This window comes from Mandrillus leucophaeus, unplaced genomic scaffold (genome assembly GCF_000951045.1).
Source record: "Mandrillus leucophaeus isolate KB7577 unplaced genomic scaffold, Mleu.le_1.0 Scaffold5, whole genome shotgun sequence".
NCBI classification, from domain to species: domain Eukaryota; kingdom Metazoa; phylum Chordata; class Mammalia; order Primates; family Cercopithecidae; genus Mandrillus; species Mandrillus leucophaeus.
In genome coordinates, this window is record NW_012105364.1 from 10,163,911 (window position 1) to 10,235,999 (window position 72,089).

The 72,089-nt window shown below is 35.8% G+C and overlaps 1 long non-coding RNA gene across 1 annotated transcript; it reads right to left on the reverse strand.

Annotated features, from left to right (window-relative positions):
• Positions 1-6,920: 6,920 nt before the first annotated feature.
• On the reverse strand, positions 6,921-28,396 carry LOC105550869. The gene is made up of 4 exons (XR_001007792.1): positions 28,292-28,396; positions 19,086-19,172; positions 9,354-9,459; positions 6,921-7,019 (listed from the first exon to the last, which is right to left on the reverse strand). It is a non-coding gene; the product is annotated as an uncharacterized LOC105550869 (long non-coding RNA).
• Between the last annotated feature and the right edge of the window lie 43,693 nt (positions 28,397-72,089).

The window sequence follows — 72,089 nt, forward strand, 5'->3', positions numbered from 1 at the left end:
GAATGGAACTTATATTTAAAAGGGAAGCAGAGCATAAAAGTTTGGAAAATTTATGGCTTCATGATGTGATAGAAAACAAAACAAAACAAAAAAACATTTTCTGAGAAGAAATTGAAGCCTGCTGCAGAAATTTGCATAAGTAACAAAGAGTCAAATGTTAATCACCAAGAAAATGGGGAAAATGTCTCCAGGGCATATTAGAGACCTTCCTGGCAGCCCCTATCATGGGACCAGAGGCCTTGGAGAGAAAAATGGTTTTGTGGGCCCATTCCAGGGGCCCACTGCTCTGTGCAGCCCAGGGACTTGGTGGGCCCTGTGTACCGCCGCTCCAGTCTGTGGCTAAAAGGAACCAAGATACAACTCAAGCCATGGCTTTAGAGGGTTCAAGACCCAAGACTTGGCAACTTCCACATAGTGTTGAGCCCGCAGGTACACAGAAATCAAGAATTGAGGTTTGGGAACCTCTGTCTAGATTTCAGAGAATGTGTGGAAACACCTGGATGTCCAAACAGAGACATGCTGCGGGGTGGAGCCCTCATGGAGAACCTCTGTTATGGCAATGTGGAAAGGAAATGTGGGGCACAGGCACTCACAAAGAGTCCTCACTAGGGCACTGCCTAGTGGTGCTGTGAGAAGAGGGCCACCATCCTCCAGACCCCAGAATGGTAGATCCAACAATAGCTTGTGCCATGCACATAGAAATGTCACGGGCACTCAATGCCAGCCCATGAAAGCATCCAGGAGGGGGACTATACCCTGCAAAGCCACAGAGTTGGAGCTGCCCACCACTGTGGGCATGGGAACTCACTTCTTGCATTAGCGTGACATATATGTGAGACATGGGGTCAAAGGAGATAACTTTGGAGCTTTAAGTTTGACTGCCCTGCTGGCTTTTAGATTTGCATGGGGTTTATAGCCCCTTTGTTTTGGCCAATTTCTCCCATCTGGAATGAGCATATTTACCCAATGCCTACACCTCCATTGTATCTGGGAAGCAACTAAATTGCTTTTGATTTTGCAGGCTCATAGGCAGAAGGGACTTGCCTTGTCTCAGATAAGACTTTGGATTGTGGACTTTTGACTTACTGCCAAAATGAGTTAAGACTTTGGTGAACTGTTGGGAAGGCATGATTTGTTTGAAATGTGAGGGTATGAGATTTGGGAGAGGCAGAGGTGGAATTATATGGTTTGGCTGTGTCCCTTCCCAAATCTTATCTTGAACTGTAGCTCCCATAATCTTCACATGTCACGGGAGAGACGCAGTGGGAGGTAATTTAATCACGGGGATTGATTTTCCTATGCTGTTCTCATGATAGTGAATAAGTCTCACAGAATCTGATAGTTTTATAAAGGGCACTTCTCCTGCCCATGTTCTCTTTCGTGCTGCCATGTAAGATGTGCCTTTGCCCCTCCTTCGCCTTCTGCTGTGATTACGAGGCCTCCCAAGGCATGTAGAACTGTGAGTCCATTACACCATTTTTTCTTTATAAATTACCAGTCTTGGGTATTTCTTCATAGTAGTAAGACAATAGACTAATACAAAAGTAACACAGTATTACTGCTGGTATGGGGACAGTTTTAGTGGTCTAGACAGAAAATAAAATTCGCCGCAACATTTTGTTAAGTCAAAACCAAATCCAGACCCAGACCCTAACTTTCTTCAATTCTGTGATGTCTAACAGAGATGAGGAAGCTACAAAAGAAAGATCTAAAGCTAGCATAGCTTGATTTGTGAAGTTTAAAAAAAAGAAGCTGTCTCTATAACATAGAAGCGCAAAGTGAAGCAATAAGTGCTAATGTAGAATATAAATCACAAGTTATCCACAAGATGCAGCTAAGACAATTGATGAAGGTGGCAACACACAACAGCAGATTTTTCAATGCAGACAAAACAATCTTCTCTTAAAATAAGATGCCATCTAGGACTTTCATAGCTAGAGAAGAGAAGTCAATGCCTGGCTTCAAAGCTTCAAAGGACAGGCTGCTCCTCTTGTTAGGGGCCAATGCAATTGGTGACTTTAAGTTGAAGCCAGTGGTCATTTATCTTCTGAAAATCCTAGGGTCCCTCAGAATTACGCTAAATCAACTCTGCCTGTGCTCTGTAAATGGAACAACAAAGCTATGGCTTACTGAATTTTTTAAGCCCTGTTGAGACCTACTGCTCAGAAAGAAAAATTTCTTTCAAGATATTACTGCTCATTGACAATGTGTCTAGTCATACAAGAGCTCTGATGGAGATATACAAGGAAGTTAATGTTGTTTTCATGCCTGCTAATATGGCATCCATTCTGCAGCCCATGGATCAAAGGATACTTTCAACTTTCAAGTCTTATTTAACAAATGCATTTTGTAAAGCTATAGCTACCATAAACAGTGCTTCCTATGATGGATCTGAGCAAAGTAATTTTAAAATCTTCTAGAAAGTATTCACCATTCTAGCTGCCATTAAGAACATTTGTGATTCATAGGAAGAGGTCAAAATATTAACATTAACATGCATCTGGAAAAAGTTGGTCCCAAATCCCATGAAAGATTTTGAGGAGTTTAAGACTTTGGTGGAAGAAGTAACTATGATTGTTGTAGAAATGGCAAGAAAACTGGAGTTAAAAACAGAGTCTGAAGATGTGACTTAATTTGTTGTAATCTCAGGATAAAACTTTAACAAATGAGGAGCTGCTTCTTATAGATGGGCGAAGAAAGTGGTTTATTAGGATGAAAACTACTCCTGGTGAACATGCTGTGAACATTATTGAAATTTCAAATAAAGTTTTAGAATATTACATAAAATTAGTTACTAAATACAGACAGGGTTGAAAGGTTTGACTCCTATTTTGAAACTTCTACTGTAGGGGTAAAATGTTATCAAACAGTGTCACGCATTACAGAGAAATCATTCATTAAAGGAACAGTTAATTGATGCAGCAAACTTCATTGTCTTATTTTAAGAAATTGCCACAGCCACCCAAACCTTCAGTAACCATCACCTGATCAATCAGCAGCCATCAATATTCAGGCAAGACCTTCCACCAGCAAAAGCATTAGGACTCACTAAAAGCTCAGATGCTTGTTAGCATTTTCAGCAATGAAGCATTTTTAAATTAAAGTGTATACATTTTTGTCTTTAGAAATAATGCTGTTACACACTTAATAGACTCCAGTATTATGCAAACATAACTTTTATATGTCCAGGAAACTAAAAAATTCATGTCTCATCTGATGGAGATATTTGCTTAATGCAGTGGTCTGGAACCAAACCTACAATATCTCTGCAGAATGCCTGTATATCCTTAAAAGACCTTTTTGTAACTGCGTGTCCTTTGCCTATTTTGGGATTAGCAGAAAAAAAATCCCAAGAAATAGCTAGGTGTCTTATAGACCTGAAGAGGTCAAAATCCCTGATTTATCCAATGTTAAAAGGTGAATTTGACTAAAATATTGTTATTTAGTTGGTTGACTTTGCATTATATTAGATCTAGATGTGGTCAAATATGTTGCTATACAAAAAAGGAGTCTGTGAGAATCAATGCAACTGTTATTCATCACCAAGACAGGTTACTAAGGCTGTAGGTACAGAGTTAGTGATGCTCATGACTGAGGAGAAAGAGGAAAGGGCTACAATGACCAGTTCTCATGAAGAATTCTGTTTGCACAGTGTAGATGCTGATTGCGGTCACTTACACTCATCCCCTGGCCTTGTCATTTTATCTGCTTTTAGCATTCACGTTTCCTTAGTCCTAAGGTTTTTCAGTTACCTCCTATTTCTAATTCTTTCACCCCAGGCTAACTTTCTTATTCTTGCTCACCCGTTAACAGCTGTGGCATCTCATAGGCAACACTATGGGTTTGGATCCTGTTGGAGCCAGAAAGCCCCCTCCATGGCAAGACCTTCCATCTGCTAGGTGCCTGTTTGCATAAGATTTTAAAAACCCATTTATTTAAATAATACTTCCAGCTTTCACAGGTTTCCTTGCTTCAAAGAGAGATATTTAATGCAACCTCTGGCTTCCAGATTCTTCATACACCTGGATATATTTATTGTTATTCTAACTCTTCACTCCTAGCATTGCCTTAAGTACTTCAGAAAAAAAAAAGCACTTTTGTTCTTGTCTAAAACGGTTTAAATATTAAGCTCTTCAAAATATATTGTTCATTTTAGTAACAATCTACTTAACAAATAGTTGAGATAGTAACCTCTCAAATTAATTCAACCCTGCTTGCAGGTGAATTCTATGTAAATCAAGCAAAACTTAGGTGTGAGTGATGTTTCAGTGACACTGTTTTTGGTGGCTGCACACATACTTGGTCAAAGTGGAATTATCTTCTTCAAATGTCTTTAAATAAATGAATTGAATGAATGTATCTAAATGAAAACATTACTAAAGAGGGCTGACCTAGCAAAAAGTTTATATGAAAGTATCTCAACAGTGACAACTACTTGAAGACTGCTCCAAAGATATCTAGAAATAGAGCATCTTTAAGTATTTGAAGGCCTACAGTCTGCCTTGCCCAAACTCAAGTAGTCTCAGCAGATTCTCTTTCCAAAGTTTTTCAACAACCCCACTGCCTTCCCCTCTTTTGCTTTTTTTTTTTTTTTTAACTGTAAGTTCTGGAATACATGTGCAGAATGTGCAGGTTTGTTACATATGTACACATGTGCCCTGGTGGTTTGTTGTACCCATCAACCCATCATCTAGGCTCTAAGCCCTGCATGAATTAGGTATTTGTCCTAATGCTCTCCCTCCCCTTGATCCCCACCCCCTGACAGGCCCTAGTCTGTGAGGTTCCCCTCCTGTGTTCATGTGTTCTCATTGTACAACTCCCACTTATGAGTGAGAACATGCGGTGTTTGGTTTTCTGTTCCCATGTTAGTTTGCTGAGAATGCTGGTCTCCAGCTCCATCCATGTCTCTGCAAAGGACATGAATTCATTGTTTTTTATGGCTGCATAGTATTCCATGGTGTATATGTGACACATTTTCTTTATCCAGTCTATCACTGATGGGCATTTGGGTTGGTTCCAAGTCTTTGCTATTGTAAATAGTGCTGCAATAAACATACATGTGCATGTATCTTTATAGCAGAATGATTTCTAATCCTTTGGGTATATACCCAATAATGGGATTGTTGGGTCAAATGGTATTTCTGGTTCCAGATCCTTGAAGAATTGCAACACTGTCTTCCACATGGTTGAACTAATTTACACTCTCAACAGTGTAAAAGTGTTCTTATTTCTCCACATCCTCTCCAGAATCTGTTGTTGCCTGACTTTTTAATGATCACCATTCTAACTGGCATGAGATAGTATTTCATTGTGATTCTGATTTGTGTTTGTCTTTTTGCTTTTAACTCTGACTCTTCTAACTACCCCTACTTCCTACTACCATACTCAACAGTGGTATTTCCAGACCAAGCTTTCCAGAAGCATAATGTAGGACTTAGAATATTGCTGGCATTCTGCTAGCATATAATTTTCACTTTTAATGATATCTATTCGTTCACATTTTAGAGTATATTGAATGTATACATATGCCTCCTATATTGTTTTTATGCATGCTGGCAAAATTGCTAACTATGCATAGCAAGATTACAACTTATTGTAGAATAGGGATTGTTCATATTTGTGTCAGTTATAAGAAATAAGTGAAAATCCTTTTATCAATAAGAAATAAACTTAGTTCATTTTCCAATCAGAAAACTTTATCTGAGAGCTATATTATAAAAGCAGTGCCAGTGATTAACTACCTGCAATGATCTTCTCTTCCACGTGGCAGTATGTAAGCATTAGGGAAAGAATGAATTTCTCAGTTATAGGATGTATTTGTAAAAAAGGAAAAGATGTAAAAGATACGAGAAGAGCAAAGTCTTCTTCTCTTTAATAGCTGTTTCCTACTTATAGGGGCAGGAAATAGTCATAGGCACTAGAGCCATTTCCCCTTATTTGGGATCAAAAGCTGTAACCAAAGTCTATAACCAAAGATACATGGGACTCCATTGTCTCCTTGAAAGTTCCTGAGTAGGAAAATGAGGCAGAATTTTAACAGGGAGGAAGAATATTCTAGGAGGGAAAAGGAAGACTGAGTTTTCCATATGACCCATCTAGGGGATTCAGACTCTATCCTAGGAGCCCCTAACTCACCAAAACTATCCAAGCAATGGTCCAAATTTTCAAGTCACAAAATAAATTTGACAAGAGATCTCAGTTTGAATTGATGATCAACGAGTTGACGTGCCACTTTGTTAATTTCATGAAACCATAAAATTATTAATGTTTGGTTTAAAGTTAGAATTTTTTATTTTTTTTTATTTTTATTTTAAAAATGTTTTACAGAGATGGGATCTGACTTTGTTTCCAAGGCTGGTCTCAAACTCCTGGACTCAAACAATTCTCCCACCTCAGCCTCCTAAAGTGCTAGGATCACAGATGTGAGCCAGTATGCCTAGTCTATGGTTAGAATTTGATTTAAGATTGAGATTGAAGAGAATCTGGGAATTGAATTTAGAAATGTTAAGACTCTTGAAAATCTTACTTTATGGAGCAAGTAATACTCATCAGACTTGTATTCTGCATTAATTTTAGTCAAGGTCAATGTTGTTCTTAGAAATTACCTGTCTTTAATGGAAATTAAAATTAATGTTGTATTATTTTCATTATGCTACCCCTAAAACCTGGCCTTGATCAAACAAATAAACAATTAGTAATTAAATATAAGAATAAAAGTATGATTGGACTTCAACATATCGCTTCAGGTCTGGAGCCAGCAAGTAACTAAGAGTATTTAATAGGGTGAGAGCTTTACTGTGACTTAGAAAAGAATCCATAATGTAATATCAAAATGTAATGTAATCAAAAATGTCTTTCATTGCTGTTTATATACTGTGTTAGTTCATATGCATTACTGTAAATGTATACCTGAGACTGAGTAATTTATAAAGAAAAGAGGTTTATTTTAGCTCATGGTTCTGCAGACTGTACAAGCATGGCACCAACACCTGCTCAGCCTCTGGTGAGGGCCTAGGAATCTTCCAGTCACTGCAGAAGGTGAAGGAGGAAGCAAGTGCATCACATGGAGAGAGAGGAAACAAGCAAGAGGGGGGTGAGGTGCCACACTCTTTTAGACAACCTGTGAACTCAGAAGTGGAACTCATTCATTACCATGAAAAGGGCACCAGGCCATTCAGGAGGGATCTGCCCCCGTTACCCAACATGTTCCTCCAGGCCCCACCTCTAACTTTGGGGATCACATTTCAACATCATATTTGGAGGGGACAAACATCCAAACAGTATTATATACATACATGAGAGAAGGTAAGTGGAAATACAAAATGAACTGAATGTGTGTCTTATATTCTTGCTATATGAGGACACTTATTTTTATAGCTACATTGTTTGTGGATTTCAGAGTTATTTACCTTAACCTACTGAAGATAGGTTTGCAGAGAACTGCTCCCTCTGTGTACCTAACAGTTCACTTTACCTACACATCATCCATTGATGGCTTGTGCAAATTTCAGTTACATGTTCCTTGAGATTACACCAAACTGTGAAATTTGGCAAAATAGCCAAATCTACATAAATGTTAGCAAGTGTCTAAAGTTATTTCCCTATTTCCCTGTCATTGTTTTCCATTCTTTTACAATGATCAATTAATTACAACTTAGGGCCAAATTATGTATCCACAGAATTTTAGAGCTCAGACATGGATATAGAGAAACAAAAATATTAAATTGGTTTCCTCCAATTATATATTACCTTTAAAACAGCCCATTCTTATTTGTAACTTGCCATAAAGTATTTTTTAGAAATATTTTTCTACCATTCTACAAAAAAAGTTGTAAATTTTAATACCACTATTTCTTTATTAAATTAAATTTTAGTACAATTCAAGGCAAACAGTACAGGCCCAAAACATCTATGTTAATCCACTGAACCTAGTGTCTCTAAAGAAAATAGTACGGGCTGTGCATGGTGGCTCACGCCTGTAATCCCAACACTTTGGGAGGCCAACGCAGGCAGATCATCTGAGGTCAGGAGTTTGAGACCAGCCTAACCAATACGAAGAAACCTCGTCTCTACTAAAAATACAAAATTAACCGGGCATGATGGCGCATGCCTGCAGTCCCAGCTACTCAGGAGGCTGAGGAGGAGAATCGCTTGAACTCGGGAGGCGGAAGTTGCAGTGAGCCGAGATCATACCATTGCATTCCAGCCTGGGTGACAGAAAAACATGATGGCCATCATTATATCTCAAAATTTATTTTACTAATATTACATTTTAAGGTGTTAGAAAACCCATTGCAATACCATATGAGAAGTTTCTATTCAAAATGATTTAGCTTTTAAGAGTTATCAGATCTGTTATTGGCTAATAATGAGAAAATTATTTTCTTCTAAATCTTTTTATTAGGCACAATCTAAAGCAATTTATCCTTATTTAAAAGCTATGGGAACTTATATAAAATAACAAATAAAAGTTGGTAAATCTTCATTTGCTATTTAACTGGTCTAATGATTATATTTCTAATAACTTTTTTAAATAATTTTTTTGCTTTTTAAATGTTGGAAAAATAATCAAGGTTAAAATATTTAAACCTTACTCTCTGTGTCCCTGGCTTCTTTAAATTTTTTTCTCAATTATATGAAGTACCCTGCTATAGCATTATAGCCCTAAGATTTAATGGAGTTTCATTTAATTCTGTGGCCTCAAATTTTTAATGATTGTGAAAAATGATAATATGGATCATGAGATATATATAATAAAAGTATTCGTTGTTTTGTTTGACTCTGTTTAAAGTAACTAAGAACAATACTGTTCTTTTAAGAGCTCACAGTGGTAATCTGAAATTTAAAACTGGTCGTGAGTGGCTACACACCATTTCGCATGAAGGCTGGCCTCCATCCTAATTGGTCAGGCAACTGTCTTATTGGTCTGTGTTCATATATGTTGTTTTGAATATCATCCCTGAATATAACTGTACTTTCTCTAAGCCAGTCTTGGCAAAGTGTTGATTTATGAACAAGCACACAAACTGAAACTCATCAATCTGACATCCAAAATGCACTAAAAAGTCATCTTTACTGCAGTCTACAGTGATGGTATTAATTGTGTGCCTTTCAAAGTATCTATGCATTCGAGCAGCAGCTTTCAAATCTCTCTGTTGCTACATCCCTTACTTTCTGGCATGCATATTTTCTCACACTTTCCTGTCTATGCAGGTATTCCTCCTCCACTTCTGCCCACTGCTCCAAACATGCAGAGAATCTCTTCTCTGCTTGACATCCATCAGAGGAGTCTTTTTCAGTTTAGAGTATGTGCCAACGTTTCTCCATCCTCCTTGAAAGGACTCTTTCATTACCTGTCATTTGCTTGTCGGTGCTCCTCCAGATCCATCTTGTCTCCTCTTCATCCAGTATTAACAACAACAAAACTCAAGAGTCAAGGAGACAAATACAGAAATCTTCCTGAATGAGGAGAATGACAATTTTAAACACTTAAAATATAATATTTTGCCCCTTTCACACAAAATAATTGCTAGTTGACACATTTGTTCATACATCACCATTTACAATGTCCTAATTATTTGGTTATTTTAAAACTGCTCTGTCCACTCTTTTTGGAGAAAAGCTCACTTCCACTCTATTTTCCCCAAGATACCAAATATGCAGCTTAGTGAATTTTGTTCCTTCTCAGCATTTGTTAGGCATTTATAATTTGTATATGATACCCCCACCTTTCTGGCATGAGACAGTGGCCTTTCCTGCCCAGCCTTGCTACTTCAGAACACCTTGATAAGGTGTTGGGAGAGTGGAGGAAGAGGATGGATTATAAATTTTGCTCTTACTCATTGAATTGTAAACCACTTGCTCCTGAAAGGTTTCAGTTTGAATTCGCCAGCTTCTAGGACTGCAGAAAATGATTCACTCTGCATGGGAAAGTCTCCTGTGAGGAATAATAATCACACGTATAACAGACCAAAAGTAAGAATCATTGTTAAGGCACCATTTCCATTGGTATGGCATTTTCTGAACCAAAAGGCTAGTGCAAGACTGACTCAAAGATAGGCCTATTACTGTTTTATTTCTTCAGATAGCTATTCTGCAGAAGGTATTCCTCAGAGACATCACCAAATACTGACCCAGGCTATTCCTGCTTAGCTTAGCCTGACAGTTTCAGTATTTTAGTTTTATTGCCTTAGCTGGGGGAAAAATCCTACTTTGCCTTCTCTTAACATATTAATAGTGTGGAAACACACTGCTGTCACCCTTGCTTCTCAACAGTTTAAGATGAAGTTGTTCTCTAAATGAGTCAGTGTTGACTGGTTGGCTGGCCCTTGTCAGGCTTCAACTGTCAATCATAAAAGAAAAACTTCTCAAGTGCTATGTGAAAAAGTTGTCCTAATACAGCATTGTGCAAAGACGGGCATAAATAAAATATTTGACAACAAGATTTCCTGGAGCTGCTGAAGTTCACGGCTACTGGAGAAGGATATTTTAAGTTATCCAGAGAATTTTCACTAAACATTGAAATATCATTAAGCCAGCAATGACAGTTGAGTGTGATTAGCGTTCTGACAGAGGACAGAATACTAGAGGACATAAGAGGAGTGTCTAAATCAGACATGAGAGATAAGACTGGCTTCCCTCATGAAGTCATATATAAACTGGAACCGGAATGAAGGGTGGGCAAGATTTAGCCAAGCAAAGAGGTAAGAGAGACTTTTATCAATGATCTACCTCCCCCAACCTCCCCTTTCAAACAAAGGGCTATTAAAGGGTAAAAGAGTATGCAAGTCATCTATGTGCTTAGAGAGGCCCACATAGCTTAGATCCGAACTGAGATAACATAAATTATTAATTTTTTATTTTTATGTTTATGTTACCTTAAATTCTGGAATACATGTGCTGTATGTGCGGGTTTGTTACACAAGTATACATGTGCCATGGTGGTTTGCTGCACCTATCAACCTGTCATCTAGGTTTTAAGCCCCGCATGCCTGAGATATTTGTGCTAATGCTCTCCCTCCCGTTGCCCCCAACTTCCCAACATAAATTATTTAAGGTCATTGTATGTGCATTGATTACAAATTTGAAGAAATATACCACTGTCAGAAATAGGTCCTCACTAGCACCATGAGGCCATTAGGACCTTCAGGAATAAATACCTAAGTCAGAGGGCCAAACTCATCAGTTTAGAAACTGGCCCAAAACTATTCTTCCCCACAGAGAGAATGACTCATTTTGTGGTCATTTTTTCTCTTATTTGACCTGACAATAATAGACAGAAACAGCCACCTTTCCTCAATCTAAACACAGGGCAACTGCACACTGTCCTGCCAAAGATTTCAAGACTGAACGTGTTTATCTCATTTCACAAATAGTTTGTACCTCCTGTCTATGGTTTTCCAAAATATTATCCTCCTATGTTGTGCCTCCTCATGCCACTGACTTAAGCTTTCAAAGCATACCCCCAGTGACATGGCTGTTCCCATAGCATTTTCAAAGGATATTTATTCCCTCTTTACCCGTATCAAGTGATAGGCTCAATGTTGTCACTTTCTATTTCATTGTGCAAACCATTGTGCATGAGCCCTCTTTACTTAGTAACTCATTCCTTCTGGAAGTTTTCCTTTCTTCCTCCTCTTCACAGTCGTCTATCACAGCTGGGCTCACTCCTTTCTATCTACCTCTCACACAAGAAACTCAACATACTGGACTTTCAGTTTCTTTGTTTTCTTTAGTTGTGTGGAGAAAATATATCATATAGACAAAATAATGTTTAAACTGTTTCCGTTCATTTCAATAAGAATAATATAATGAACACCTACATACCAACACTGATAGTCCTCTGGTTAAGGAATGGATCTTTCCTTAAAGCCAGTTGTGTGCCCATCTCCATCATGTCTTTGGCAGCACACCCCCCCCCCATCACGCCTTGCCTATTATTTCTATTCATTTGTCTTCATTGTGCCACCTATGAATAATCAAAAGAATTTACTGTTTTTAACTTTGTTCATTCTTGAGCTTTATACACATGAAATTATACTATATGTATTTTTGTGTGCATACAACAACTTTGTAGGGTAAGTTCGGGTTAAATCTCAAAATCTTGACATAAGGGCTGTGATGGTTATTGTTTACTCATTTCATTTTTGGATGGTACTAAATTGTGTGACTACACCATAATTTAGTAATCTGCTCTATATTAGTTGTAAAAATGGTCAAAGGAAAATATCTAAAATAAATTTTTTAAATGCATTACAGAAATTAGCATGAAAATTGGTAGAGGTTCTAACATATATATAACTGGAGATTCAGAAGGAGGAGGGAGATATAAAAGAGTAGAAGAAATATTTAAAGAGATGATGACAGAACTTTTCAAAACCAGTTATTTTGGACTGAATGCTTATGTCCCCCCACAAATTCATATGTTGAAGCCCTAACCCCCATTGTATTGGTATTTGGAGAAGGGGCCTTTGAAGGTAATCAAGTTCAAAAAAATCATAAGGATGGTGCCCTCATGATGGATTAGCATCCTCATAATAAGAGGAAAAGAGACCAGAGCTCTCTCTCTCTTTCTGCTGTTTGAGAATACAGCAAAAAAGGAGTTGTCTGTAAAACAGGAAGAGGGCCCTCACCAGGAACCTAATTATACTGTCACCCTGATTTTGGACTTGCAGCTCCAGAACTGTGAGAAATAAGTGTTTGTTGTTTAAGCTACCCAGTTTATGGTATTCTGTTACACCAGTGCAAACTGATTAAGACACCAATTAGAGAAGCCCTAGGAACCCAAACAGGCTAGTAATAAACAAAACCACAACTAAGGGTACCTAGTAAAGTTACTTATACCAGTTAACATCAATTTTCCTACTCCATCATGGCTATGGTCTCACTCCAAGAAGGGTTTAAAAGAGAGGACTTCACAGATCTGAGTTCAGACACCATGTTCCTAGAATTTCCCTTTAATATACATAGATTAAATTAAGAAACTACATTTTATTTCTAAAGTAGAAATATTACCATGACAGTCTCCTGCTCAAAATTCTTTAGTGATTCCTGTTGGTCCAGTATAACGCTCATTGCCCAAAACTACTATTTCACTTGATAAAATTATACACATGCTTTAAAACTCAAAATCGAGGTTAATTTTTTATTGCTGTGTTTTCTAACTTCCTACTCCCATTCTGGGTGAGCTACTGACACTCTCTAGGTCTATAGCACACATGACAGCACTTACACTATTCAATTATGCTTGTTAACTGGTATCTCCTCACCCCTCCACACACATATACTCTAATATAAACCTCTTGAAATCAGGACGATGTATTTTACATCTGAATCTCCAGTATTTAGGACAATCATAATGCTTTATAAATATCTGAGGGTAAATGAAAGGCTTAATGACTACTCCTTTGGGCAGCATCTTGGCTGCTGTGTTACAGTCACTTATTCTGATTTTGGACTATTACCCACTTCTTAGTTGCAATATGCCTAGTAGTCAAGCATAAACAACTAGTAAGCTCAAAGCAAAATGATCAAACCAAAAAATCACTTTTGAGCAAACCAACAAATAAACTGAATTTTGTTTAAAAAAATGCTTTTGAAGACTAAGCCATTTTCCATATATCCAGACTCCTTAGCAAGATCTAAAAGAGCGTAAGTTACAGTTTGCCGAATTATGTAGATACACTGCATATAGCATAATAAACATTTTAATTTTACTTTTATTAAAACTGAAGATCATCTTCCTTATTAAAGTTTTTGCAAAATCAAACTGTTGAGATGAAATGTAACACCTTCATTTGTATCAAGCTATCCAATAAACCAAATAAAACACTTTGCTCTTCGGTGTGCCTGATGAATATATTCAATGCTTTCAAGTGGTAAAGACGTGTCATAGATGTTGCTGTTGCCCCATGCAGATCTCCTTGATCAGGCAGGCCTATGCACACCACTGCCACTGTTGGCTGTTACCCACAGATTGTCTTTATTCAGGGAATGACTTTAGTTGTACATTCCCTCTGACCTTCTTCCACATTAACTATTGACTAATTGACAGGCCCACTTTCCTCAAGATGGAAACCACGTTCATGCATAATTCCTATCCAAAGCTTCTCAGGGGATCAGACTGAAGCTGGACTTCAACTAAAGGGCAACCTTGCTTAGCTCCTTCTCCTGACCTAGGATACTTCCTTCATTCTCATTCTCCAGAGAGTGCACCCTCCATAAGCAACTTGAATGAAAATCCCTCCTCAAACTCTGCTTGTAGGGAAACTCATCTAAGACAAATTATTCTAACTAATAAATTGTCAAATATTTTAGAAGTCATTGCCTATTTAGTTTGGTAAGAACAGTACAGTATTCCTGACTTTTCTTACAATAATTGGAGAAAATAATGATTGGAGAAAAATAATACTCAAGAGTTGTAGGTGAGATAGAGTTGGTGAAAATCTTTGAGAAATGAGAGAAAAGGAAAAATGCAAGTAGAATGGCAATTGGATCCAATTCAGCATGCGCCATAGCTGAATAAGTACAGTTTCAGAAAAAAATAAGAGGAGTATATTATAAAGAAAATAATTTCAAAACATTCCAGAGGGATATCTGAAGGATATGCGATTTCTCCTTGGAATACTCACCAAGTGTTCAGTAAGAGAGATGAGAAAAGATTAATGACAAGGAATGCTGTTACAAACATTTAGGAAAGAAATGTCATTGGATTCTTCCACAGTCACACTGGAAAAAAGACGATGGAGCCAACGTAACATGCTTTCAGTCACTATATTCTCAATTTTCAACTTAGAATTCCATACTGAACTGTACTCTCAATCTAATATGAAGGTAGAATATGTACGTTTTTAAATATGCAATTCTCAAGTTCTCAAAAGATTAATCAGAAAGCTTGTATCCTTTGCCAGGAAGCTTCTAAAGGATATATTTTAACAAAATGAAGAAGTAAATCAAGAAAAAATCCAGAATATCAAAGATGCCTCATGGAGAGGCAAATGAAATCCCAGGATCATGATAAAGAGGGGCTCCAAAGACATATTCTGAAAGTTAGAACATATTTGCAATAAATTTATTTTTCTCAGAAAGAGTTTAGAGATGAGTAAGTGAAATGTACACTGAAAATATGCAAAGAAAAAAGAAAATTATTGAACCAAAGCAAAACAAAAAACTACTCAAGAATATAACAATTTCATGAATTTGGATATGTCTTGCTCCTACATACACAAAATTCTATTTACATGCTGTGCTCATCCAATTCAAATTTTCTAAATATATCTATCTTCTGGCCTATCAATGGTTTCTCATAAAGAATAGAAGGACCAAAAGGACAGTGTGCAAACTCTTAAACTCCAAATGACATCTTAATCTATGACAGACTCTGCCTCCAAGGTAAGTTCTGAAAAACCTATTCTATTTTTCCACATAGTTTTAATAAACTGCATCTATCTGGCCTGGTTATAAGATGTCAACATCAGAATGTTTCTATCCTAGTTGTGTTTATCTAACAATGATGGGAAAAACTAAAAGTAAAAAATAATAAGTTAGCAATGAGATAGATGAGGTTTCACATTATTCAGTCTTTGCTAAACCAATATATATTACCTTCATGCTTCTTAGCAAGTTTTTTTTCCTGTTTGACCTACTTCATAAAGCTTTACATAAAACAAAATTGATATAATTCTAGGTATAAATAAATGTGTCCATATAACGTGTTTCTGAATGAAATATAGAAAGAAAAATTTCTTTTTATACCTATGGGTATTAAAAATAGACAAGTTTAGGTAACTAGGTAATCATTGCTATTGTTTATTTGTAATATGGGTAAAACCTTGTGATTTTACAAATTGAGGTGGCATAAGAACTACTGAGAACTACAGAAAAAATTACAATGTCAATATAACATGGATGTCAAGGGAGAACAGTATACAACAGAAAGTTTATATCTGTACAAAATGACCTACTTCATATAAGATAACATTAAATTACTGCAGGGATGAGTGTCAGACAATATAAAATGCCTATTTGTCCCATGCAACCTACTTTTACTTTGAGCTTTTCTGAATGATTTCTTATCACAGAAACTACAGTTCATGGTCACACTAATTTAAACACAGGTACTATACAAAATTATGTGTAATTTTCATTGTGATATTTATTTTAGGTATGGATTTTTTTGTCTTGAGGATTCTTTTTAACATGCATGGTGTTGAGAGAATGATTTCTAAATAGTTTATAATGTTTTAACAATCGTGAATGGTGCAAACCCGTACTTTTTTTCAGCAGTTTAATCACAGAAATTCCAGGTAGGCATTGGTTGTAGATAGTTTAAACCCTTCCTCTTTATTAAGTTCATTCCCATTTATTTCTGTAATTTTGTTACTGTAAGCCATGGGTTTTCACTATAATAATTTTAATCAGCTTACTGATTATTTAAATTATATTTGATGATTGGAGTATATTGATTTCATACCTGTATCACTCTACTTACGGTCTTTTCACTGCCCAGAAATGCCTCAAACTACATCTCTGTAGTTCTAAATTCTGACTACCTATTCCTATTAAAATGTCAGTTTCTCCACAACATCACCTCTGATCTCTCAGCCCAGAAGGAATTTCTCCCTGTCCCTAAAATCATAGCAGTTTAGCTTTGTCACCTGAAACAACACCCAACATTTTCCGTCTTGCACTTTGCCCTAGAATCCTTCTTTGAGGGACGAAGATTTATCCATTTAAACTTCAAGTATTTATTCTATTGGAAAATTCATGGCATTTGCTTAAGAAAATCTCTGGAAAAACAGGTACTTGAAAAATCCATACATTTGTATCCTGACCATGAAAAGCAGTGGAAATAAACGTTATTTTCAACATATGGCTTAAATTAAGCCGTCGATCGTAAAAGCTGGGATTATTTAAACAAATGACTGCTTCGGACATCTGTTACCAACTGATGCCGCACAAGTACTACAAAATCTCCCTCTGTATAATTCCTTAAACATGGAATGGGAGTAAAAGCAGGAGGTGGATGGCAACTTCCCTACATGCAATCAATAGGCTGATTTTAGAGACTCACTTTATACTCTCATTCCTCTCAGACCTACCCAAGTCTCATAACACAAGCAATTAATTATACAACTTCAGGGATCTAAATCTAGTTTCTCCTAACAAAATGGTTAGGGACAATTTTCAGGTACTTCATAAAGACGAGAGGAAGTGGGATAGAAAGAAATTTGAAGAGAAATCAAGAAAGAGAGAAAGAGAGAGAGATTCTAATAGTTTCTGAAAGCGTTATTATTTTCTATTTCCTATTAAACCTACAGTCCACCTTGAAATGATTTGCTTTGCATGGTATAAGTAGGGAATTGCCACTTATTTTTATTTTTATCTAGACCTTTAACTAACCCAGCACCATGTATTAAAATGACCATTCTTTTCCCTCTGCACTGCCATGTCACCTTTGTTATAAATCAAATGATCATATACATGTGATTTCTGAAACAGTTATTCTGCTCCATTGCTCAATTTGTCTATCCTTCTGTTAATACTTTAGTCTTAACTACTATTGTCAAATAATAAATCTTATATCTGGTATATAAATCTTCCAGCTTTGTTCTTGCTCAAGATTGCCTTGGTTATTCATGGCCTTTGATTTTTCCATGAAAACATTAGAAATAACTTGCCAATTTTCCCCAGATAAACCCTGCTAGAATTGTGATTGCAGTAAACTGGAGAAAACTGACTTCTTAAAAACATTTAATCTTCAATTCCATTTATATGACATATTATTTCATAATCAAATTCAACTAAATTATTATTTAGACATAGGTTGTGGTCAATACTTCCTCCCAACCTCCTTGTTTGCCTATTACTGTAAAAGTTGATAGATACAAATATTCAATTTTCTAATGTCCTTTATGGCCAGGAACATCTTGTGACATGGTGCTGACTTACGGGACACAAAAGGAAAACTAAAAAGCCTTTTACATGCTTAATAAAAAGGAAGAAATGTGACTAGCACTATATTTTCCTTTTGGTTATGTCTTAAATGCCTGAGGGATTAATTCAACCATCCAAAGAAATTACCAGCCCAGACACTAATGAACCAAGCTAAGGCCAATTGCGGAATACCTTCAAGTTATTACTACATTAAGAAAAAAACTTTATTTATCTATATTTAAGTTAAGGTTAGCTAGGGAGAATCTATTGCCAACTAATACTAACATATTGGAGGGGAAAAAGAAAAGTACCAGATTAGAAAACTATGCCTTTTTTCTAGTCTCTCATAACTAAAACTTCTAATAAAAAGATACAGAGCTTTCATTCTACTATAAATTATAAGTAAGTGCTAAAGAACTACTCTAAATGATAATATTATTTTCTAGGTTATCTATAAAATCTGCATACATTAAAAATTATTAAAACATTGATTCTAACTGCAATGTCTTGTTTGACTCCAAAAAAGGAACTGTAATATTTCTTTCTTCTGACTAAATATTTTATGAGTTACTCCCAATATCTCTGATTTTTAAGACGAATAAAACAAAAACTCTTATGGATGGTAAACAGTGTTCTTACTTTAAATATTTATTCATTTACAATGAATTAGTGATTTACCAACTATTACTGAGTGCTTCTGCTTTCAATTATTTTTCAATATTAATATTTTGAAACATTTCAATATATATTTTATTTACTTACATTTTATAACTGCATGCAAATAACAAGGTATTCTAAAAATTATTCCAAATAGCATGTGCTAAATAAAAGCAAAATGCATCCAGGGACTAATATGTATTTCATAGATATGAATTTATATTTATTTGAAAAGTTGCAACAGAATCGCCTCTCAAAGACATGGAATTATTTTCCCAGAATTCTTGGATCCATAAAGACTTATATTTAAAGTTTTTCTCTAAATACTACATTTATGCTTATTTGGAACAATCGCTCTGTGTCAATTTGAGTCACTAAAAGATCTCTGCTTATGGTAATTTGGAAGGCATTTTGCCAGGGTAGTACTAATAAAAAATGGAACTAATGAAACCAAACTATACTCCATAGCCCCCAAGGTATGACTTTATACCTACCTGGGCAGAAATACCTATGGTAGGTTTCAAAACAATTCTATAAAGAGACTATATTCTTTAGGCACAAGTTTTTTTCACAATTGGAATCTAAAATAAAATAACAAAAGGAGATGACTAATTGTTCATGGTAATTTGTACTGTATTTATTACTAGCTAGAGAACATACATTCATAATATAATCATCCCTATACATTTTCAGAGAAAAATGCATATTCCTAAGGTGCCATGAAAATTGACCCATAGTTCTACTTATTTGATAGAATGTGTGTCTAGCCCACAACTTGATTTATCTGATCTTTTCAATACTATGAATGCAGTCCAGATAATGCTACTTTTATTTTTGTTAACTTTTAAGTTCAGGGATGCATGTGCAGGCGTGATACATAAGTAAACTTGTGCCATGTGGGTTTGTTGCTCAGATTATTTAATCAGATATTAGGCCTAATACCCATTAGGTATTTTTCTGATCCTTTCCCTCCTCCCACTCTCCACCTTCCGGAAGGTCCCAGTGTGTGTTGTTTCCCTCTAGGTGTGTGTGTTCTCATCATTTAGCTACCACTTTTAAGTGAGAACATGTGGTATTTGGTTTTCTGTTCCTGCATTAGTTTGCATTAGTAACCAATATAGCATGGTACTGATATAAGAACAGACACATAAACCTATGGAACAGAATAGAGAACCCAAAAATAGGACCACACATCCACAACTATCTGATCTTCCACAAACCTGACAAAAACAATGGGGAAACAATTCTCTATTCAATAAATGGTGCTGGGATAACTAGCTAGCCGTATGCTGAAAATTGAAACTGGACCCCTTCTTTTTACAAAAATTAACTCGAGATAGATGAAAGACAGATAATACTACTTTTATATTGTCTGTTATCCCACTACAAATTCAAAACTCATTTTGAAAAGTTCAAAGAATTTTCTCATAAGTGAATTAATTGCTAAAATCTATAACAACATGCAACACCCAGGTCCGCTGGATTGCAGAAAATAATGAATCATTCTTTCTCTTCCTCATACCAATTGCTCCTCTCCACTAATACTCGTCTTTTTCTTCTTTATTTTTAGAGCTTAGACTGTATTCCTTAAAGTTAATTGAGCTTTTGATTCAACATTAAATTTTCTGACTTATTGAAGTTTTAAATTCAAATTATTATAGGACTATGTAGGTAATGGAATGCAAATTTTAAAAATAGGTCAGGTGTGATAAAATAGAGAACACATGTCCTATCTAAAGAGGGCAATATCTAGTGAGTTATTCTTTTGAGAATTGGGGCGCAGTTTTGCCAGAACTTAATTTTCAAGAGAAGTCATAATTACTTCAATAACTGGTGGGTTTTGCAGTGAAATAGTCTAATTGTAAATCCTGGTGACTAATTCAAACTTCGTAAGAAACAAACAACTGCAGTACGCAGGATGATACTTAGATTAAATGATATATATTTGTGTGCTGTAGTCAGTCTTAAGTTTTTTACTTCTATGCATTATGGATATAATCAGTGGAATGTGTACAATTACATCATTCTTTGTTCTTCCCACATATTAAAGTATTTGTTTTTCTGGGGAAGCAGAAAAATTCTGCAGTTGCTCCTTGTCAACAATGAAACTAAATCCTGTATAATTTTAATGCATAGCATTTATTCTCAGCCGGGCACAATTTTGCCCCCTAGGGGACATTTGGCAATGTTTCCTGACATTTTTGGTCGTCATAATGAGAGAAAGAAGGTCAGGGCACTATTAGCATCTAGTGAGTAGAAACTAGGAACACTGTTAATCATTCTACAATGCACAAGACAGCCCACAATAAAGACTTATCCAGCACTGAATATCAATAGCACTAAGGTTGAGAAATCATAGTTTATAAGACTCCCTGATCCTCAATATTTCCTAAAATTCCTATGGAAGCATAAGAAATGTATGTATGAGAAATGGAATTGAGATAATTAGATTAAAAGGTGTGAAGTGACTTTAAGAAACGTTTCAGGTTCCTGGATACATAACCAAAATGTATAGATCCAGGAGTCTTGCTCCACTTAAATTCAGGAATAATTTAATGGGTCAGATCTCTTACTTGAAAAGTTTCTTGCATTTTCTAGTTCATAATCACTGTGAATTATTTCCTTGTGCTTTCTATAGAAATGTCTATTTCCTATTTCAGGGACAGTGGGTACAGCTGTAATGTTTTTAAGGTTTAAGAGATCACTAGAATTAGTCGGATTTTCTTAATGACTTCTGACAAGCATCAAACTCATTTAGACTGAGGAATTTTGAATTTTAAAAATTTCAGTTCATCTTAATCTATGGCCAAATACACCATCAATTTCACTCAATTTATTCCTTACGTGCAAGATTGGGGAAGCTTAACTTATTTCAAATATCTACTGGTGTCTCTATAGATATTCTTGTAGGTTTTTTTTGTTTGGTTTGGTTTGGTTTGGTTTGGTTTGGTTCTGTGAATAGTATTTAATTAGAGTCACTGATATTTTTACTTTTGCCAGTTTATTTATTTATCCTCCACATAGATGCAGGATTTATGTGATTTCACATTATTTAAATGGTAGCTATAAGCCCAAGAATCCTTGTAGTTCAAAGCTAGCTAAAGATTTCAGGCCTTTCCATCTTTCTAAAATTAAAAGACCTTGAAAGAGAAAAATTTTATATTCTAGCCAAGGATAAAAATTATGAGAATTTTTTTTACTCTTAGCAATATGCAATCTCTAACATTCAGAAAGGTTAGAAATCAAGGGTTTTGTAAAATTATGTTATTAACTTTAAAAAACAATTTTACCATAATATAGAGATATATGGACATGCTATACAGAGTTGTGAATAGTTCCAGAAAACTGTGGTTCCTTGAAACTTCTGAACATATAGAGTGCAGGGATAGTGTAATCACATATCTGTTGCACAAATTCAGGAATACTAGCCCTTCTTTTCCATTTCTTCAAACTCAAGATAATTAATTTAGGACACATAAATTAATGCACTGCTTTATGCCATACAACTTCTGTGGATAATAGCATGGAAGAAAACCATTTTCTCACACAGAATATTCATTAGTGCTCTTTCTTTTGTTTATTCAGGAGACATCACTAATTTATGAAGTTTCAAGTAAAAGGATCAGTTCATATGTGCATATATACAGCTTTATTAATTCTTAAATTATTACGAGTACTTAAATATAGTCACACTGAACACTAAAAAGAATACAATTCATTCTTAATTAGATCAGCTTGGATTATCTCCACTTTAAAAAAATTATTTCATTAAACCACTTTGAAAGTTTGGATGTCCTAGGCATTTTAATTCAGGTCTGCCTCGGTACTGCCTTTGTATCTGAACATTGGGTCTCCACCTTAGGCCCACATCTCCAGAAATGCACGCTTCCAAGTGCCTTCCTCAAAATTTTCTAAGTCCCCCTCCTATGCCTGGGATGGTTTGGGGCCACCAGTCCCATCTGAGTGTAGTCCAGACTGAGCATAGACATAAATCCTAGCACCTGAATTTTTACGTGGGGTATTTTGCGACACTTTATTCAGTACATAGACTCAACTGGATGCTCTGAGAGGCTCTAGGACTCACTCAATCTATGTGGTCTTTCTGGGTATCATGGTTGAGCATCAGGCCTGTAAAGACAGCCTAGCGAAAATATTGCTTCAGCTGTTTGTTGAGGTATTTATTCCATGGGATCTCACAGAATTGAGCTACCATAATGGTGTGGGCACTTTAACTTGGGTGATTCTCACTCACATTGGAGATAGGATGAGTTAAAGGCTCTGGGCTGCTGATGGACCACCATAGAGCCTTGGGCTCAAGTCACGCATGTGACATATGTGGACTCATTCATTAGCTCTTGCCCTTGTTCCAACCATAGTGTCACCTCTAGTCCAGTGGTGCCTGGGGGGTAGCAGATGACTTTTACCATCCATCTGCTTTCTGCTAACACTCAAGGAGATCACTCTAGCCCTTTATTAGCAGACTTTATGCACATGTCAAACACTATCTTCTGCAAAAGGTTTAGAGAATCATGCACATAACATCAGTCTTTCTTCGGTTCTTTCTTTTCCTGATAAATGTAATAGGTTATAAGCTCCTGGGTCAGTCTTAGACTATGCCAGACACACATGGATATTCCTTGAACTAATCGTACTAGTCTTTCTCCCTCCCTGGGTCTCTTGCCTACCCAGCCCACTGGGTGCCGTATGTGGAAGGCAGAGGTCCAGTCCACATTGAAAGATCACCTTCTAGAAACGTAGTGAATGCAATGACTACAGTCAAAAGAATACATGTTTGAAGGTTGCATTGTTCTACCATTATACTAGAAAATTTTGAATAATAAATTTAATGTGAAAATGAATTATTATTCAGATTTGCCTGCATACTCTGGGTAAGACTGACAATTGTGGTCATTATGAATTGAACACAGCAACAATCTTTGAGGAAATCATTGGAAGCCAGTGTCTATGGGCAGTACAATAGATAATAGAGCATCATTATTACTGAGTAATCAGCATTACATGAATAGAAATAACAAACTAACTACAGAAGCAAAAAGACCTATATTATTTCAATACAAGTACACTTCAAAGAGCCATAGCATTGTGAGATAGAAAAGCATTGTTAACGATCTTATCATGGGATGGTAACAGAAAATAAATTGGGCATGAATAGTACTTTTGAAAATAAAAACCAAAAAAGATTATTTCTGGACCTGAATAGAAAGAGATGGTGCCTGCACACTTTGAAAAAATGTCTTGTTCACTGGTTGAAAAATAAAGAAATATCTAAATATTTCTCCACCCATAATCATAAATTATCATCAGAAAATCACTATACTTCACAAAAGTCTATGAATTATGCAACAGATTTTTACTCAGATTGCTTATATAATCTGGGGTCCATTACACTCTGGGAGATGGATCCTGGACTAGTCATCTCTCTCATTGGCTATTGCTATACATTTTAAAATACTTTATCAAGAGAAAAGAAAAAGTAAGGTCATAAGGCAGAGAATATGTAGTATAAAGAGATAAAGAGAAGTTAAATATATAAAAATGAAACAATTGTTAAAGAGAAACGTTTCAAATTCAGAATCCATCTTTGATGTGGTTTATTAAGAAAATATTGAAATTTACTTAACTCACTTTTAAAAAACTTTTTCTCTGTGTTTGTATTGTGTGTTTGAATGTTTGTGCATCTGTGTTCTTTCTTTTACTAACAAGCAGAAGATCTTGAAAAGAACATTCTCTGGCCATGAAAGTGTAACTGGTGCCAGACTAGTCCTCCGGCAAAAAACAACTATAAAACTATGAAATATATAAGGCAATTCTTTTCAGAGGACAGCATACAGGGAACAGGAGCACAGATAGGAAAATACATAAGTAAGCCTTACAATCACACTGGCTTTCTTCCTGGAAACACTTTCTAGACCACAGTGCAGAGAGGTGAAAATCCAAACAGAGCACAAGGATTCTTCTTAGCTGGGGAAACAAGGACTACAGTTCTGAGCCATTAAGTTGGTTAGAGTCTGCAGAATAGAAAAAAAGGAGATGCGGAAATTTTGCACAGGGTTCTCTCACTATTTAACCATATACTAAGTTGTACATGCCCTGCATGAAATTTTATGAGACCTAGCAACAGATATTTGTGACAAATTATGATCTGACATTCCAGCCCACACTTGGCCTCAAATAATATGTTACATTTTTAACTGATTCTTATTGCTTACCTAGTAGCCATTCTTTCTCCTACACTCTGCCACCCATAAGCTACTCTATATGTGTCATTATCCCTGGAGGGATCATTTTCACTTTTATTTCATGTTACTTGATTGCCCTGCTACTTCAGCTCTTTGATAGGCTCAAAGAGTTAAGATTTTATGGTTTACTTAGCTACTTATAGTTGTTAGAATGGACAGGGCACACTTTCAATTTTTCCACATGCCAGGCAGAAGCAGAAATCTTTCAATTGATTTTCAATAGAGGTCCCAAAGTAATTAAATTAGGAAAGTCTTTTCAGCAAACGGTTCTGAGATAGTTGGATATTCATGTGGAAAAAAGGTGAGACTCAACCACTATTTTATATCATATATAAAAATTATCTTGAGATGGATCATAAACCTAAATTTTAAAGCTAAAGCCCTAAAGCTTCTTGAGGAAAACACAGAAGAATATCTTTATGGCTTACCATTAAATGTTGATTTCTTAGACTGGACACAGAAAGCAAAGGCATAAATTTTTTAAAATGCTAAATTGTACTTCATTAAAATTAAAAATGTATGTTCATTGAAAAAGACACAATGAAGACAATAGATAGGCAAACCACAGACTGGGAAAAAATATGTGAAAAACATCTAACTGACAAACGCTTACAGTCACTTTAGATAGATAGATGATAGGTAGATAGATAGATAGGTAGATAGATAGATAGATAGATAGATAGATACTACCACTTGGCAATAAAAAAGCAATATACTCCATAAAAAAAAAAAAAAAAAAAAAAAAAAAAACAGGAAAAAGGCTTGAACAGACACTTAAGGAAGAAATACAATTGCCAAAAAGCACATGAAAAGGTTAAAATTACAATAAAACATTAATAAATAATGTCCAACAGCCCTAAAATTAAAATAACATAACAACAAACATTGGAAAAGATATAGAGCTATTAGAACCCATAAATTCCTGGAAGGAGTGTAAACTACCTTGGGAAAGGACTGTCAATTCCTTAGGAAGTTAAACGTTAGGTCTATACTATTACCCAGCACTTCCAGTCCTAGGTATTTCCCGAGCAAAATAAAAACTTCAACCTACTGAAAATCAGCAGAATGTTCATAGCAGCTTTTTCATAATTGCTAAATGAAGCAACTCAAATATTCACTACCATGAGTGCCTACAAATGTCCTTTAATGCTAAAGAATTCTTTATTACTACAAGGGAATTCCACTAGCCAAAGCTGTCTACCCTCAAATTTTGACTGAGATGTTTAGATATTCTCCCATTTTTTCTTAATAACTAGAACATTGGCTACCTTAGACACTCAGTGTAAGCTATCTTCCATATAAGATCAAGGAGACAGCATCACAGTAACATAAACCATCCTCCTAATGACTTCTGCTGAGCTATGTATGAGAATAATGAGAGTGGAGAGTAAGCAAAGGCTAGATCACCAATGGCTTTGTGTTCTGTGCTAAGCCGTTTGGATGTCATAACGGGGGCAACAGAGAGCCATTAAAGGGTTGTAAGCACATCATATCAGGTTCAGATTGACATTTCACAAAATTACTTTCACAAACTGAAATACTGCAAATTAATGGCAGGAAAAGAAACTAGGGATATGTTGCTACAACCTAGGAGTAAGAAAGAAAAAAAAAAAGTAAAAGCACTATGGCTAATGACTGTATCTGAGAGATATTGAGGAGGCAGAATCAAAAAGATTTGTCATTGTTTAATATGGTGGTGAGGAGGAGGAAAAAACAAAGTATATATTTTGTGAGACGGGAAATACACAAAGTTATAAGAGTAGATTCAAAATGATGAGCTCCGTTATTAATTTACTGAGTTTTTGTTCTCCACATAATGGCCAAGTGGAAGTGATCACTAAAGATCTGAGGCTTCAGGAGATAGAAGCTGGAGACACTGCTTAGGAAGCCATGAGCATTTAAAGCTGTCTTTCTTTTGCTGTGAAATACTGAGCAAGTAACTGCCTAGAATGAAATGTTTTGAACCCATAGGAAATTCATTATTAAACCTCAGGTATTTAAGTCTATTATCCAAATTAATAGACTAAAAAAGCATTAGTAATAAGTTATATAAAACATATGAACCACTAGAAACTGTAAACATCCGTTCTAATATCTTTAAAATATCTCTACATATTCTTTCATAACATTCTTCTCTTAATTCAACCAAATGTTGTTTTCTAAATGTTAATAGTGCTGGTTTTTGCATGAGAAAAATGTCTGTAGACCAATTTTCAAAGAGTTGATCCTCGAATTCTACAAGCTGTATCACTTTATTTATTTATTTATTTATTTATTTATTTATTTATTTAGACGAAGTTTTGCTCTTATTGCCCAGGCTAGAGTGCAGTGGCGCAATTTCCGCTCACTGCAACCTCCGCCTTCTGGTTTCAAGCGATTTTCCTACCTCAGCCTCCCAAGTCACTGAGATTACAGGAGGCCGCTACCACGCCCAACTAATTTTTTTGTATTTTTAGAAAAGGCGGAGTTTCACCATGTTGGTCAGGCTGGTCTCGAACTGCTGACCTCGTGATCCACCCACCTCGGCCTCCCAAAGTTCTGGGATTACTTTTTTTACACTCTGTGTTAACAGTATAGGACATACGTAGTTTTCGCCAAGTGGAAGATCTCTTCAAAAATTACCAGTAGGCCATGTAGACCTGTCTAAGAACGCAGAGGAAGGATAATGTAATCCTGACACATTTGAGATTCTTGGTGGTGTTTACCAGCTAAAATAGTACAGATCCCTAAAATATGAGTACCCCAAGAGTTCAGCAAAGACTTTCTGACAAAAATAGCAATAAAAATTAAGACATAGGCCAGGCGCGGTGGCTCACGCCCCTAATCCCAGCACTTTGGGAGGCCGAGACAGGTGGATCACCTGGGGTCAGGAGTTGGAGACCAGCCTGACCAGCATGGTGAAACCCCTTCTCTACTAAATACAACAAAATTAGCCAGGCATGGTGGCGCATGCTTGTAATCCCAGTTTCTTGGGAGGCTGAGGCAGGAGAATTGCTTGAACCCGGGAGGCAGAGGTCGCCGTGAGTGGAGATTGCACCACTGCACTCCAGCCTGGGCAACAAGAGCAAAACTCTGTCTCAAAAAAAAAAAAAAAATTTAAGATATAAATTGAGAGAAAAAAACAATTAACCCACCATGCCACTGAAGAATACCCTGGAAGAATGTGTGTGTGTGTCTGTGTGTGTATCTTTGTGTGTGTGTGTCTGTGTGTCTGTGTGTGTGTGTCTGTGTGTGTCTCTCTCTGTGTGTCTGTGTGTTTTTGTGTCTGTGTGTGTGTGTCTGTGTGTCTGTGTGTGTGTGTCTGTGTGTGTGTGTCTGTGTGTGTCTGTGTGTGTGTGTGTGTGTCTGTGTGTGTGTGTTCAGGCACATAAACAACATTAGCAACTTGGAAGAATTGAAAAAAATCAACCAGCATTTCAGAATTGTTCTCAACCACTTACCAGGAGATCAAAGTAGAACCTTCTAAAGAAGTAGATTGTTCTTTTTTCTCTTGTGTTGGACATATAGGTAAACCTTAAACCCATATTTTCTGGGCTTGGTTTCTAGTAAAAATAAATTAATAAATAAATACATACATAAATAATTTGTTGTTTTCTGAAACTTTGGCTTGCATGACCCATCCATTCTTTCCCTGTTCAGAAGTCACTTTTATACTATCTAAAATAATGATAACCATTCTGCCAACAGTAATCATGAAAATATAAACTTAATGTGGATAAAATTGTGCTCTTTAAAAATATATTCTCTGACATCACATTTTAAAATACACTTTTCATTTAGGAATTTGGACTATTGGTGCTGGAAAAAAAAATCATGACTGGTAGCAGTCTGAATATATTATAAATTTACTTACAGCATACTACAAAGATATTTTAAAAAATGATGTGCCCAACAGCAGTAACTAAAAGGTTAGTTGAATTTCCTGGAGTAGAAAGGAATTCTGAACAAATCCTACTACTCTAAAAAGATTGAAAATTGTGGTCTTCGTGAATTATTTAAAGAAAATAAAATTTACCTTCATTAAATATATCTAAGCATTATCCAAGAAATCACTGTTCTAAGAGGTGCAATCTGAAATTTCCTCATTGACATTTAAACAATGCCTTTCCACATAACTACAGTTGAGAAAATAATAGATTACACCATATGTTCTTATCTGGTTCATGCCCCCGAAGGCCTAGAGAATGGGCATGGTTTTTATAAATCTAAACAAATTAAATAAATGTTTGCACTTGTAACTCTGTTACCTTTTAGCAAAAAAATAAATTAGTGTCAGGGGAGCCACAAAGTTAAGAGACTCTGTAAACAAAAGAACAGAAGGCTGTCTACGTCTTCACACCAAATTAACAGAACACAAGACATGTTACCACAGATTATTCACAGGTTAGAAAAATAGACAGTTAAATTACTGCAGTTTATCTAGATACACTGCATATAAAAACATTTCTAAATTTCATTTCTTATTTTAATCATTAATGGGAAAATGTGACAAAAACTTCAAGTTTCTCAAAAAAATTGAATATATTTTGAACAGCAAGATTAAAGAATCTTGAATATTCTTCTCTAAACGTATTTCAGCTTCTGCTTGTGATAAAGATCCAAATACACGTTTCTTCTTCCTGTATCATCTCACTACACACCAGCATGTATGTCTGAACCTCAGTCTTGTGTCCCACACTCTTGGAAATCACAATTACATTCCTCCTAAGGTCCATCACTTTTTAAAAAATTTTGCTGCAAATAAAATTAGTCAAGTTTCTAATTCACATACTATAAGAAATCAATACAAATTAATAGGCATATAAATTTTTCTTCCTATTTGTTGAATTTGTTGTCTTTTATCTACAATCAAGATTTTCTCTGATGAATCTATGTACTAAGTAGATTTAATTCTTAGGACAGTTATCATCTCCAAATTGGAATCAATATTGTAATGACTCAATTATATTTCTTTCTTACTTGACTCTCACACAGTCATGTGATGTGATTTATTTTGGGCCACTCAGTGCAAGTTATTTAGGGAAGTCTCACTCCCCCAAAACCCCCTTCTCTCTTTTACTGATCATGGCCCTTGAAGGGCGTTTATTTCCAGCACTAGCGGCAGCGTGTGCACTTATCTCTCTTAATACTCACAATTTTTACCTGAATTACTTCATAGCCCAGAGAAAACATCTCAGAAAAGAAACAAAAATTTCCATTGTAAAGATAATTAATAAATTGTCTGGGGAGGTTTCAAATGCTGTATGAATTCATTTAAATCACCCCAAAATAAAAAGTCATACTCAACAAGAAAAGGCTCAAATCCATATCAACAAAAGCAAATCAAAGATACACGACATTCCCAATCAGGACATTTTAAGCTACACTAGTCATTAAAGTTTCAGTCATTCAACTTATTCAGTAAATTTCTAAAGCTGATATTATGCCACACCTGAGGGCTAGTTGATTTCACACATTATCTATAGCTCTCATTTCTCTCCTTTCACTGGCAAAGTATAGTACATATCAATGTGCTTCCTGAAAGGAAGGAAAGCCTCTTTTGTCTAATCCTGAAATAGAGGCAGCTGAAGAGGAGGAAGAAAGAACAAGAAGCCATACTCTCTTATCTCTTCGTAAGTTCATAAAGTGTTTTTTCTTTCTCTCTCTTTTTCTCTCTTTCCCCCTTCCTGACCTCCCTCTCCTTTTTGTTTTTAAAGAATCACAATCTTCAGGCCAGAAGTGTATGTGTAAGAATTAGAACTCAGTCTTTTCAGATCTCCCCAATGGACAGGTACCAGTATCTGTGCCCTCCCCCTTCTTCTATCAGAACTTCCCGACAGTTGTACCACAGTGCACCTGTGCTGGAAATGGCTTACAGGTGTAATAAAATTTTTAAATTTTTAAAATTTTAAATTATTATAGATACATAATAGTTGTGTGTATTTATGTGGTAAATGTAATATCTTAATAAAAGCATACAATGTGCAAGTGTAATAAGGTTTTGATCTTCTCATTCTTTGGAGTGGCTGGCTAGGGCTTGTTGTAGAATGCCCTTAGCTGGTTGCCTTTGCAAATATTTTAAATTTTTAGAAATGCCATGGTTTGTAAAAAGTTTGGAAGTACACATACCCAATTTTCTACATCTTCCTGGGCCAGTAGAATCTTTGTCTAGTATAGAGAGGAAAGGGGATTAGGAAACAAATTGACACTGACTGATCTCATGTTCTTCAAAATCACCTTTTAATGATGTAAACTTCAGTCTGTGTCCTCCAGGAAGTAATTCTAAGGATGAAAATTAACTTTTTTTTCTGCCTTTATGAGGTGATGATTTTCACTAAGTGGGAAAGACTTTAAAGACTTCAAAGGAATTGCCAGGAACCAAATACAGTTTGATTAGTACATGACAATAATATCTTCTATCTTTATGCAGTATCTTCATCAAGAATCAATAATAATTGCAAGCTATTTTCAAATAGCTTCAGAAAAAAAAACGCGGGGAGGGGAAATGGATTTATGCAACAGACATCGCCAATGGCAAATGGTATAATGAGCCTTTTGTGGGGCTAGAACCAAGGTTACTCTCTCTGTCTCTTTTGTAACACTTGATCTTCTTTCTAGATTTTAGGTTTATTCTTCCTTCAGTCTTCTCTTGTGCGCAAGATATTTTCCTAGTTAATTTGCTCTTACATACTTGGAGAAGACAATGTTATACCTCATCTCTCTAGAAACCTCCAACACCTTCTCATATCTTACTCTCAACTGATAAACTTACCTCATCTTACACTAAAAAATAAAAGCAATCAGAAAAGCGTATGTTCCTCTACCATCATACTGACCAACTGTCCTCCAACTGTCCTGTGTCTGTCCCCATATGTACTGACTCCATTCTTGTTAGTGTGGATGAATTGGTCCCTGTCTATAGCCAACCCCTTCATCTCAAGGATATCCTCTCAAGGATATCAGTCTAACAATTATTCCCTCTCTCTTGTGTCATCATTTTCCTATACTCTTCAAAATTATTCCCATAGTTGTACATATATTCAAGTTAAAATGTCTTAAAATATTCCATCTTAAAAATTATTTAGACCAACAATCGCCTTATGGCTTATAACCTCTCTCCATCTCCTTTCAAAAAAACTCTTTGTACCAATTGTCTATACCCACTGTCTTTACTTCCTTTCTTCTTATTCTCTCTTGAACTTACCTCAAACATCCTTTTGTCTCCACTAATCCAGTAAAACTGCCTTGATAAATCACTCTGCTGAACTCTAGACACGTATCCTGGTATCTACTTAATATATTCGTTTACATGTCTAATAGGAATCCTAAATTTAGCATGCCCAAAACCAAACTCTTGATTCTGTTGCCCACTTCAACCTCCTGCTAACTTGTTTTTCCCCAAGTGTTCTCATTACCATAAATGATATCATATTCACTTAGCAGATTTACCCAGTAAATCTATTTAGCTAATACCTCACATCTAAACCATCAGTTCCTCTCAGCTCTACTTTCACAATATATCTTGAATGTAGGCATTAGCACATCAACCACTGTATTATTCCATACTCATATTGCTATAGACATACCTGGAACTGGGTAATTTATGGAGTAAAGAGGTTTAATTGTCTCACAGTTCTGTAGGCTATACAGACTTCTGATCTAGGCAGCCTCAGGAAACTTACAATCGTGACAGAAGGCAAAAGAAAAGCAGGCACCATCTTCACATGTCAGAAAAGGAGAGAGAGCGTGAGAACAAAGAGGGAGGTGCTACACAGTTTTAAACAACCAGATCTCATGATAATTCACTCAATATAACAATGAAAGCAAAAGGGAAGTCCACACCATGATCTAATCTCCTACCACGAGGTCCCCCTTCAACAATGAGAATCACAATTTGACATGAGATTTGTGTGGGGACACAGAGCCAAACCATATTAATCTGGGCCTGGTCCTTCTCAGATCTCATGTCCTTTTCACACTTCAAAACACAATCATGGCTTCCCAACAAGCCCCCAAATTCTTTACTTATTCCAGCATTAACTCAACAGTCCAAGTCCAAAGTCTCATCTAAGACGAGGCAAGTCTCTTCTGCCTATGAATCTGTAAAATAGTTTTTAAAAGTTAATTAATTCTAAGATACAATGGGGGTACAGTCATTGAATAAATGCTCCCATTACGAAAAAGAAAAATTGGCCAAAGCCAAGGGACCACAGACTCCATGCAAGACTGAAACCCAGCAGGGCAGTCTTTAAGTCTTAAGGCTCTGAAATAATCTCCTTTGATTCCATGCCTCACATCCAGGTCACACTGATACAAAAGGTGGCCTCCAAAAGACTTGGGCAACTCCACCCCTGTGGCTTATAAATGGAAACAGAAACAAAATAAGGTGCTAACACTGGTAAAGAGTAAGATAATGGCTTAGATTTAGGTGATAGTGGTTGATATGGTTTGGCTCTATGTCCCCACCCAAATCTCATGTCAAATTATAATCTCCAATGTTGAAAAAGGGGCCTGGTGGGAGGAAATTGGATCATGGGGCAGACTTCCCCCATGGTTCTACAAGCTGTACAGGCTTCTGCTTCTGGGAAGGCCTCAGGAAACTTACACTCTTGGCAGAAGGAGAAGCTGAAGCAGGTACCATCTTCATATGGTAGAACATGAGAGAGTGAGAGAGCAAAGGGGGAGGTGCCACACACTTTTAAACAAACTGATCTCATGAGAACTAACTCACTATCATGAAACAGCAAGGGGGAAGTCTGCCCCATGATCCAATTCCCTCCCTCCAGTCCCCTTTTCAACATTGGATGTTAAAATTTGACATGAGATTTGGGTGGGGACACAGAGCCAAACCGTATCAACCACTTGCCATCTAAATCTAAGCGATTATCTTATTCTTCACCAGCATTAGCACCTCAATTCGTTTCTGTTTCCATTTATTTAGCAACAAGAACCACCTTTTCACAACATAAGTCATACCTCTTTTTAAAACTTTCAAATGTTTAATAGTGCTCTTAGAATAATTTCTGAAGTCCTTACTTTGGCACTCCAATCCCGCTCCTGAATATGTCTCTAGTCTCATCTCCTATCATAATCTATCTCACTCACTTCACTCCACCAGGTCTTTGTTCTTTCAAGTGTTTGTGCTTGATGTTTTTCTGCCTACATCATTATCCTTCCAAATCTCCATATGATTTGCTCCTCACTTCATTCAAGTCTCTGATCAAATGTTACTAGCTCAGAGTCAGTCCCCAACTGCCCTACTGAAAAATCTATCATCTTACCCTGCTTTATTTTTCTTCATAACACTAGTTTCTTCTTAACATGATTTATTGAATTATTTCTTATAATCTATACATTCTTATAGGTACAAGCATAAAGGCACATTTTATTGACTGCAGTATTCTTAGCACCTGAGAGATTATAAGTGATTAATCATCACTTGACCATAACAAATTCACAGAAAATAGTCAATCTAATAGTCACCCAGTTCAAGTGCTGAACACAGCCTCATGAAGCCTCTGTGTCCCAATTACATATTTTCCAGACAGGGAAGTAATTGGCCATATTTTCCCAGGCTCTCTCAGGTATGCATTCCATCAGTCATCGTGGAAAGGGTTGAAATACAGGTTCTGCTGTGTACTCAGCTAAGGCTAAAGGAGCATAATTTCAGAAAAAGGGATGTGAGTAGGAAAGAAAAATAAATAGCTTGTCTTCGCTTCCATTTGTTCAACAACTATTTATTGAAAACTGACAGTGTGCCAAGAACTCTGGAAAGGGGGATACTACAGGAACCTGGCAAACAAGAACCCTTCTCTTATAAATCTGTCATTTAGTGAAAGGAGCTTCAAGTATATATGGCACTCTAACGTATGATCCATGGATAAAAGAATCAAGATAGAGAAAATAAAATTGAGTTATTTTGTCATGCTGCATGCTGCACATATTCAAAAGTATTAATTATAATAGGAATACTTAAAGAATTCCTCATAGACACCCCTTTTTCATAAAGATTGAGTAATTTTCACACTGGCCTTGATTATAATTTCACATACGCATTTATATTGAGAATTTTTGTTTCATATATGTTGCATACTCATAATTTATAAATTTGAATATTAATTACAAAGAGAATATAGCTCTTCCAGTGTGTAGTATATATATGCATTTGATTTCTTCTGCTAACCACAACATAAACTCTTTTACATCAACTCACTGATCTTCAGCGTGTTGCTCAGCCTCTCCCAATCTCATTTTCTTTGTCTATAAAGCAAATATGTTGGACTACATGTTCAGCAAGACTTTTTATGAGCTTTATAGATTTTCAATTCAATAAGAAAATTGATTGAGACAGGTCATTCTACTCCACAGAATGTGCAAATATGGTCTACTATTCTTGTTTTATGAGAATGTCCCATTGACTCCAAAGGATCTGAATGGTTAAGACTATGCTATTTAGAGAGCAAATAATTGAACACAGCAAGATAGATAACCACAGGGAAGGTGTTTTCTAGACAGTTCAAACTTAACCAACTAAATAAAATCTGAGGCATTCTAGAAATTAAAGGTGTCAAATCCTTTTAATCTGCATGCATAAACTCATGTTCCCTGGGATATATTGTCCTCTCAGATGTGGTGTTTTTATTTTGTTTGGGGCAACACAGTTTGTTGACCTTAGATTCAACATAGAAATGCATTAGCACTTTCTAGTTTACTGTCACCCAGTACTCCCCATTATTTGATACCAGTGGTTCTCAAACTTAAGCATGAATCAGAATCACCAGTGGGGATTGTTAAAACATATTACTGGGCCCCTCCCCAAGTGTTTGACCTGCTTGGTGTTCAGTGGGGCCTGAAAATGTGCATTTTTATAAGTTCCCTGGTGATTGATGTTGATGCTGCTGGTCCCAGGACTACATTTTGAGAACCATTGTCCTACATGACTTCTGCATCTACATTATTTCTCAAACCCCTAGACATATCTAAATTTATGATCCATTGTGGGGTGTATGCCAAAATAATTTACTATAATCCTAAAACATGGTTAACCTGTAATGAGAAGACAATGAAAATGAACAGAACTGAGCTTGGCAATCCACACCTGGCCTGGCTATGATTAACACACATGGTGTTTTTAAGATTGGTTGAACAGATTTTATGTGACTGTCATGTTAGAACCACATGACCAGACCATACACCCACAGTCCAGTATGAGGTTTCCCCTGAAGGGAACAGATATTCCCAGAGTCAAATACCTTGGAAAAAATCAGATTGATGTATTCCAGAAGCAAGCTTTAGGCAGCACTAAGTAGAAAGTCTTTTTCTATTCAATAGTAGGAGTTTGATTTGGCCAGGATTCTTGGGCAAGGAGGTAACCAACATTTTAAATGTAATAAAGAGAAAACCTCCTAACCCTAGCCACAAGGAGGGAGCAGAACTTACAAGAGAACCTGAGAAAAACATTCTATATATTGTTCTTCCTTTCCATTATATCCCAACCTTTATCACTGATTCCTTAGGAATGACAGCCTGGTTTCAGTTAGAATCCAGGGAAAAATGGTAGATTTTGGATCCAATATTGGGATAAAAGCCAGTGGGAGTTCCTGTGAAAGACTGCTGGGTTCAGGGAGACAGCTGTCTAATAGGATATAAACAGCAGGGCCAAGAAAGCATGAATACATGAGCAACCCAGAGAGGAAGACTGTGAGGGACCTATTTCCAAGCCAAAAACAGTAACGGTACAAGAAACAGCGGGGAATATTTTTGGTGTAGTAGATGATAATTTGTGTCACCATGTTTTAGGTTACATAAGACTTATGAAATGGGAAATCGAAAATATTCTTATTAATCTGATTATGATGTCAGATTTTGTCTTTTTTCTAAGCATTATTATATTGCCCTTGATAAGTGCAGAAACATAAATTTGTGCATACGTACCTGTATATATTTTATAAAGTATTTAATATTATACATGATCATATAATACTTTGTAGATGTAAAAATATATTTATGTATATGTATGTATATGTAGCCTATATCATTTTATTCTCTCAACTCCCCTATAAGGCAATACCTCCATATTACAGATAAAGATTTAAAATATTTAAAAGAATTACATAATTTTACCAATGTCCTAGGATTAGAACTGAGGCAGCCATGAACTTCATGCTATTATCTGTAAAGTGATTTTACTACTCAGTAAGACATAAAATATTGATTAGGGTAAAAATAATTATGTTTATCACTTCTATCTTCAGACCCAGAAGATAAAAGTTATATTGTATGTAGTATAAATATAGTATCTGGTAGTGATATTTATGTAGTATCAATAATCTGTCATGTTATTTCCTACGGAGAAGGAATATATGTAATAATAGTGAGAAATAACATGGCAGGTTATTGATACTCCATATAATATCACTACCAGAAAATGTAGTGATATGTAGATAGATACACACACGCACACATCCCAGATGGAAACATCTGCCTGTCCACTAGAGTATTTCCAGAGTGGAAGCATTTGTGGTTTTTTTCTTTCTTTTCCTTATCTTTCTTATCTTGCATAAAGAATCACTACTGATTATCTTTTTCCAGAAACTACCTGCTTTTCAAGATTAAAATGCCTTAGTTTCTGACTTGGACCCTGTGGACACTTGGACTGTGATAGAGAGCATTCCAGGTCTGGCATGAGGGAATAATCACTATCAAGTTCTACTATTTGTTTGGAGCATAATATTCCAAAAGAGAAAAAAAGCATTTAACAGATAAAGAAAGCTAATTTGTCAGAAAATCAACGACTGTGGCCATAAGACTTTTCTAACCTTTTTTCTTTATTCTTTATGCTCTCTATGTAAAAACTTGTTTATGCAAAGAAATTGATGTGTGAAAATGTCAAAGCAATATTAAGTATCCAAAAAGATGTATGCTAATCATCATACTATCAATCATATCTAAATTCCATATAGGTTAAATAGGTCTTTGCTTCAGAAATTTAAAAATCTTTTAGAGTACACCATCTAATTGATTTGTTGCCAAATCATTAGAAATAATCAGTATCACATTATAAGTGCTTAAATTGTTAAAGATATTTAACTAAAGAAACTAGGAAATTGCACATTTTATTTATCATAGTTACTTCACAAATAACTTGGCTTATTCTGTTTGTTGTTTGTTTTGTTTTGCTTTGCTTTTTTCATCTCATAAGACCCCTCAGTCTTATGGCATAGATTGATTGACCAAGCTGGTGAGTTGGTGCCATGTATGGGAAAACAGTGGGATGTAAAGGGAAAGAATGCCGCCATGACCTCTGGCTCCAACTCAGAGAACTTGAAGCAGAGGTGACACACATGCACTCCTCAAAGTGATTTTGCCCTTTCTGGTGTCTCTGCCTAGAGCATTTTCATTCTCCCATCCCCCTCCCTTGCCTAGTGAACATCTACATATTCTTCTCTCAGTTCAGCCATCATGCCCCTAATGAGGTCAAATGTCCAATTATATCCCGTCATAGCACAACTAAGTTCTTTGTTATTGCACTTAACCCAGTTATAAATTACATGTTTATTCTTATATTATTTGATTAATGCCTCTATCACTCCAGAAAGTGAGCTACCGAAGGGCAGGAATAGTGTGGCTTTTCTCCTCAATGCTTTCTCAATAGTAGTAGCATTATGTCTGATATACACTAGGTACTTAATTCCTCTGTGTGTGTCTATGTGTGTGTATTAAATGAATGAATATATGAAAACATCTTTCCTCTTGGTCTGACACTATTTGGACTTTTTAAAAAAAGAATCATTAATGATTATATAAATAGTATAATAATTGTCCGTTTATTCCCTGTAAAAATGTGAAATATAATCTACAAGCTTTTCCTTTTTATATAGGCAACTAAGCCTTATAGGTAAAGGTAACTCATTAGATTAAATTTCAATTGAATGATGGGTAATAGAATGTGTCAGTGCCCATGGGAGGATATTAAAAAGTGGCATGAGCTAGCTGGAGGGCAGCAGGGACCATGGAGGGCAAAGCTGGTTGTGGTAGAGAAAATGCTGAAATAACAGAGAGAGTTGCTTGCCATAGAATCTTGCTTAAGCCCAAGTATACTAGATGCATACTAGTCTCATGAATTTTTTTCTTGTTGTTAGCAGGATATTGAATATTAAAGACTAACATTATAGCTTTAAAAGGAAAATGAGTGTAACGGGACTTCTGACCTTCATTATATAATTTTTAGCAATTTATCTCATTTGATTACAGTTTGATGAAAGTTTTAATTCCATTTAATAGCCTCTACTCACTCATATGGAGTCCAAACTGGAAGTTCACAATTTTCTTCTTCAATGAATAATGGAATAGGTTGGTCTTACGAAGTTTTGGAAGGGTTTCTGGATCTTACCTTGTGCCTGCATAAGAATGAACATTGTATTATTTTGATTAGTTTTCTAACACTGTACATATAAACACTTACTTGAATACTTGAATATCATGGTACGATACCATTAATGGGTCATATATCTAGAGAACTATGGTCATTTATAGTACAATATAAAGATGTTTGTATTTTAAACTTTGTACTATGAAAATTTGTTTAGATACCCATGGTTATTTCCCTATTTAATATGAGTTTCAATTATGAGTGTTCAAAAATGTTACAAAAACATTAGACTATATGCTTTGATATACTAAAATTTAAAATATTTTATTTTCTTTTGCATTTTGATGTCTGAGAATAATAAAAATAAGAAAACTTACCCAGCATTTTATGTGTTTAGCATAATTGTATGTCTGATCACTTTCATATGATAAGTTAATCATGGATGATGAGATATTACCAGAATTAATAAAGCTTCCTTATGTAACAAATTAGGATTTTGACTTAAGTGTTGATAGTAATGTACAATTACATCTTGGTTTAACCTAGTTAAGAATTCAGTTATGTTAATTTGACTCTTCTATTTCTAAGAAATATTGTTTGAATGAGTAGTTTATGCCAAATTTATAAAGAAATATAGACTTGCCTCTCAAATCTATTTAAAAATACTTTAATATTAAGGATTTATCAGAAGCTGTGACTTCAGTGACTTTGCATATCTAATAGTTATCTTGCTATTTTCTTAACTGTCTCCTGAAAAGTTAGTAAAGTTGAACAGCATCCTTTGCAGCCATGCTTTTTCTTGCTGCCTGCAATTCTCACAGTCTTAGTTCCAGATTCCTCTTATAAACCACTAACCTTGTTTCAAAGCTTAATACATCTTTAGATGTAACTACAATTGATACAGAAAGGAGACAGGGAAATACTAGGCAGCAAAGTGTGGGGTCCCTGGCGAGGGCTCTGCTGTCAAGCCTGGATCCGTGGCCATAAATGAGAACATGCACTCCTGTTTTCCTGCCTGAATGTTGCCTTTTCCAAAACCATCCTGGTTCACAATGCCCCCCAACGTGTACCCACTAAAAACCCCAAACTCTACTGGCAGAGGAACAGAGTGGTGCAGCAGAGAAGAGAAGTGTCTGAATGTCAAGAGAAGAAGAGGCAGCTGGACATTGGAGACTAGGGATGGCCAAACTCCAGGGAAAGATTATCTTCCCACTCCATCCCCTTTCCAGCTCCCCACCCCACTAAGAACCACTTCCATCACTCCATAGAGTCCTACACATATGGCACCCTTCAATCCATTCATGTGACCTGATTCTTCCTAGATGCTGGACAAGAATTCAGGATGCACTGGGTGCAAGAACTCAAAAAGGCTATCACACTGACTAGTCATTGAGCAGTTTAACACTTAAGGAATCAGCAGACAGCAAAGCTAAAACAGCATTGTTTGTAACACATGCCCTCTGGGACTCCAGAGGTCGTGGGCTACCCCAAGACACTGTGCCATGGTTTGGTACGGGGTTTTTTCCTGCCAGCACCCAAAGGCACTTGTCCCAGCTCCTGCACCTGCTCATCTGTGTGCTCCTCCTCCTGGAAGGGGTTTGAGTGAGGCTGCCAAGTAAACAAGCCACCCCAGTCACAAGTCCCATGAAGGAGTCAAGGGAATTTTCCCGTCTCACAATCATAACCTGATAAAATTGCCTTGCTGTTGTTCCTTTGTTTGTACAGCTTTTCTGGAAGTATGGAAGACACCACTGAATGGAGTGGCACTGAGAACGACCAGAATTATCCTGGAAAGTTTCCCCATGTGAATATTCTAACTGAATAAACAGAGTTAATTAATAACTTGTCTATAAATTCATAAATATCAAACTTTTCTGTTCAGTTTTATGATTTTAAGTTTATAAATACATTTTTGTAAACATTCACATATTACCAACTGGATAAACTTACTCTGATAAGGTAATCCTCCAAAATCTCTGAACTCATCCAGTTTCAAACCAGTCTTAGTGTTAAGACTTAGAAGAAATCTGAGAGTAAGAAAATTGATTTTTCAGATATTGATGGGAGACTTGGGAGGCTAGCTAAGAAGCCCTCTGCAGCATTATTATGACTTCTTCTGTAGCTGTTCTTTACTCCTGACATCTTTGTGTTTTCTGGGAATAATTTCCATCTTAATGGTATTACTTAAATGCCATATGTTAATATTACCACTTAAATGTATTGTGTTAATAATTAAAAGGTGGTACTGTCATTCAAATAATTAGTAGCAACACACAGATATGTTTTAAAAGAAAACAATTCTTCATCAAAATCAATAAATAAGCCCAAGCAAAGAAAAAAATATATTCATTACGAAGACAACATAAAACGTTAATCAATAATTTAAAACATAAAACATATAGGTTTTCTTTTGGTTGCAAATGTAAACCTTGAGGAATATTTTCAAATATAGAAAAACATCAAGAAGAAAATTAATATTTTGTATAATCTCACCCACAATGATAATCACTAAGAACATTTTTGTATATAGACTTTCAGGATTCTTCATGTATATACATATATATTTAAATTCTCACACAAATACATTTGTTTAAGCTGTTCTTTTATGTTCATAACAAAGCTTTATGATTATTTCCCCCTCTAAAGTTAAATATCCTATAATATAAATTTTAATGGTTGTCCAGTGCTAGGTGAACCAACATTCATTTAACCAATTCCATACTGTTGTATATTCAAGCTATCTCCCAAAATTTTAATTAAATTAAATTTCCCCAAAATTTATTTAGTTCATAATGCTGTGGTAAATGTCTTATTTGTATATATTTGTAAACATCTTCAATTACTTTCATAGGATAAATTATTAGAAGTAGAGTTTGGGGTCAAAGTACATGGATGTTTTTAAGCTTTAAATATATATCACCTTGCCAGGCACAGTGACTCACTCCTGTAATCCCAGGCCTTTGGGAGGCCAAGGCAGGCGGATCATGAGGTCAGGAGTTCAAGATCAGTCTGGCCAGCATGGTGAAACCCCGTCTCTACTAAAAATACAAAAATTAGCCGGGCATTGTGGTGGGCGCCTGTAGTCCCAGCAACTCGGGATGCTGAGGCAGGAGAATTGCTTGAACTCAGGAGGCAGAGGTTGCCATGAGCCGAGATCATGCCACTGCACTCCAGACTGGGTGACAGAGCAAGACTCTGCCTCAAAAATAAATAAATAATAAATAAATATCGCCAAACCAAATTTTGATATTTTGTACTAAATTCACCAACAGTATAAAAGACAGTACTAAAGTTGAGCTCCACAGAACCTCAATGAACAACTAGGAATTCTCTTTGAAAATTACAGATGATGCACACATCCATCAGTTCTTAACATTGACTATTTATATTAGTCAATTTTATCAATAAAAAATTTCTCATTTCTAATTACAATGTTTTATTTATTACTGAGCTTGGACATTTTTCACCGAACATTTGAATAGCTTCCTTGCTGTTATGCCTTTTCCCTTTGCTGTTTATCATCTTCTATGACGTGAAACCCACTGGTGCCACATCCAATAAGAATGGGAAAGAATTCCACATACACGACTCCCCTACTGAAATCAGATGAACAGAATTGATGAGTGAACCACTCTAAGAAGCCAGTAGTGAATGGAGACCTGATCACATACACATAGCACAGAACCATCCAGTATGATGTACCAGCCTTCGTGTGTGTGCGTGTGTCTGTGTGTGTGTGTGTGTGTGTGAGATCGTCAAAGAAATTTCATAGCTTTTCATTAAGGTTTTGGGGAAAGCAACTTTGATACCATTTGCCTGTGGCCTCTCCTGCTGACTCTTTCTAGACCACTGCATAATTCCTATGCAGAAGTACTACATTTTCCCAGCTCACCTGACTTACAGCATGCATCTGTTCCCTCCATCACGGTATGGCAAGTGACAGTCAATACCTTGTATACCTAATTAGAATTATATATCAGGTCATTGTTTCCTTTCCTAGTTCTACTTCCCTGGCCCTGTCATATTGTCACCAAAAGTTGATTGTGCTGGAAAAGGGATTTTTCCATCAGACATACCTCTGCAGGATACCTAATATCCGAGGGACAATTTTAGAAAAATGAGTCTAATCAGTAATAAGAGTACTTAAAACCATGTTAAAATAGAAAAATTGGGGATATTTTTCTTGACATTTTAATTAGAGTCACCGTTGGTGAGGCAGTAAAGACCAGAAGAGACAAGAGGCACTAAAGACAAGAAAAACTTACAGAACATTATTGCATCACCCTAAAGGAAAGATCATGAAAATCAAAACCAAGACAGGGGCAGGGGCAATGGGAAAAAAAGAGGAAAAATTAAAGAGAGTGTATATATAGATTTACAAACAAATACTAAGAAAATGGCACCAGAAGGAGGGGGAGAGGCAATGGAAATCAAACAGAGAGAAACCAAGGATGATTTGAAGGGTTTTTAGATTAACAATTATCCTGTCCATTTATATATTGTGCATATGCATCAAAATCGATTATTTTTATTCTGTGTGAAGGTGATTTCATGTGCTAAGAAACTCTCCAGAAATGCCTCCATGACTCAGGTGATTTTACACATCACAACACTTAATAAAATGAGGAAAATAGTGAGAACCTGTTAAAATTTCAAAGATAACAATCATTTATGTCATCTAAATAAAAATATATGCTATGGTGCCTTATTTTAGATAGACCACATTTACTATTGTGTGCCTTTAAATGAATCCTGTTTTAGTTCTGACATTTTAGCAAGAAGCTGGATGGAAACTTAGCTAATTGGTTCATTCTGCCATGGGAGCAGGGCTACCAATTAGAATACAGGCTCTGAAGGCGGAAGGTAGGAAAGAGCTCTCCAAGGTATTTTTCAGCTTACCTTGTGTGGTAATTAGACATAAAATAATTATGTCTCAAAATTATTGCTTCTGACATGAACTAATTTATTTGTATTTAATACAAAGTAAAAATTACCTAACTAGTCAGTGTTTGCTTCTTTCTTTCTTTTAGACAACACATGCAAGAGTCAATAAATAAAATTAATAAAGAGGGGTATTTGAGAGCAATTTCTTTATTTTTTTTACTTTTTTTTCTTTCTTTTTTTGAGACGGAGTCTCACTCTGTTGCCCAGGCTGGAGTGCAGTGGGGCAATCTCTGCTCACTGCAAGCTCCTTTGCAGAGCAATTTCTATAGTCTAACCAACCTGGCTTCAAATCTTGATTCTGTTACTTACTAGCCATCTGACCATGCATACACAATTTATGTCTCTAAGACTCACTATCTTCTAAAATAGAGATGACAACAATAACTACTTTGAAGAGCCACTGTGAAATTTAAACAAGAAAAAGCATGTGAAACACCAATATATCTAACACATAGTATATAGTCAATAACGATTAGCTACTATTATTATTATTTATATAAAATAGTAATTCCCTCTAATAATTCTGGAGCTAAAAGTCATGAGAATTCTAAAGTAATAGATGTTTAAAAATGTCAAAAAAACTGATTAGCATCTATAATGGTTAATTTCAGGTGTCAGCTTGACTAGACAAAGGCATACTCAGATAGCTGTAAAATCATTATTTCTGGGAATGTCTGTCAAGGTGTTTCCAGAAGAGATTCATTTTTAAATCAGTGAACTGAGTAAGGAAGATCCATTCTCACCCAATATGAGCAAGTACCATCCATTCTACTTGGCTGAGGGCTGGAATAGAACGAAAAGGGTGGAGAAAAGGCAAATTTCTCTCTCTCTCTCTCTCTCTCTCTCTCTCTCCCTCTCTCCCTCTCTTGTTCTCTCTCCTGGAACCAGGATACCCTTTTTCCCTGCTTTTGAACATCAGAACTCCAGGTCCTCCATCCATTGAACTCTGGAACTGGCACCAATGGCCTCCCAGGTTCTCAGGCCTTCAGCTTCAGCCTGAGAGCTACACCATTGGCTTTCCTGGTTCTGAGGCTTCTGAACTTGGACTTTCCCAAGCCACCATCCTCCCTGGATCACCAGGTTGCAGACAGCCTATTATGATACTTCTCAGCCTCCATAATCACCTAAGCAAATTCCCCTAATAAATCCCCTCTCCTATATCTCTATCTCTATCTGTCTATCTGTAAAATGAGGTGGCTAAGAAAAATGGACTTCTTCAAAGAAATATTTTATTAAACAGGGTTCTCCAGAGAGACAGAACCAATAATATATAAGATATAAACAATATATATGGTCACAATATATATTATTAGTTCTGTCTCTCTGAAGAACCCTACTAAAACATCTTCTTGAAGAAGTCCCACCTCATCTTCTTATCTTTTTGGAAGATTAATTGTAAAAATAGCCCCAATTCTCTATGATTTTCTCTGTCCACATCTCTCGTCCTGTGACTTTTCAGCTTCTTCCTTCATGAGGTAGAGAATTTGGCCATCCAAACCTCAGTCTCAATAACCTTGCACACTTCCTCATACTCTTTCTTGAAAAAGAACCAGCCCAAGATGGATTAGCCGAAGGTTGAGAGAACATGTGAATCAGAGACGAGATGACCCAAATGAAATAGTCTTAAACAATCCTGTTCCCAGCAATAGAAATGCATTCTGCCCAGACTAAGTCACCAAATCAAGACCTCGTAAGCAAAAACATCTATTGCTGTATGTCACTGAATGTTTTAGTTGTTTTTTACACAGCATTATCATGACAATAGATAATTGGCTATGCTCTATGTAATGTAAGAAACTGAGCATATCTTTAATGAAAGGACTTGGGATGAAGACTTGAAAAACATCAAAAGAAAAAAAAGTAAAACAACAAGTTACCATTTGAGCACTTACTAAGTACCAGATAGTAAGCTAAATAATGTAGATACAATCCCCCTACACACATATGTAATCCCATTTAATTTTTATGAAAAGTCTTTAGAGAAACTGATCAGAAGAAAACAAAGCTGAGGGAATTTAAGTAACATCTACCTTATCACTGTGACTTGTGCTCAGTTTTATCTGACTCCAAAGTTTTGTTTCAACTCCTCAGAGTTACTGTCTTCAATACAGATTTATTCACAACTTGAAAAGCCTCTGCATTTCTTAACTATAACTTGATTAACAGATAGTTTGATCAATGACTTAGATGTGGTTTCTAGAATAATCATGAATTATTACCTGAACCTGGTTTTGGCTTCATCGATTAGAAACTAGGAATCAAAACTAGTAATCTAGATAAAATAAATAAGACACTTTCTAATAATAATATATCCATTTAAAAACAATCAACAAACTAGTAAATTCTAAAGAAATTTCACATCACATATACAATCTGAGGACAACTAAGAACTAAGTTGTGTAATCAGTAATACTAGAAGGAGTGGGTCGAATCAAAGGAAGGGATATTTCATTGTTCCGTTTTCAGAGTCTTCAGAGAGCAAATTCTCTTTTCTAAAAGCCTAGTGTAATATAATTTTGTAGGCATTATTAGATGAGATAAAAAAATGTAAACAGTTGCAAAAAAAAAAAAGAATGCACTTTTTTTCTGAAAAGATTATCTTGAAATTTTGTGGGCATAGGAATATTACCATGCAGTGTTCCTGGGAGAATTAGTGTCCAATTGAAAGGAAAATTGTCATCGGCTTTGCTGAATAAAATTTCCTGGTGCTGCTTACTCCCCAAAGAAAAGGAGAAGTCTGTTTTTCTGTTCTAGAAGCTGCCAGTCATGCTGCAGTGAACATGAGCCATCATATGAGTCACTTTTCTTTCAGCCCTAATCTCTTTTCACAGTGACAAATGAATCACAGAAATCAATCTCAACTCTGACTCTGAAAATTTTCTGAGGGATTTTTATCTGAAGAGAGTCAAGACAGGCAACCTAAAATTTCACTTTAGGAGACAGACAAAATGAGTGTGAGCTCAGCTTGGAGCCAGGTGTGTCTTGAAAGGGTTTTGGAGTTCTGTTCAGCATAGTGGAGAGTGCTCAGGCTCTGGAGACAGAATGGATCTGAATCCAATTCCTGCCCCATGGCCTATTAGCTGTGTGAGTGGGTAGCTTTGTCAACCTCTATAGGATTTAGTTTCTTCATTTATCAAAAAGTAAAGATAATAGTATCTACATAGTAAGATTTTTATCAGTCTTAAACAGCTTATTTAGGCTTTTCTTTTTAAAAAATCTAACAAAAGCATTGGTCAGAAATCAATCCCACAATTATTTTACATTATATTACTTAGTCCTATAAAATGTAGGGGTTTTTTTTTTTGTTACTGCTTGCCTGAATATGTTTATTCAGTCTCGTTAATTAAATGGCTATTTCTCAAAAGCATTGCTTTCTATTTACTTTAAATGCCTCCTTTAGTTCTGAATACTTTAAAGATATTCTGTCCATAGAAGGAACTCAATAAACATAATGAATAACTATCCAGCTATGTACTATAAAGAAAAGAGAGTGCAGCCTAAAAAAGAATGAGTTCATATCCTTTGCAGGGACATGGATGAAGCTGGAAACCATCATTCTCAGCAAACTAACACAGGAACAGAAAACCAAACACTGCATGTTCTCACTCATAAGTGGGAGTTGAACAATGAGAACATATGGACAAAGGGAGGCGAACATCACACACCAGGGCCTGCTGGGGAGGTGGAGGGCACAGGGAGGGAGCGCATTAGGACAAATACCTAATGCATGTGGGGCTTAAAACCTAGATGACGAGTTAATGGATGCAGCAAACCACCGTGGCACATGTATCCCTATGTAACAAACCTGCACATTCTGCACATGTATCTCAGAACTTAAAGTAAAAGAAAAAAAAAGGTGAACTGTTGCTCAACTATGTATTTGTATAGACTTGGAAGGCACTGAAAGGATCACATCAAAAATAAAACAAAGTAACCTATGTACCAATGCTATTTCTGTTCATTAGTAAAGTTTTATATTGTGTCCATGGTTCGTTCTTCCCCACACAACCTAAACCATTGCCTCATGGACAAGTTCAAAACACACAATTTGTTTCCCTGTCTTTAGTAAGAATTGGTAAGGTAATGTTGAATACCTCAATTGAACTTTTGATGAATGTTCTGGTCTGTCTACTTATTAGACACAATTACAGTCAGGTTAAGAGGCCTTCGTGGTTGCTGAGCTCCTGTTGCTACTCATTAAAAAATTCTGGAGCCAGGACAATAGAGAAGGAAAGGGGTTTATTAAGGTTCATTCTTTATGCTGAACAAAGTCTCATTATTAGCACGCATTAAGGCATTTCCTTTTATACTAAATTTACTGCCTTTTAAAAGACATCTATATTTAATGACATTAAATCAGTGGTTGAAGGGATGCTTGCAGGACTTCTAATGAACGACTACATCTTGCTGTAAATAAAATGCAATGTAAACATGCCTCTGGGATGAATGTTAATTGACTATTTTTAAATATAAAAAATTATAAATATACAAGCTACTTTTGTGGTTAGTTACTTGGAATCATCACAATTTTAAGTTTTGTTTTATTTTGTTCCATTTTTTCAGACCCAGCACAGAAGTTATTGTGTGTGTATGCGTATGTATTGTATGAGCATACGACTTCAGAATTATTTCAAATTTGTTACATAGCTCTAGTTTTATAAACCACTAATGAGCAGCTTTTCCTATACCCAAATTGTCTTATGACTTGAAAAGAAAAAAATAATAAAAATATGAGCAAAAAATGATACTTTTTATTCCTTTCACCTTCAAATGCATAACCAACTTTTCTTTTTAAGACACAGGCATATAAAATGAGCATATCATTAGAGAGTTATTTGTCAAGCCTTAGGAGCTGCTTTTATTTTAATACTTTGACAATATTTATCTGTATTTCCTAGAACACTGAAAAGATTATACTTTATTAATATAGCACCATCTTCTGGCAAATATTAAGAAAAGCAGTTGGTTTTGTACCAAAAACGTACTGAAATCACTTAAAGAATGTAATGAAAAATTGATTGTTCATAACAAATGTCTAGAATGACTTTCTACAGGGCTTTCCTAACATTTTAATATTACATTAATTTGCTATTCATTAACCTTGACTTCTAACCTTTTCCGGGAAGTTTAAACTTACTGTCAAATTGCTACAACATGGCATATACTCAATTAAACTGAATTGTAAGACAAAGGTTTGTATATGTCTTTATAGATAATCTAGAACTTTAAATATAAATAAATGTAATACATGCATATATAAAAAACAAAATATATTTGGTTAATCATTTTAAAAAGTAGAACTATTTCTTCCACTGTATTTCAAGTAGAAATTCTATGAATAAGACCCAAAATATAGGAACTGGCCAACATTAACAGTAATAGAAAAATGATGATCAAAGTGGACGAATTTTCTAAATACGTCTCATTAAAAGTTAAATGCAAACAAAATTTAACAAAAGTTTTCAGTATATGTGGAAGAAAAAGTAAAAAGGCTAATAACTCCAAAATATCATCACTATAATCATCATCAATGACAAATGCTAACCTCCTTAATGTCAGTAGTTCTAATAAATCAATTAGAAAAAGATAGCATTGGGCGCAATGACTCACACCTGTAATCCTAGCACCTTGGGAGGCCAAGGTGGGCAGATCACGAGGTCAGGAGTTTGAGACCAGCCCCGTCTCTACTAAATAATAAAAAAATTAGCCAGGCGTGGTGGCAGGCACCTGTAGTCCCAGCTACTCGGGAGGCTGAGGCAGGAAAATGGCGTGAACCTGGGATTTGCAGTGAGCCAAGATCACACCACTGAACTCCAGCCTGAGCGACAGAGTGAGACCCCGTCTCAAAAATAAATAAATAAATAAATAAATAAATAAATAAATAAATAAACAAACAAACAAAATGAAAAGGATAGCTACAATAGAATGACACACGAATGAGATAAACACAATTTTATACGTGAAGGAATAAAAATTAAACAAAGAACAAGTTTCATTCAAAAATCCAAAAATCACTTATGCAATTAACTATAAACTAAAAACAAGAGTTTCATTTTTGAGAAAAAAATTAAAGATTGGTTAATTAATCCTTTTAGAAGCATAAATTTGAACAATATTTCTGAAGAGTTATTTAGCAAAACGTCCCCTCAGAAAAATACTTTTTAAAAAATGTATACATCCAAAATGTATATATCCTCAGAAAATAAAGAAGCATATAGGAAATGTGCTAATAAGAAAACCTAAAAATTTGAGTTTGTTTTATTTGATTGTGTTTTGCATAGGGAATCTTTGGAAACAGTCTAGGTAATTTAAAATAGAGGATTATATAAGTTGCAGTATTTTATGTGATAAAATGTTGCTATTAGTTGACACAATGATGCTCACAAGATATTGTTCAGCAAAATAAAGGATTAAAGAAAATGAACAGAGTAATACATACATTATGATCTCATGGAAAATGAATGGATAGATGGATTAGAACATTAAAGTTCCAAAAATTACAAATTGTGTAATTTCTTAATTTCAAAGCAGATAGAAAAATTAGAGAAATTAGTAAATGTGTATTAAGAGCCTAAGTTCTGTGGGTTTACACAAGGCATAACTGTAGATAATGTAATCAAGGAATTAAGATTATAGATAAATAATAAAGCAGGGTAGATGAAAAGTATTGCTTGAGTGAATATGTGTGTCAAAACATTTTGACTTTAAGGAACTGAAACCTTGTTGGTTCCTTAAGGAAAATAAAGGGCAAATTATTGGCTTACACAACCCGGTAGGGCAGAAGTAGAGCTGACCTTAAGGAGAACAGTAAACAAAGACTTGAGAGCAGCTGGTCTTCAACCCTGTTTCTGTCCACGTGACATCTTCATTATCTACTAATATCATCTTCTCTATATTGTGGTAGCAGGACATGGTACTGAGTGGCTTAGGGCTCACACCCATATTACTTCACTAAGAGAACTGCAGTTGAGAAAAACATTGTGACTGGTCAAACCTGTGTTATATTCAACTTCTCTCTCCCAGAGTGTGGGTTAACATGACTGGCACTCCCTGCTGTTAAAGAAAAATTATTCTGACGCTTGCTCAAGTGGTAAGGGAGATTTCATGCAATATGACTGATAGGCGTCATGACTCTCACAATAAGGGAGAGCTGGGGCTCAATTGTAAATACAGCAAAGACAGCTGGGGACTTACAACCAACAAGACGCGTGAGGTCGTCAGTGGGTGCAAAATTACTAAAAGGAGACATGAAAGGATTCCTGCCAAAATTGGGCTAGGCAAGCCAAAGACAGTACCCAGTTGAAAAGCAGGCTCAGAAAAGCCTGAATAAACTCTTCTAAGATAGAGTCTTTGTCACACTAAAATCAAATTTTTGGAAAAAAGGGAAGGGTATAAAAAATTAATTTGAATTTTAAAGATACAGGAGGGGTTTGAGGAGAGTTGTTTAATTGTTTGCACTCAGGATCTTCCAGTTCCTTCCCATCTGCCACTTGAGTAAAAATTCTTGAGAACTGTGCTGAAATCCGTAGGAAACTGACAAGGATGTATGAGTATGAAAGTGACATAAGGGAAAAATTGTATTTTATGAAAATTAATACAGTGATATACGTACAATTAGTAAAAGGGAGGAGGACTAGAAAAATGAAAGCTAGTTAGAAAACAAATTTTGTAATTCATGCATCAGATATAAAAAAAATATATACCCAAGACTGTTGTCACTAAGGATGGAAAGCAAAAGGAAGGATTTAAGATACATTCTAAAGGAGTAAATAGATGCACCACATATTTGAACAGACTTTCTTATTAGTGGAAGTAATTTTAATATGTTGTTCAATCAAACTTACACTAATGTCATGCCTTCATGAACAATGACTGCCTAAGACCACTGGGACATTTGGCCCAATGCATCTTTGTGTCACCCCTTTGTACGTATCTGCCACAGTACAGGATAGAATCATACTGATGGTTAAGAAGATATAGCCATGAACATCACAGATACTGTTCCCATCAAACCTCAATTCTTGCATGATAAGAGAAGCCGTAATAGTGAGCAAGTCATTATTTGCTCCAGTTTTAATACGATTTTGCTTTCCCTTTGAGATATAAAACATTAGGGGAGTTGATTAAAAAGCCAGACTTGAGTGCAATTCTGATGGCATGCCTGAAGAAACATAACATAAAGTTTGTAGAAAGGACAAGAAATAGCTAAAATCAAGAAGTTGCAGAAATTTTCATATGAGGACATGAGCTTTGTTAATATCTAAAAAGTAAGTTTGAAGGGGAATAGAATTAAGTTGTACAAAAGAGTGAAAGTGACACAGAGGGAATAGATGCTGGAAGAGAATAGCACCTCTTCTGTGCTAGAAAATTGTGTATGCTGTAATCTATTCTATTTTGAAAATATAGCTAGTTATTATTATGGCATTTCAAATGAAGAAACTCAGGCTCAAAGAATTTCAGGACTATTTAATAACGATTAAATGAAGTAATGTCCCATAATATAAAAAATAGTAGCACTTTGCACTTCAGTGGATGGAGACTAGGGGTATTGGAGGCCAAACTAAAATTAAAATATAAGTTAATAAAAACACAAGGAGAACTCAGATTTATGAATGATACCTTCATAATGAAAGTAAGTGAATATTTGTAGAGGAGAAGGCTAATCTTTTGAGATTGCAGCAAGGAAAATAATTGAGAAATCTTATAACACTACCTTCTTGCCTCTCTCAGAAGCAGAATTCTAAATATGCTACAGCCTGATATACCTCAAAGTTGTTAATGTGGAACAATTATTTATCAAATACCTGTAATATACCCAAGATAGCAGAGCTCAATTGACTTTTCTAACAAGAAATTAATGTGCATAACCAAACACCATGTTAAAAGTGACTCTTTCTTCTATATCGAATTGCTCTGCTCTTTCCCAGAAACCTGAAACTATACTGTAACGCTATCCACAGGACCCATGCCGTGGGACTTTATTATAAATGAAGCCTTGGTACAATGAGATCCTCCTAGTATTGCCAGTAATAAATCCCCTTGGATAGGGTCAAAAACACATCCACTCTATCCTGAATTCTGCATTCTCCACAGTAGTGTTGGAAGGTTCCCGCTTTACATCATAAATGTGAAGTAAACCCTCAAAAATGTTTGATTTAAGAAGAAAACCTGAGAATTATTTTTAATATCACCGCCACGTAATGTCATGCAGAGTTCCTGGTAGCTCTTGTATAACTACACACTGCTGTCTCATGAGATCTATGTACCAAATAATAGCTGCCAATCAAGTTGAATTCAAAGCCAATTTCTAATTCATTACTTCACAGGGAGCTTTGAAATATGCTCATTTAAAAATCTGCTACATAACAGCAAGTTCTGTACCACTCTTCTGTATTGTCAGTGTAATGTTGCCAAGCATGAGAGTGAAGTATGAATGTTGACACTTAATTATGGATATTAAATTCAGTCTCCCATTTCAGATATATGTCAGATGTCACCACCTTCAAGAATTCATAAATGAGCAGTTATCTTCCCCTAGTCAATGTAATGTGAATTAGAAGATGAGAAATACTACGTTAAACCACTCTTCTTTGGTTACACACTTGTAAAATATTCTTTTGCTTCCCGGTAGCTCTGGATCACAGAAATTTCCCAAATACTTCATCCATCACTATAATGTGGTTACCTCTAGGGGGTGATTTCAAAGGTGAAATGGAGCATAACGGATCATCACTTCTTAGTAATTAATGATTTCAATAGGTATGGCTGGTAAGCTTGAGTGTTTTTCAAAATGAGAATTGCAGTGTCCTATTTTTAGGAGCAGCACAATCTAAATTACAGCTATACAGCTGTGTATGTGTGACTTTACAAAACAGAAAAATATAAAAAGGTGTGCTGATAATAATAGAGATGTTTGGAGTCACTTTATGGTTGTTACTCATATATTTATCTGCAGGAACTAACAATTTTAACTAAAATTATTTTTAACATTGTTTAACCACTTAAGTTGTGTGCTAAGGTCTAAATGTTCTGTGAAAAGCTGACGTTTTGCAATCAATTGTGTCTAAACTTAGAGCTCTCTAACCTTAGAACTCAGCTGCCACAAACATTTTACAGCATCTCTGGAGACTTACTGTTCATGGCATTCATGCTGTGAAATCATACTATAGCTGAGGCATTTGTACAACTTTCTGTAATAAATGCCTTCAGACAATGGCCCCAGATCTAGAGATTTTCATACAGAGGATTCTGTTCTGTAGCGATTTATTGTGTAGCGAGGACCAAGATAATCAAACTAATGTGAGTTCACTTTCAAGTGAGAGTTAAACATTTTCGAGTCCGTAAATCACAGTTCATCTGCTTTTACCGGTCATGATTACGTTTAATAACCAGTAGACTATGAACATTTTAAAAATACATGTATCACACATTGATGACTTATATCACCAATTCATTATTCCTAACACTTTTGTTGCCATTTTATCATTCCTGACTAATGGCATGTTCTGACAGTTTCTATGAAATGTGTGATACCAAATAATAATTATTGATTATTCATCCAGCAGTGGTAGCAAACATAGCCAGGGGAAAATATGTCCCAGATAATGAATCAGCAAGTGCTATTTAGACTTCTACAATTTCATGTTAATTAGGGTTTCCGTAGTAATTAGAGAACTTGTGTCTTAAAATTTTTCACTTTCATTGACATTTTTAAATGCTTTTAGTGGTTCATTGATTTTACAGAAAAAGTTTCTTATTGATTAATAGAGTTAGCTTATCAATATAATATATTTAAAAGCTTCAGCTTTTTTAAGGGAAATTTTCTACCAGTAAAGAGTGGCTTGGGATTGGTTTAATCATAGGTAGAAGTTTTGTTTTATTAGCAGTTAGTTTCCCTCCTCAAAATAATTCAATCTTACATTCTAGTTTAACTGTACACTTGGGTGCGATGCGTATAAAGGGAGAGACTTCATGTGGACAAACATCATAGCCAAGCTGTAACCCATAGATGCCATACCAACCTCACGTCCATCTTTACTCATGTAGTTCAGCAGAATTGTGATTTAATCATAAGAGATCACTACAGTGGTTGCACTTAAAACCCAACAAAGTGAGGTATTACTTATGGCTGTTCAGTGAAATTGCAAACACAGTTCACTAAGCTTTAATATACGTTCTAGCTCTTTAACTCAACCATGCAAAGAACCCGAAGGCCTCTGATCTGCTAAGTTGCCTGAAAATACGGAACTGTCTTTCTAAATAGTATTTCTCTGAAATAACTCAAGTATGGCTTTGGTTTTATTACAGATTCCACTTGGAGGCAGTGAAGAAAAATAACATGCTTCACTTGCTGTCCTTACTAATACACCAACACCTAGTTTGGGGCTAAGAATATACTGGACACATAGTAAATACTTATTAAATGAAACCTTTTTTTACATAGTAAAATAATTTCAATGATAGAGAAGTATCCCTATGCCTACACAATTCCATATTCATATTGAATATATATTTATTATTTCCTTACATCATCACAAAATTTAACAGGATGGAAAAAATCAGTTTGCATATAATCAGCTAATTTATTGGATAAATTGAATGAGAACTTGTGATGTTAGGTATTAAAGATAAAAAAATAAAAGTAGCCCCTAATACCAATAGTCATCCGGGTTTGCAAGATAAATAATATAATAATATTTAAATATTTCATGGGGGCCCCTGTGGCTCAAGACTGTTGTCCTGGTGCATAAGGAGGCGAGGCTAGGCATTCAAGGCCAGCGTGGGCAACATAGAAACCTCTAATCTATGTAACAAACAAACAAACAAAAATTTTTGCTGGGCATGGTGGCTCATGCCTGCAATCCTGGCACTTTGGGAGGCTGAGGCTGGTGGATCACAAGGTCAGAAGTTCGAGACCAGCCTGGCCAATATGGTGAAACCCCATCTCTACTAAAAATATGAAAATTAGCTGGGCATGATGGTGTGCACCTGTAGTCCCAGCTGCTGGGAGGCAGAGGCAGGAGAATCTCTTGAACCCAGGAGACAGAGGTTGCAGTGAGCCAAGATTGTGTCACTGCATTCCAGCCTGGGCAACAGAGTGAGACTCCATCTCTCTCTCTCTATATATATATACACACCCACACACACACATATATATGTATATATACATGTATACATATATGTACATATAGAGAGAGAGAGAGAGAATATGAATCTAGAGGATTGACTGTACAACTCTTAGTGCATCAGGAAGACATAATTACAAACAATAAAATTTAAATCAGGTAAGAAGAGATAAATGTAACTAAAATACTCTCTATTTTCTCACAGATACAGCTATTCATGCCCAGGTACAGTCATGAGTCACATAATTATATTTTGGTCAATGATAGACTGCATATAAGGCAGTGGTCCCATAAGATTTTAATGGCGCTCAAAAATTCCTATTGTGTAGTGACATCATAGCCATCATAAGGTCATAGCACAATGCATGACTCACAGGTTTATGGTGATGCTGGTGTGAATAAACCCACTGCACTGCCAGTCATATAAAAGTCTAGCACATATAATTATATACAACACATAATATTTTATGATAATAATAAACCACTCTGTTATTGAATTTCTATTTACTATACTCCTCCTATTTATTAAAAAAACGTTAATTATGAAACAACTTCAGGTAGGTCTTTCAAAAGGCATGCCAGAAGAAGCTATTGTTATCATAAAAGATTACAGTTCTATATGTTTTATTGACCCTGAAGGCCTTCTAGTGGGATAAAAGGTTGAAGTGAGTGATATTGATAATCCTGACCCATGGGTAGACCTACGCTAATGTGTGTGTGTGTGATGCACACGCAGGTGAGTGGGTGTGCACCCGCACCTTAGTTTTTAACAAAAACTTTAAAAAGTTTTTGAAAAAGTTAAATAGGAAAAAGATTATAGAATACAGATATAAAGAAAGGAAAGATTTGTGTATATCTACACAGTGGCTTGTGTTTTAAGCTAAGTGTTATTACAAAAGAGTCACAAAGTTTTGAAAACTTCAAAAATTTTATAAAGTAAAAAAGTTACAGTAAACTAAAGTTAATTTGTTATTGAAGAAAAAAATTTAAATAAATTTAGTGTGTTTATAAAGTCTACAGTGCTGCAAAGCAATGTCTTAGGCTTCACATTCACTCACCACTCATTCACAACTCACCCAGAGCAAATTCCAGGCCTTCAAGCTCTATTCATGGTAAGTGCCCTATATAAGGGTAACATTTCTTATCTTTTATACTATATTTTACTATAATTTTTCTATATTTAGATATGTTTAGATAAATACTGTGTTACAATTGCCTACAGTATTCAGTACACTAACATATTGTGCAGCTGTGTAGCCTAGGAGAAATAGGCTATACCTTATAGTCTAAGTGTGTAGTAGGCTATATGATCTGGGTTTGTGTAAGTACATGCTATGATGTTTGCAAAGTGGCAAAATTGCCTAACAATGCATTTCCCAGAATGTCTCCTCATCATTAAGCTAAGTGCGTACATTTGTACAGGATGTCAAATAAAAATGATATACAGTGTCATACTTTAGCATAAATAACAATGAAATAGGAATTAGGGCATGAAAGATCTCTGAGCATCAGTTTCCTCATTATAAAGTAAAAGCGATATTTCCGTATGATTTCCCTGATGTGTGTGTATTGAAAACTGTTAAGAACAGGGTAAATTGCCCTTAACGCTTTTCATATCCCTAAATATCCAGAGCTATAGAAATACAATCATAAGAGAAAAAAATCTCTAAAAATCAGACAATAAAATTTGTTCTATTGATTTATTGTCATATCCCATCATAGGTAAGACAACATTATTTCTGCAAGCCATACGAAATACTTTTAGATTTTTTAAGATGAAATGATGTCACATATGCCTTCCAATAATATTTTTCTGCTTATCTGAATATGAGATAGAAAATTAGTACACTAATCATAAGCCATAAGTCTTTCTTAACATTTAGATAATGGAAAACTATACCTGCCTTAGCACATACTGCCCACAGAACCAGCTATGAAGAACGTTTCTGAAGTCTTGTCAATGTGGAAGAATCATTTAGAGTAGTAGTTCCCAACTGGAGGCAGAAATAGGCAGTGTTATTTCTGAACCAATTGTATTTTGTACAGCATCTTCCCACTTCAGACTGTTGTCTTTATAATTAGAATAGTGCTGTGGGCAAGGGAGTTGTAATTTGAAAAACATCATTTTCAAATCCTTCCTCTTCTGCTCACCAAAGGAAGAATTAATCAGAACCACTAAGGAATTTTGCAGAATCTCTCAAATTGCATAATAATTCTGATGCATACTCAAGCCACACCCTACCTCCTACTCACTCTGTATTAATTGATAAATTATTCACTTAAAGGCTTCCAAATAAAATCAATAACAAAATCACTTATAAATCATTAATGACCTCAGTTTTCACAAACACCTTAAATTTCAGAGAACTCATTGGACAAATATGTCTACATATATAGCTTGTATGTTTGTAGACTTTGGAAATAATATACTTGAAATAATGAGGTAAAACTCTGCTAGCAATTTAGAACCTACAAAACAATCTTGCTAATCACTGGTTTGGTAAATGCATGCTCTCAATTACCTTGACATCCTCTCTCTCTCTCTCTCTCTCTCTCTCTGTATGTGTGTGTGTGTGTGTCTGTGTATGTGTGTGTGTATGTGTGTATCTTTTTTTTTTTAATTTAAGTTCTAGAATACATGTGCAGGATGTGCAGGTTTGTTACATAGGTATACACATGCAATGGTTGTTTGCTGCACCCAACACCCCATCATCTACATTAAGTATTTCTCCTAATGGTATCTGTCCCCAACACCCCTATCCCCTGACAGGCCCCAGTGTGTGATGTTCTCCTCTCTGTGTTCATGTGTTCTCATTGTTCAACTCCCACTTATGAGTGGAAACATGTGGTGTGTGGTTTTCTGTTCCTGTGTTAATTTGCTGGGAATGATGGTTTCCAGCTTCATCCATGTCCCTGCAAAAGACATGAACTCATCCTTTTTTATGGCTTCACAGTATTCCATGGTGTAAATATGCTACATTTTCTTAATCCAGTCTATCATTGATGGACATCTGGGTTGGTTACAAGTCTTGGCTATTGTGAACAGTGCTGCAATAAACATACATGTGCATGTGTCTTTATAGTAGAATGATTTACAATACTTTGGTATATACTCAGTAATGGGATTGCTGGGTCAAATGGTATTTCTGGTTCTAGAGTCTTGAGGAATCACCACACTGTCTTCCACAATGGTTGAACTTTTTTCACTCCCACCAACAGTGTAAAAGCGTTCCTATTTCTCCACATCCTCTCCAGCATCTGTTGTTTCTTGACTTCTTACTGATCACCATTCTAACTGGCATAAGATGGTATTTAATTGTGGTTTTGATTTGCATTTATCTAATGACCAGTGATGATGAGATTTTTTTCATATGTTTGTTGGCTGTATGAATGTCTTCTTTTGAAAAGTGTCTGTTCATATCCTTTGCCCACTTTTTGATGGGGTTGTTTGTTTTTTTCTTGTAAATTTGTTTAAGTTCCTTGTAGATTCTGGATATCAGCCTTTTGTCAGATGGATAGATTGCAAAAATTTTCTCCTATTTTGTAGGTTGCCTTTCACTCTGATGATAGTCTCTTTTGCTTTGCGGAAGCTCTTTTGTTTAATTAGGTCCCGTTTGTCAATTTTAGCTTTTGTTGCCATTGCCTTGACTTGATCACAGTGGATAAGCTTTTTGATGTGCTGCTGGATTCGGTTTGCCAGTATTTTACTGAGGATTTTCATATCAATGTTCATCAGGGATATTGGCCTGAAATTTTCTTTTTGGTTATGTCTCTGCCAGGTTTTGGTATCAGGGTGATGCTGGCCTCATAAATTGATTTAGGGAGAAGTCCCTCTTTTTCTACTGTTTGGAATATTTTCCAAAGGAATGGTACCAGCTCCTCTTTGTACTTCTGGTAGAATTCAACTGTGAATCCATCTGGTCCTTGACTTTTTTGGGTTGGTAGGCTATTAATTACTGCCTCAGTTTCAGAGCTTATTATTGGTCTATTCAGGAATTTGACTACTTCCCAGTTTAGTCTTGGGTGGATGAATGTGTCTAGGAATTTATCCATTTCTTCTAGATTTTCTAGTTTATTTACATAGAGGTGTTTACAGTATTCTCTGATAGTGGTTTGTATTTCCGTGGGATCAGTGTTGATATTCTCTCTATCAATTTTATTGTGTCTATTTGACTCTCCTCTTTTTTCTTCTTTATTAGTGTGGCTAGCGGTGTATCTGTTAATCTTTTCAAAACACCAGTTCCTGGATTCATTGATTTTTTTGAAGGGTTTTCTGTGTCTCTATCTCCTTAAGTTCTGCTCTGATCTTAGTTATTTCTTGTCTTCTGCTAGCTTTTGAATTTGTTTGCTCTTGCTTCTCTAGTTATTTTAATTGTGATGTTAGGGTGTCGATTTTAGATCTTTCCTACTTTCTCCTGTGGGCATTTTGGTGCCATAAATTTCCCTCTAAACGCTGCTGTAGCTGTGACCGAAAGATTCTGGTATGTTGTGTCTTTGCTGTCGTTGGTTTCAAATAACTTATTTATCTCTGCCTTAATTTCATTATTTACCCAGTAATCATACAGGAGCCGGTTGTTCAGTTTTTGTGTAATTGTGTGGTTTTGAGCGAGTTTCTTAATCCTGAGTTCTAATTTGATTGTACTGTGGCCTGAGAGACTGTTTGCTATGATTTCCATCCTTTTGCATTTGCTGAGGAGTGTTTTACTTCCGATTATGTAGTCAATTTTAGAATAAGTGCAGTGTGGTGCTGAGGATGTATATTCTATTGACTTGAGGTAGAAAGTTCTGTAGATGTCTATTAGATCTAATGGTCCAGAGCTAAGCTCAAGTTCCAAATATCCGTATTAATTTTCTGTTGCATTGATTTAATATTGACAGTGGGGTGTTAAAAATCTCCCATTATTATTGTTTGAGAGTCCAATTCTCTTTGTAGGTCACTAAGAACTTGCTTAATGAATCTGAGTGCTCCTGTATTGGGTGCACATATATTTAGGATAGTTAGCTCTTCTTGTTACATTGATCCCTTTACCATTATGCAATGCCTTTCTTTGTCTTTTTATTTTTTTTAATCTTTGTTGGTTTAAATTCTGTTTTATCAGAGATTAGTATTGCAACCCCTGATTTTTTTTTTTTTTTTTTTTTTTTTTTTTTTTTAATTTTGATCCCATGAGCGTCTTTGCACATGAGATGGGTCTCCTGAATAAAGTACACCAATGGGTCTTGTCTCTCTATTCAGTTTGCCAGTCTGTGTCTTTTAATTGGGGCATTTAATCCATTTACATTTAAGGTTAATATTGTTATGTGTGAATCTGACCCTGTCATGAGGATGCTAGCTGGTTATTTTGCCTGTTAGTTGTTGCAGTTTCTTCACAGCGTCAATGGTCTTTACAATTTGGTATGTTTTTGCAGGGGCTGGTTTCAGTTTTTCCTTTCCATATTTAGTGCTTCTTTCATGAACTCTGATAAGGCAGGCCTGGTGGTGAAAAAATCTCTCAGCATTTGCTTGTCCATAGAGGATTTTATTTCTCCTTAGCTTATGAAGCTTAGTTTCACTCGATATCAAATTCTGGGTTGAAAATTCTTTCCTTTAAGAATGTTGAATATTGGCCCCACTCTCTTCTGGCTTGTAGGGTTTCTGCAGAGAGATCGACTGTTAGTCTGATGGATTTCCCTTTGTGGGTAACCCAACCTTTCTTTCTGGCTGCCCTTAACATTTTTTCCTTCATTTCAAGCTTAGTGAATCTGACGATTATGTGTCTTGGGGTTGCTGTTGTTGAAAAGTGTCTTTGTGGTGTTCTCTGTATTTCCTGAATTTGAATGTTGGCCTATCTCACTGGGTTGGGGAATTACTCCTGGATAATATCCTGAAGAGTGTTTTCCAAGTTGGTTCCATTCTCCCTGTCACTTTCAGGTACACCAATCAAACTTGGATTTGGTCTTTTCACATAGTCGCATGTTTCTTGGAGGCTTTGTTCCTTTCTTTTCGTACTTTTTTCTCCAATCTTGTTTTCATGCTTTATTTCATTAAGCTTATATTCAATCTCTGATATCCTTTGTTCCACTTAATTGATCCGGCTATTGATACTTGTGTATGCTTCACGAAGTTCTCCTGCTGTGTTTTTCAGCTCCATCAGGTCATTTATGTTCTTCTCTAAACTGGTTTTTTTAGTTAGCCGTTCCTTTAACCTTTTATCAAGGTTGTTAGCCTCCTTGCATTGGGTTAGAACATGCTCCTTTAGCTCGGAGGAGTTTGTTATTACCCACCTTCTGAAGCCTACTTCTGTCAATTCGTCAAACTCATTCTCTGTCCAGTTTTGCTCCCTTGATGGCAAGGAGTTGTGATCCTTTGGAGGAGAAGAGGCTTTCTGGTTTTTGGAATTCTCAGCCTTTTTGTGCTGGTTTTTCCTCATCTTCATGGATTTATCTACCTTTGGTCTTTGATGTTGGTGATCTTTGATGGGGTTTCTATGTGAACATCCTTTTTGATGATGTTGATGCTATTTCTTTCTGTTTGTTAGTTTTCCTTCTAACAGTCAGGTTCCTCTTCTGTAGATCTGCTGGAGTTTGCTGGAAGTCCACTCCTGTTTGGGTATCATCAGTGGAGGCTTCAGAACAGCAAAGATTGCTGCTGTTCCTTCCTCTGGAAGCTTCGTCCCAGAGGGGCACCCACAAGACGTCAGCTGGAGCTCTCCTGTATGGAGTGTCTGTCAACCCCTGCCGGGAGGTATCTCCCAGTTAGGAGGCATGGGGGTCTGGGACCCACTTGAGGAGGCAGTCTGTCCTTTTACAGAGCTGGAGCACTGTGCTGGGAGATCCGCTCACTCTTCAGAGCCAGCAGGTAGGAATGTTTAAGTCTGCTAAAACTGTACCCACAGCTGACCCTTCCCCCCAGGCGCTCTGTCCCAGGGAGATGGGAGTTTTATCTATAAGCCCCTAACTGGGGCTGCTGTCTTTCTTTCAGAGATGTCCTGCCCAGAGAGAAGGAATCTAGAGAGGCAATCTTGCTACAGCAGCTTTGCTGGTCTGGGATGGATTCTGCCCAGTCCCAACTTCCTGGCAGCTTTGTTTACACTGTGAGGGGAAAACTGCCTACTCAAGCCTCAGTAATGGTGGATGCCCCTCCCCACACCAAGCTTGAGCATCCCAGGTTGACTTCAGACTGTTGTGCTGGTCGCAAGAATTTCAAGCCAGTGGATCTTAGCTTGCTGGGCTCTGTGGATGTGGGATGTACTGAGCTAGACTACTTGGCTCCCTGGCTTCGGCCCCCGTTTCCAGGGGAGCGAACCATTCTGTCTCACTGGCACTGCAGGCACCACTGGGGTATGAAAAAAGAAAAAAAAACTACAGCTAGTTCGGTGTCTGCCCAAATGACTTCCCAGTTTTGTGCTTGAAACCCAGGGCCCTGGTGGCATAGGCACCTGAGGGAATCTCCTGGTCTGTGGGTTGTGAAGAACGTGGGAAAAGCATAGTATCTGTGCTGGAGTGCACCATTCCTCAAGGCACAGTCCCTCACAACTTCCGTTGGCTAGGGCAGGGAGTTCCCTGACCCCTTGCACTTCCTGGGTGAGGCGAAGCCCCACCCTGCTTCAGTTCGCCCTCTGTGGGCTGCACCCACTGTCTAACCAGTCCCAATAAGATGAGCCAGGTACCTCCCTTGGAAATGCAGAAATCACCAGCCTTCTGTACTCATCTCGCCGGGAGCTACAGATCGGAGCTGCTTTTATTCCGTCATCTTGCCAGCCACACCTGTGTGTCTTTTATATTGAAGACACTGTCTCAACATTGAAGAAAACTTTTAAACTAATCATCATTAGGACTAATATAACTTCTCTATAAGGATTAGAATATTGGCCCCCAAGTTGGTCAATCTCAAAATATTAGCATTAAATCACTGTGAAAATATCACACTTCCAATGTCGCTGCTTCATTTCTAATTAATGAGTAAAGAGTAAAGAATTAAAGAAAAGACTGGTGCAGATGACAATAAACGGGAAATAAAGATGTGGGAGTTTTAATATCTATATCTGTCTATAACTTTTATAACCTGCCAAAAATATTCCATTGCAAGTTTATTCAATAAATATATATCGTTCACTAATTTTGTACTTGGTACCACGCTAGGCACTGGAGTTATTCCTTCCATGTATTCCTATCTCTAAATTGATCAAAATTAATTAAAATCCAGAACTGTAGACAATTCTATGTTCTCGGTAAGTGCAATGACACCACATTTTTCTATAAAATATTTTGCAATGCCGTATTCCAAATATTCTATAATGTTAATATCTAATCCTCTTTTTCTCTAAATTTGTTTCTGCAAGGATCAAGGATTATCTGTTACAATACTGTTAACATCTTTGTTACAATGATCATCTTAGTTCCTTGAAGCAATTAATAATTGAGTCATTTTCTGCTTTAAAAATAAACTTATATTATCTGCAATTTATAGGTAACAATTTTCCTCTTGCCACTTAATTTATCCTGGCTTTTATAGAATAAAAAGTAAAAGAGAGGAGGTATGGGTTATAGCCAGTTTTGTAAAGGAATAAATTTTATCTAGTTTACCAAAAGGATCTTTGTTCTCTTATAATTTGAAAAGCACTATCTCTCAGTCACACAATAAAATATTTTTTCTTTTGTAGAAAAAAAAAATGGAACTAAAACTTCTGTGAGATTTTTCAACTTGAAAGGCATAATTAGATTAAAAGGAAGTCTGTTAACAAAAATGTACGAGTTAGATCTTCACCAGTTTACATTGGCTTCCATATTTTGATGCAATTCTCACTATTTCTTCCTTTAAATTTATTGTATTTTCTCAAATGAACTTGAAAAGAAGATAATGAGAGTAGAAGTAATCTCCTTGAGAAGATTCAATAACAATTACTGTGGGGTTAGTTACCATTTTTTAAGATTTTTAAATCACAAATAAATATTTGTAAATATTAATAGATTGTGAATTCACTGATAGTTTGAGAATGGAAGCACATGGATTAAATCAAACTGTGGTGGTGGGAAGGTTTTTGAAGCGTGGGCACCTTTTCCAGATTGCAATTAGTCCCACCCTGATAAGATTCATAGTATCAAAATTGAGGTGATTATAATGTATGTTTGTGTATATTCAGACTGAAACCACACAGTACATTCTAATTTCTCCAACCCTCATTCCCCTGCAAAACTAAATCAGAGTCTCCAGGAAGAGACCAAAATATATATTTTGAGAAAACTCTACAGACTCTCTTTTATTTCACCCGTGTTTTAATCTCATTTTCTCATTTTCATTTACACGAAACCTTGGCATCTCTGAGACAGAGTGATATCTTAAAATACACAGATGCTGCAAATAAAACATCTCCTGGCTGTTCAACAGAAACATAAGGCCACTGAAATACATTAATTTGTCAGTATACATGTAAATATGGATGAGAAAAAAATTGGCAAAAGAGCAAACACATTCTCATTCAGAAAACACAACACAGTAAAACATAAGCACAATTAAATGAACCAAATTATAACACATCAGTAGATGAAAGGCATGCCATTGACTACGTCTGCACAGTAACTCTACTGTCAGTTTTTTGGATTATTAGACAAAATATGCACAAAGCTCCTGGATGATTAACTGTGTATATTAAAATCCCATTAATTTAACCAACATTTATTGAATACCTATCATATGTCATGCACTGTGATGAACACGGGGTTTACAAAGATTAAAAACAGCATGGTCCATGCATTCAAGAACCTGCCATCTAAACCTCAGCATCATGCAATATAACCATGTAACAAACCAGCACATGTACCCCATATCTAAAATAAAAATTGCAATTATTAAGAAAAAATAGGAGGCTGTATCTTGTTTTTGCTCTGCACCCATCCCCAATATCAATTCACACAAATGCATTTCAAAACCAAATAAATGCTCTTTCTATATCAGTAAAAAAATAAAAAATAAAAAAAGAACCTGACATCTTAAGTAATTTGTTTACAACATAGGTTTAAATGTCTTACAGGTCACCTTATGGTTTTTGAAAATCAGCATATGCCTGATACAACATGATTCACCTATGTTTTGTGATGCTCTTGTTTTACATAAGTATGCAAAAATGAAACTTACTTTACATTGTTTGAAATTTTAGCAATTATAGAGACAGTTAAAATATATTTTTTAAATGTCTCATACATCCATTTTTTTATTTAACAAATATTTATTGAAAGCGTATTTTATGCCATGTTCCCTGCCAGGAACTGGAGACAGAACAATGAAATACCGGTCTAGACTTGTTTTATAGAACGTCAATTTTATATTTATTCTTTTCCCAAAAACAAAGCAGTTAGATGCTTCCATCTGTCCAGATCATTCACTTTGTTTTCCTGCTGCTAGTTTTTGCCCTCCTTGTCCTAAGACTCTAAATTTTTCTCATCTCCGTCAACCTTATTTGATGTGGTTTCTGTTTCCTTCCTTATATAATCTGACATGTTAATTTATGCTAAACTGTCAAGAAAATATCTCTTCTGTGTGATCATTGTATGTTTGTGCAACGACCTTTTAGAAATCATGTATTTAAACCAAAGTGAGTCTAGTGCTAAAGATTTCAAAGTCTAAGAAAGTCTTAGGAAATGTTTGAGGTAGTTGTCTACATACCTACCTACCTATGCAGGATTATACCTATAGCCACCTGGTGTTAAATGCTGTGAAAAGTATTTTGGTATTTAACTGCATTGCCCATCTCACAGTGTGGCATCCCCAACATGATGCTCCCCCCTTCTGTTTGAGAGACTCTAGCTTAGATCTTTGATTGATGAATGCAGTCACTTCATAACAGGAGTTTTGTTTTTCATCCTTCATCCTGTTGCGTCCTGCTAATCATGTACTAAAATGAGCAGAGGACATTCATCCTTGATACTACTTTAACAGTGTTTAGTTCAAACATACTTTATCACTCTGATCTGCTGTCAAGCTAAGCCAGTCATCAGGAGTACTTCCTACTACCTCTGACAAATTTCAGTTTTCAGAATCATTTATTTCAAGGCTACATTTTAAGAAAAGCTTGTAATATTTGTGTGATAGGAACTGTGCTGTTTCTTTTTACAAAAATATTTTACTTTAAGTTCTGGGATACATGTGCTGAATGTTCAGGTTTGTTACATATGTATACACGTACCATGGTGGTTTGCTGCACCTATCAACTCGTCATCTAGGTTTTAAGCCCCACATGCATTAGGTATTTGTCGTAATACTCTCCCCCACTTTTCTCCCCACCCCGCAACAGTCCCCAGTGTGTGATGTTCCCCTCCCTGTGTCCATGTGGTCTCATTGTTCAACTCGCATTTATGAGTGAGAACATGTAGTGCTTGGCTTTCTGTTCCTGTGTTAGTTTTCTGAGGATGATGGTTTCCAGCTTCATCCATGTACCTGCAAAGGACATGAACTCATTCTTTTTTATGGCTGCATAGTATTCCATGGTGTATATTTGCTACTTCTTTACGTCTGCCATCTCATGTAGTTCTCTTCATGGTTGTATGAGTTAGATTGAATATCTCAATTTTTTAGATGAAGAAATTGTGATTAAAAGAGGCTAAATCTTTGGCCACAGTCACATAGCCAATGAGTCTAAAAGTTAAGATTGGAGCAAATGGAACACATTTCAATGGTGTCAGAAATAAATCATGACAAAAAATATATTTAATACCACTTATCACAGTGACTGAAAGTCTACCTTTAGTAAATAATTCTTTGTGATCCTAACATTTTTATTTGACATTTTAGATTTTGAAACTTTATATATGTACATCCCGAAGAGGAGTGATGTCTGCAGTTTTCAATCTAAATATTATTGGATAGTCAGACATATCTCCAGGGAGACATTTTTTGGTGAATTCTATGCCTTATATCTAATTTACCTAATTTCACTAAATCTAGGATACCATTTATTATAAAACATACCAGTCTTTTGCATACCACCAAGAAAAAAATGCCAGTTATCCATGACAATGATAATTTTTTATCATATTGACTTAAAGTGGCATCTCAATTTCAGAGATGTTAAAATGTGAAAAACGTGCTTCTTATTGACAAAAAGCATACTATTCCTTTGAACTGGAATAAAGTAAATAAGATGGAATTTAGAGTATCATTAAAGACTAATTTTACCTACTTTACCATTTAAATGAAGATTACTGAAATTGCTAGATACTTTTATTTTCACTGGTTTAGGAGACTATAAATTAAATAGCTTTGTTATTGCAGATTTTGGCTATGCGCCATCATTATATTCAGGGGACTGTAGTTGCTATAGTTATGAGCATAATTAAGAAAATGCTAATGTATCATATATATTATTTAATATCACTTTGTTCTCCACAATGTAAAGGCAAAGTTGAGAAACGATATTCTGTTTCTCAACATTTTAGCTCTGAAGTCAAGATGGCAAATCGTGTTTGAGTTTAAGTAAATAGATAAACCTATCTGTATTCTAATCTCACTTATAAAATGCTTCTGAGAATATTTTGTATTCAGTTCAGACACAACCATCATTACCACTGTTGTTCCGAGCATACCATATACGCATCACTACTTGTGTAACTTGCAATGCTCTCTGTGTCCCCTCTCTTATCGTTGTAGCCTCATTTTATTAACGATCTGAGTAAGATTTCAACAATACTTGCTTAGTGGAAAAATGCATTTTCTGTCTTTAAGTGATTTCCATTATTTTTAACAACTAAGAAAACATCTGAGCAGATAGTTTTCAAAATAGCTTAAGCCTTGCAGTCGTTGTTGAATTTTAAGCACCTCTAAGACTTGATTTCTTAGATGTAAAATATAAGAATTAAATGAGGTAATATAAACGTTAGTATTTCATGGTGTGAAAACCACTTGTTAATGTACACAAAGTACTTCAAAGAGTTCCTTTTTAATGCTCATTTTTTTAAATTATACTTTAAGTTCTGGGATACATGTGCAGAATGTGCAGGTTTGTTACGTACAATGGTGGCTTGCTGCACCCATCAACCCGTCATCTACATTAAGTATTTCTTCTAACGCTATCTCTCCCCTACCCCCCTGACCCCCAACAGGCCCTGGTGTGTGATATTCCCATCCTGTGTCCATGTGTTCTCATTGTTCAACTCCCACTTGTGAGTGAGAACATGCGGTGTTCGGTTTTCTGTTCCTGTGTTACTTTTGTGAGAATGATGGTTTCCAGCTTCATCCACGTCCCTGCAAAGGACATGAAGTCATCCTTTTTTATGACTACATAGTATTCCATGGTGTTTATGTGCTGCTTACCTTTTAAAATCTGTTCATCTTTCCTTTTTCTTTTTCTTCCTCTGCCACTTCTCTTAACTTTACATTTTCTGTCTATACTCTGCTGCAAAGTCCGTACTACCAAACATCTGGGACTTGGTTGGTTAGTGCCTAGGAGTTTTACATGAACATCAAATATACAGAAAATAAATCCCAATGACTTTTTAGTTCGTCTTCCCATATTAGGAAAAACTAGAATATGTTTCTCTTAAATCGTCAATGACATGTTTTTCTCTTCCTACTCAACCCTTTGATTCAATGATTTGTAAAACACTAGACAAGTTTTATCAACTGTTAAAAGCTAGTTTTGGTAAGCAATAATTCTTATTTGTTATTTCCTGGTTCCTGAATTAACATTTTTGAAAAGCTATCACTTCAAGTCTTTACAGTAATCTGGATCTTTGGTAGGAATTTATCACTGTCAGGTGACAGTCTTCAAGTAGTTAATTAACGATCCTTTCCCCTCACTTATGGCATATTGGAAATGTACCTATAAATATTTCATCTTAAAATTAAAATTTCAATATTTCTTATGGCTTCTTATTTTGGTTTTAGATGGCTTCTTGTACATTGGTAAGTACTATCCTCATTTTCTTTTACCATTCCTTAACTGCTGTTTTATGCACCTTACAACTTCATATTAAGAATGTAGAAGACATTAGTCTTAATTCGTGAAAATTTATAGTTATGGAAAAGTTTTTAAAAGCAACACCTGGCTGGGCATGGTGGTGTGCAACTGTAATCCCAGCAACTCTGGAGGGTAAGGCAGGAGGATCACTTGAGCACAGGAGTTCAAGGCCAGCCTGGGCAACACAGTGAGACCCTGTCTCTAAAAAAAAAAAAAAATTAAGAAATAAAGGCCCAACACCTGAATTCTTTGTTTTATTTTTGGTATTTCAAAACAAGCAAGTTTTTGATTAATAATGTATTTTAGAAAACAAGTTTTAATAAGCAGACAAATAAATCAAAACATCTGAAATTCATTTTTCTGGTGTGCGATAATTACTAGGGCTTCTACAATTGTTTTGAGTGAGTAATTTCCTCAGCGTACAACATCTACTTTTAAACAGAATAGTGAATGTATTCTTTACAGTACTTCTTTTTAGGATTCTCAAAAATTCTCTCATAATAAATTCCGATTGCAGATACATTTAGCCCCAAGATTTCTGCCCTATTTTTCTCTATGTTTATACTCTTAGCAGGGAGCTGCTAATGTTCCTCAAAATATGTAATAAACCATTGTCAGCTGGCAAAGTAGCTATATACCTGAAGTTATCATATTTGAGGCAACTTTGCATTAATACTAACACACACTGACAGATTTTATGAAATATTTATTCAACATAAATCCTTTGAACCAATTAATTGTTTTACTATGGAATTTTTATTTTAAAGATAAGTGCATACTGAAAAGTCAACAACAATTTGTTTCAAATGCATTTTTTTAATTTTAAACAAGTAATAGAATATTTCAGGTGGTCGGATTTACAACTGCACAACTTACAGGTGAGCTCTTATCTAACCTAAGTTCTTGCCTTAGCAGATCCCCTGCACTTACTGACAGAGTAGGTCTTTGGGGAGAACTCCACCTCTATACCCTTGTTCCTTAACACTGTTCCCAAGATATCACAATGAAGAAAGATAATCTCATAGAATTATTTTCAAAATAAAACAAAAACTTCAGGAATATTGACTATAGTTCAATCATCTGTTTTACAAACGAAGTAACGGCAGGCCTCTTCCTCTTATCCATAATGACATCTATATTGTTAGCTCCTCCTCATCTAAGAAAAAATAAATCAACCGAAACCGAATCTCCATGTACAATATTCTTTTTCTGAGAGGCATTTATTAAGCATTGAGAATCCAGAGATGAATAAGTACGGTTCTCTGATTTGAAAGATCTGTAGTCTAGTCAGGGAGGGGAATGACAAATAACAATCCTACATCATACTGATGTTATAATAAACATTTATGTAAAGTGCCAGAAAGCACAGAAGGTGGAAAGACTATTTACCAACCAAACTTAGAGTAACTTTTATATCTGATCTCTTTTTCCTCTGACCTTTTTTGCCTTTTAAATAAATACCATCTAAATAGCGATATTTAGAAATTGATTTTTCTGTGCTGTGCTATATGGCATTTCATCAAACAATTTATTGAATTTATAATAGAAGGCACATTGATTCTAGTATTCCCTTATCTAATAAATCCATCATTACATTAAAGATAAGAGTAATTGTTATACTTTTTAAAAATATGTCTTTAGTATTGACCATTTTTTAGACATTTTATTCCCAACTGTTCACATTTCACTAGTATTTCTTGGGTCACAAATTTAAGTCGGTCTGTAAATATTATGGCTCAAACTTATGAAAACTTTCTATATTTTTGAACTATATCCATCCCAGAGTGAAAAACTTTCAGCCTAAACTTTTCAGTGCATCAAACCTAAAGTGGAAGCTGAACAGGCTTTTATAATGGTGTTCTATTAAAAACAACGAATGTGTGATAGA